The 57708-nt window shown below is 51.0% G+C and overlaps 4 protein-coding genes across 12 annotated transcripts; 2 read left to right on the forward strand and 2 right to left on the reverse strand.

Annotated features, from left to right (window-relative positions):
• Positions 1-8252: 8252 nt before the first annotated feature.
• On the forward strand, positions 8253-21035 carry Tfip11 (tuftelin interacting protein 11). Its single transcript, XM_048450521.3, has 14 exons — positions 8253-8406; positions 9360-9651; positions 9931-10148; positions 11713-11866; positions 12126-12282; positions 13700-13827; positions 14506-14658; positions 15574-16101; positions 16180-16286; positions 16854-17022; positions 17444-17687; positions 18035-18177; positions 18491-18656; positions 19908-21035. Exons 3-14 carry the CDS (start codon positions 9940-9942, stop codon positions 20261-20263), a joined length of 2514 nt encoding a protein of 837 aa, XP_048306478.2. The 5' UTR covers positions 8253-8406; positions 9360-9651; positions 9931-9939; the 3' UTR covers positions 20264-21035.
• On the reverse strand, positions 20315-26710 carry Srrd (SRR1 domain containing). Of its 2 annotated transcripts, none has more exons than XM_048450611.3 (7): positions 26626-26710; positions 24118-24158; positions 22971-23194; positions 22799-22897; positions 21372-21526; positions 20963-21008; positions 20315-20665 (listed from the first exon to the last, which is right to left on the reverse strand). In XM_048450611.3, exons 1-7 carry the CDS (start codon positions 26628-26630, stop codon positions 20459-20461), a joined length of 777 nt encoding a protein of 258 aa, XP_048306568.3. In that variant the 5' UTR covers positions 26631-26710; the 3' UTR covers positions 20315-20458. The 2 variants fall into 2 exon arrangements, with proteins under 2 accessions (XP_048306568.3, XP_048306574.3); XM_048450617.3 differs by lacking the exon at positions 26626-26710 and adding an exon at positions 26066-26241.
• Hps4 (HPS4 biogenesis of lysosomal organelles complex 3 subunit 2) lies at positions 26238-57426 on the forward strand. Of its 8 annotated transcripts, none has more exons than XM_087903690.1 (14): positions 26238-26368; positions 27619-28120; positions 29752-29842; positions 31809-31952; positions 43816-43923; positions 44285-44428; positions 45299-45393; positions 46836-46908; positions 47828-47864; positions 48414-48510; positions 48870-49677; positions 53710-53842; positions 54267-54375; positions 56957-57426. In XM_087903690.1, exons 2-14 carry the CDS (start codon positions 28080-28082, stop codon positions 57126-57128), a joined length of 2052 nt encoding a protein of 683 aa, XP_087759816.1. In that variant the 5' UTR covers positions 26238-26368; positions 27619-28079; the 3' UTR covers positions 57129-57426. The 8 variants fall into 8 exon arrangements, with proteins under 8 accessions (XP_087759816.1, XP_087759819.1, XP_048306523.3 ...); XM_087903693.1 differs by having other exon boundaries at positions 44312-44428; XM_087903691.1 differs by lacking the exon at positions 26238-26368 and adding an exon at positions 26392-26598.
• On the reverse strand, positions 35994-38228 carry LOC125410848 (uncharacterized). Its single transcript, XM_048450599.3, has one exon. The coding sequence runs from the start codon at positions 38049-38051 to the stop codon at positions 36675-36677; it is 1377 nt and encodes a 458-aa protein (XP_048306556.3). The 5' UTR covers positions 38052-38228; the 3' UTR covers positions 35994-36674.
• Positions 57427-57708: the final 282 nt, after the last annotated feature.

Consider the following 57708-nt stretch of genomic DNA (forward strand, 5'->3'; position numbering starts at 1 on the left):
CACAGACACGGCACATAGAGGGTGGGGTGAGGGAGGGAAAAAGAGAGAAAGGGAGGGAAGGAGGGAGGGAGGGAGGGAGGGAGGGAGGGAGGGAGGGAGGGAAGGAGGGAGAGGAAATGACAGAGGGAGGGAGAGCAAATAAATGTGAAAATTAAACAAAACACTCAAATCTGGGTGTGGCGCACATCTGCAATCCTAATAATCAAAGGCTGAGGTAGGAAGGATTATAAATTCAAAGCTAGTCTTGGCTATATGGTGAGTCCCTGTCTCAAATAAACAAATAAAAGCTTAGAGTGTTGGTTCATGACTTTAATCCCAACACTCAGGAGACAAAGATGGGTGATTTTTGAATTTAAGACCAGCTTGGGCAATAGAGTGGACTTCAATCTCAAATTAAAAAAAAAATATATCCTCTTGGGCTCAGTGATAGAGTTCTGCCGAGCTTGCATCAGGACCTGTTCCCAGAGCACATACACGAACTCTTCCTGGGGCTGCAGAGATGACTTGGGAGATGCCATGGTTAATTTTAATGTCCCTTGCCACAAATTAGTCACCTAAGCGCTGAGCCTCCTCTGCAGAACCCATTGCCTTGATTGACATGGGAAGACCCAGCCTGACTGTGAGTGGCCCCCTTCTGGTAGCAGTCCAGATAAAGGGGGATTTCAAAAGGAAAAATCATCTGCCCTTTGCTCTCATGGCCTCCCTCTCAACGCTGTGTTGATTGACCTGGCTGCCACTGTCAATTTCTTCACTGCCATCAGAACCAGAGAAGACTTCCATTATGAACTGTCACCAACTCTCCAGAAGCCTTTCGGAGTGTCTGAAACACGTGGGATAACTGAGACACCAGCCTCGGGGGCTGAGCAACTACTGGGTTGTCAGCCTCTTGGGTGCAAAGTTGTTATTATTTTAACGGAAGATGACTTACTGAATTCTTTCAATGTATAGGTTCTTTCTGTTGGCTCTGCTCCTCTGGAGAACCCTGAGTGCAATGGGAAAGAGGCCCGTTCTGCAAGCATGAGGACCTGAGTTTGAATCCCCAGCCCTCACAAATCTGGGCATGGGTGCATTGCCTGAAGTCCCAGCACTGGGACGGTGGTGGTAGTGGCAATGACTTGTGGATCTTGAGAACTCAATGGCCAGCCAATCCCACTGAAACAGTGAACTTAAGGTTAAGTGGGAACTTTTCTCGGTGCATAGTAGGGAGAACATGCATGCGTATGAACACATGCACCCACACACATCTGTGCCTGCACCACACACACAACATACAACATACACAATAAGTAACTTTTTTTGAGACTGTGTAGCTCTGGCTGTTCTGAGACTCGCTCTGTAGACCAGGCTAGACTCGAACTTTCCAACTACCCAAGTGCTGGGATCTAAGGTGTGCTCCACCATGCTGGGCCACAATAAATAATTAAAATACAAACCTCCTCCTCCTGATGGGTTCCATGGCTCACACTTAGATCCCAGGAGACAGAGGCAGGTGATCTCTGCAAATGGACACCACTCTTGTGTGTACAGTGAGTTCCAAGGCAGTCCCTGTATCTACCCAAAGAGTAACCCCTGCCTCTGGGGATGGACAGTGTCTGTGTTAGGAGCACAGAAGACCCATGGCTGGGCAGCAGAGAACACTCAGATCTTCCCTGTGCCCTTCCCCTCGGTCTGTATGCAGAGAACATGAGAGCTACCACCGTGGAATCATGGATGCTGAGAGCTAGTGAGTCAAGCTCATTGACTCTCCAGACAGACACTGACAGTCTATCTTCCAGAGGCTTCCTTGTGCTCAACTAGAGTGCCTGCAGGCTTCCACATGGCAATCTAAGACAACCAGACTGCTCACAGTGTCCAGACTCTTCCCTGAGCAGTAGATATTTCAGATGTGACTCGAGATTTCTCCCCCACCTCCTTTCCCAACCCCGAGACAAGGTTTCTCTCTGTAACCCTGACTTTCTTAGAACTCGATCTGTAGACCAGGCTGGCCTCCAACGCATAGAGATCCGCCTGCCTCTGTCCCCCGAGTGCTGGAATTAAAGGTGTGCGCCACCACTGCCTGGCTGCGACTGGTAATTTTAAAAATGAGCCTGCAACCTTGTGTTTCTGTTTGTATGGAGTCCTCCCTCCATGAAGAGATAGAGGAACACACAGGGGAGGGGGAAAGTCACTTATACAGGAGCATATGGACAGAGATACTTCTCAACCATGGGACATGCCATTGGCCATGTCCATCGTTAGGAGTGCACTGGGCAGGCAGAAATCTCAGGTGCCATTCCCAGCGTTGTTCACTACTTTGTTTAGGTGGTTTCCTCATGGTCCTAGAACGGGCCGAGTAGGTTAGGATGGCTGGTGAGGAAGCCTCAGCGATCCACCTGTCTCCGCCTAATCAGGGCTGGGGCTAAAAGTGCCTACCACCATGGCTAGTTTGTTGTTGTTGTTTTGTTTTGTTTGTTTGTTGTTGCTGTTGCTGTTTGTTTTTGACATGAGTTCTGAACCAAACTCCGTCTTCATGCTTTTTTTTCTTTTTCTTTCTTTTCTTTTTTCTTTCCTTTCTCTTTCTTTCTTTCTTTCTTTCTTTCTTTCTTTCTTTCTTTCTTTCTTTCTTTCTTTGTATTTTGAGACAGGGTTTCTTTGTGTAACAGCCTTGGCTCTTCTGGAAATTTGCTCTGTAGACCAGGATGGTCTCGAACTCATAGAGATCCACCAGCCTCTGCCGCTGAGTGATGAGTTAAAGGTGTGTGCCACCACTACCCAGTGTAGGTCCTCAGACTTTGAAGCTAGTACTTTACCCACTAAGCTATGCCCCCCAGCACACTGTGTGGTTTCGATTGTCCTGTAAACATTTTCGTTTTTATGTGTGTGGTTGTTTTGCCCACATGTATGCTTGTGGACCACTTGGGTGCCTGGTGCCCAAGGAGGCAGAAGAGGACATCAGAGCCTCTGGAACTGGAGTTACAGACAGTTGTATATAACCTGGCTATGTGGCTTCTGGGACCTGAGCCCAAGTCTTTTGTAAAAGAAACAAATGCTCCTAACTGCTGGGTATTTCTGTAGCCCTTCCCACACACTATGTGCTTCTGAAGGTCCTATCTTTGCAGAGCTCACCAGCAGCACAGCTTTCTCTACAGTGCAGGGTCTTCTGAGACTAAAACAGAAACCAGAAACTATATGCAGAAACTCTTAAAGGGAAGCCAGGTTTGCTGATCTCAGCCGATCTGGGTTTTCAATCCTGCCAAGTTCAGTACACCATGTCTATTTTTGTAACAGACTTCAAAATAAGAATGAGACATGTGCCATGGCATAATGTCACTGTCCTAAGAAAAAGTACATGTGCTAGACTTTAAATACATCAGCTTTGAAATTGCCACCTAAGGGTTGTTTCTATGGTACCAGCCTATTTAAAGTTGTGACTGAGCCAGGCTCCCCACACCCCACACAATCTTTAGAAACTACACAGGGAGTGGTCAGAAGCATGGAGAGTGAGTCGGGGGGGGGGGGACACTGGAAGCTCCCTTTGAAGGCTGAGAAAGAAATGGTGTCTCAGAAGTCTTTGACTATGACCTCGAATGTATGGAAGTCCCTCTGTCACCTCAGAGAAGAAAGTAGTGATGCCTGCATTCCTGGGGTCCAGGCCTGGTTCTGTTCTTGCCTCAAGCTGCAGGCACTTGCCCTCCTCCAAGGCCCTCTCTATATTCTCTTCTCTGGAAGGAGGGGGATGGACCAATGAGTGTCAGAGGGCCTACCACATTCCTGATGAGGAGCCGTGTTATTTAGAAACCCCTACAAGTCTTAGTACCTCGTTGAGCTTCTAGACATGGCCCTGAATGTCCCCAAGTCCCAAGGCTAGGTCTTTATCTGAGAAATGACAGGACATAGGGATGGATATAAGGGCCCCTGAATCTATGTCTCTGAATATTTTTTATCTTTGCTTTCCCAAAGACTGAGCATTTGAACTGAGAATTGCTTTCTTTCTCTAGACAGGTTTTCTCTGTGTAGTCCTGGCTGTCCTGGAACTCATTATGCAGACCAGGTTGGCCATGAACTCACAAACTCAGAGATCCACCTACCTCTGCCTCCTGCGTGCTAGAATTTAAGGCGTGTGCCTTAAATCACTGTCTGGCCTTAAACTGTGGAATCTTGATGAAGGACACACCCGTCTTTGAGGTGGGAGGCTTCCATGTGGAGTTAGGTCATTGGTCTAGATTCCGGGGGCTTATATTCATCCCTGTCTCAAATCATTTCTCAGAAAAACAACCCTAGTCTCGGGACCTGAGGACATCCAGGCTCATATTTGTGAAACTTCCTATCCTCAGAAAAGTATAAAGACAGACCCCTCACTTCTTCCTCATGGGCTTTGAGTCTCTGTAAGAAGTCCCTGCTGTAGTCTGTCTTTAGTTCTGGGGCTCTGAACTCTCCTTGGAGGCCCCACTATGCCTGTCTGTCTGTCCATGGTGTTAATTGCTTTTCTAATGAGCTCCCCACTTCCCAGTAATCTGTTTCAGTGTCCCTCTTAATGCCCCTGCTAACCTTCCACCCATTCCGTTTGTTATATTGTTTGGGTGGAGCTCCTATGCACTCTTTTACTAGGACCATTGGATGAATGAATGAATTTATTTACCAGCCGGTTTGGAATGCTCTTGTTAGCTCTAGTTGTCAGCTTGACACAGTCGCCTGAAAGGAAAGCTTTGATGGATTGTCCAGATCAGCTTGGCCTGTGGGTGTGTCTATTTGGGATGGCAGGAGGACCCAGACCACTGTGGGCATCACCAAGGTAGGTGGTCCTGGGCTGTATAACAAAGCTAAGTAAATTTGAGTGAGTCTGTGAATGAGCCGGGGGACCGTCCAGCAAGCAGCATTCCTCCGTGGTTTCTAGAAATCCCGTCCTGATTTCCCTCAACAATAAATTTGCTACAGAAAAGGATTGAATCTGCCTCTAGGTTAGTGTCCCTCAACATTTCTAATCCTTCCATATAGTTCCTCATGTTGTGGTGACCCACAGCCATAGAATTATTTTCACTGCCACTACATAACTAATTTTACTACTGTTATGAATTATAATGTAAATATTTTTGGAGATAGAGGTTTCCCAAAGGGATCGTGACTCACAGGTTGAGAACACTACGTGGAGTGATGCTTTTGTCTCCCCCACTCCCTTATGGGTTAATCCAGTGGGGCAGGTCAAGGACCTGTTTAAGGTGACCCTCATGAAGGCTTGTCTTAAAGTCGTGTAAATTCCCACCCAGGTTCATTTGGGTCTTTCTGAGTTCTGACTCAGAAAAATATAACTTCCCTTTTCTTTTTGTTTCTTTTTTTCTTTCATTTCTCTTAATTTTTTGGAGACAAGATCTCATTATTTAGCCCTGGATATTCTGGAACTTGCTATCTAGGCCATTTCTTGCTGAGATCCAATCACCTGTGTTTCTCTACTGCTGAAATTAAAGAGGTGTGTAATCATGCCCGGTATATATATATATATATATATATATATATATATATATATATATATATATATATTTGTCTTTTTAGTTTGGGGTTTGATCAGAACCTAAGTGTGAGAAGGTTTCTGTTCTGTTTTGGTTTATTAAAATAGCTAGCTTGCCTAAGGGCCAGTATTCTATAATACACACACACACATTCTGTGAGACTCTTGTAGGATATGCCCAGTCCCAGAGCCAGGCCTTTCTGAAAATTAACTATCACAGCTTCCCCTTTGTGAAGATTGTGAAGTAGTCAATCGTGCCAAGTTGAGGTTGAGCCCCTACAACAGGGTGTTACACAGACACCATCCTCATCAGAAGAGAAATGAAGTAGACTCGTAGCTCGGGTGTGCTTGCATGCCTGGCTGGGCTACTTTCACTTTGTCATGTGTGGGAATATTCTTCCCCAGTGTAAGTATACTTTTAATATCCATGCACTGGGATTCCTTGCTCATTCTCTGAAGGGCCCCCCACCCCCGCCACGTGATTGACCTCGAGCCAGTTCATCTTCTGACGCGGCTTTCCCCTTCTCCAGTCTCCTCCCCCTGGTAGTTTCTAGATTTCTAGCTTGCCTTCCCTGGGTTTTTTCTTTAAATTTGTACTTTGGGCATCCAGACACGCCCCGCCCCCTTCAAGACAGGGTTTCTCTGTGTAACAGTCCTAGCTGTCCTGGAACTAACTCTTGTAGACCAGGCTGGCCTCAAACTCACAGAGATCGACTCCCTCAGTCTCTCGAGTGCTGGGATTACAGGTGGGAGCCACCACCACCTGGCCAGATTTATCTTCTAATACCTGCTCCCCACCATGTGGCTGACCTCCATGTTGGTGTCTCAAATGGCATCATGCCTTTCCTTCTTCTCTCCATTCTCCTCGGGAAGCCGGGAGAGCTACAGCTTGCCTGCCTTTGGAAGGACTGTCCTCTAGCTTGCATTTGGATCTGTTCTTAAATTCTTTCATGAATGTGACTAGAATCCCAAGAAGGACCCTGACGTCACCAGTGACCATGGTGGCTCGGACGGACTCCCCGATAGTTTTGCTAATAGGTTTTCCCTGTGTGTTTTAGTTAGGTTCTATCACTGTACTGTAAAGACCATGACCGAAAGCAACTTGAGGAACAAAGGGTTGACTTGGTTTACAGGTTAAGTTCACTATGGAAAAACAAGAAATGAAGCAGAAGGCATGGAGGAACACTGTTTATCGACTGGCTCTCCATGCTCACCCAAGACCACCAGAGCAGGGGTGGCACCACCCACAATGGGCTGGGCCCTCCAACATCAATCATTAGTCAAGTAAATGATCCCACAGATCTGCCTACAGGCCATCCCTGATAACTCTTGTGTGTGTCAAGATGGCAGGGAAAAGCAAAAATAAAACCAACCATTAAAAAAACAAAAACAAGGGGCTGGAGAGATGGCTCAGAGGTTAAGAGCATTGATTGTTCTTCCAGAGGTCCTGAGTTCAATTCCCAGCAACCACATGGTGGCTCACAGCTATCTGTAATGACATCTGGTGCCCTCTTCTGGCCCTCAAGCATACAGACAGACAGAACACTGTATACATAATAAATAAATAAATCTTTAAAAAAACAAAACAAAAAACCCGACCAAAAAATCCACCAAGACATGGCCTTTTAACTCAAAAACAAAACAAAACAAAAAACCAACCAAAAATTCCGCTAGGACACGAATAGCCTTTTAGCTCTTTATAAGAGAAAACTAACTCGTTGTTTAACTTGAAATAGACGACAACCTAGAAAAGTATAAAATGAAATATGCTCCTTCTTGCCTGGCAATGGTGGCATAGGCTTTTAATCCCGTGCAGAGGCAAGCTGAGTTTGAGGTCAGCCTGGTCTACAGAGCGAGTTCCAGAACTGTCAGGCTATACAGTGAAAACCAAATCAAGCCGGGCAGTGGTGGCGCATGCCGTTAACCCTAGCACTTGGGAGGCAGAGGTAGGCGGATGGATCTCTGTGAGTTGGGAGTAGTCTGCTCTATAGAGCGAGTTCCAGGACTGGCTCCATAGCTACTGAGAAACCTTGTCTTGGGGGGGTGGGTCAAGAAAAATCAAAACAAACAAAAAACCCACCCCGTCTGTCCCTAGTTGTTTATCACAGCAACAGAGAAATATCTAGAGCAGAGAGGAAAATAATAAAACTGCTTCCTGGAGAGATGGCTTGGGCACTCCTTCTGCCCATTCATTCCTTAAACTGTCCTGGCCCCACGCTGGCTTGTCCTGAAAGAGCCAAGAACGAGGCACTTAGGTCAATAAATCTGCTGTCTTAGTATCATTATATTTCAGAAGAAAACAGGAACAGTGGCTGGCAAAGGAACATGGATTTATTTACAGCCTGGCCAGAATTGCCTGGAGATAAGTTCTTCGGTTCCACTGCCTTTTCTGTTTCTAGCATTACAGAAAAGAGGAGACAAAAGCCAGGAAGCGTGCATGCATGCTGTTTAATCTGCGATGAGAGGATCCTCACGGGGAAATATCTCCCAGGAGGTCAGATATTCTAGGGTTAGGCCCTTCGACTTTCCTTTTGGCGACATGGAGTCCTGAGGACATTTTAATTATTCAGGGTCCCGTGACATTGGTTCAGATAGTCTGGACCCGGCGGTTCTCGTCCGCAGCGATTTTCTTGGAATCATTGCATCATAGCCTGACAATAGCGTACCCTTGGCCCCGAAGTCTAATAAGCCTCAGTTCGGGTGGAACCGGAAGCAGCGCGGACGGGATTTACTAGTCTTTCCGTTACGCAGACCCGCCCCCTCCTGGTGCAAAGTCGCTGCCGGGACAACAACGCATCATTTCCACCGCTGGGTGACGTCATTCCGGCGCGCCAGCAGGGCTACATCCGGGTTTCGGCTGGAGGACTCCTCAAAGGTTTTCCGCCTGTGGATGAAACCTGTGTGTACCGCAATCGCTGAACGAGGTGAGTGGACGGGGTCGGGATGGCGTCCCGGGAGCGCGGGCTGAGCCTCCGCGGCGGCGGCTCCATCGCTTCCCCGCGCCCCGGTCTCCAGCCCTGCCCGCTGCGGTCCTGGGACCTGCCCGCGTCCCACTGAAAAGCCAGCCCCAGGGCGCTCGTGTTCTGAGCGTCTCCTGACCGCTGTGGGCTTTTTACCGTCTCTCTGTTAGGGAGACGACGGTTTTGTAATCCCGTGGGTCTAGGGCCTCCATTGAGAACTTTGCATTCAATGTGCACACGTAGCTGAGTTTGGAACCTGTTGAGTTAACTGGTGCATAGTGAGGAAGAGCGAGGAGACATTTGTAACTGCTAAGCAGTTACATCCTGCCAGAGGAAGCCCAGATCTCGCTGTTCGGAAGACCACTGTCAGTGGTGCAGCTGAACCCGGTGGCGTCACGCAGTGAGGAAGTTAATGTGCAGTGTACCGTGCTGGAGTTTTGTATGTGGTATCTACGCATGTGATAACCACGCAGAGGCTCTGGTAGAGGTGGGCTTTGAACTTAGGCTTTAAGTGTTTCTGATTTTCACAATCCATCCTCCCTCCCTGTCTCCCTCTGTTCCTCTCTCCTTCCTTTCATTTCTGACAGAGTTTCTCTGTGTAGCCACCATGCCTGGCAAGGATGCTGTTTTTAAAGCACCTATTGGGAGCTCAGCTTTTGTTGCTCTTTTAAATTCACGCCTCACTGTGTAGTCCTGGCTGGCCTAGGACTCCCTATGTAGACCAAGCTGGCTTTGAATTTATAGAGACTGACCTGCCTCTGTCTCCCGAGTGCTGGGGGAGGGGAAGTCTTTTCTACAGTGCCCCCTTAATCAGCCCTTACAAACGCCTTCTGAACAGACCACAGCCACCGATACAGTTAGAGAGGTGGCTGAGTAGATTCGTGGGTAGAACTGTCTGTTTATCCCACGCTCTCTAGGTGCAGCTGTGAAGTGTCAGTCATAAAGGCCGCAGCCTTCCAGTGCCTCAGAAGCTGCTCAGCCCTGGGAGAGAAAACCTGAGTGTTGCACTGGCTCAGCCCTGGGAGAGAAAACCTGAGTGTTGCACTGGCTCAGCCCTGGGAGAGAAAACCTGAGTGTTGCACTGGTCGTTCAGTCTCATGAAACAGTATCTCAGAAAACGTTTTGAAGTTTCCATGAGAACCCGATTCTGCTAGAAATAACTCTTTCCTGGGGACCCGAAAAGGCCGAGGTGGACACCCAGTTTCTGAGGTAAGAACGTAGAGCTGTTACTTCCTGTGACACTTGTGTGTGATGTTTGACTCTGACAAAGCCGAGGCAGCATGGGCTGTTAGACCTGTGTGGACTGCTGGGCCTTCTTTCACTTGTTGCGGAGCTGGTAACTTTGTCCTGTGTTTTATGGCTACTTTATTGAGTAGTAGCGTGAGACTAAGGGACTTTGCTTTGGAGGAAACAGGAATAGAGATTCCTGAGGATCTTCTGCTGGCCCAGGTTTTACAGTGCTCTTATTGTCTGCCCCCTTTCCTCTAGTGACCCGCCATGTCACTGTCCCACTTGTACCGGGATGGGGAAGGCCACCTGGATGATGACGATGACGAGCGTGAGAACTTTGAGATCACAGATTGGGATCTGCAGAATGAGTTCAATCCCAACCGGCAGCGTCACTGGCAGACCAAGGAGGAGGCCACCTATGGGGTGTGGGCTGAGCGTGACTCGGACGAGGAGAGGCCCAGCTTTGGAGGAAAACGGTACTGTCTGCTGGGCTCTAGAGGATGGGTAGGCACCCCAGGTGTGTCTTCTGGCCATATTGAGTCCTGTAGCTACAGCCTCTTGCTGTGTTGTAGAGCTGGGGTGGTATGTTCCTCTTCAGCAATTACTGTGTGATGGAGGTACAGCTACTTATGGATAGAGGCATGCTAACCAACCACAGGCCTGGCAGCTTTGGAATCAGGCCCTGGTCAAGGAGCATTGTCACAGGTCTTAAAGGATAGGGAGGTTAGGGAAGGTTCACGTTGGAGAATACTGAAACGAAGGTGGAAAGAGATTGGGTCCACAGGGGACTGGGTTCTTTAGTAAGACAATGTCTCACAAGAAAAGAAAAAAATCATGTGTCCCCACATTTGATTAAATTCAGAATTTCCTATTAATTTTACTTAGACCCACCCCCATCCCAACAGGGTTTCCTTGTGTAGCCTTGGCTCTCCTGGAACTTGTTCTGTAGACCAGGTTGGCTTCCTCTACTTCCCGAGTGTAGGGATTAATGATATATGCGACCACCGCCCAGCTAGGATTTTTATCTATCTGAATTTTTTTGGTCCTGTTTGATTTTTTTTAACACTTGAAGTGGTATCTAAAACAAGTGCTGGGTGTGTGCTCTGCTGGGAGCGGGGCCGAGGACCGCATGCATGCTGGGTGCGAGCTCTACCGCTCTACAGCACAATCAGTCCTCAGTTGTAAGGGGCCCAGTGGGCTGCTCAGCAAGTAAAGGTGTTTGCCACTGCCACACAAGCCTGGCAGGCCAAGTTCAATTACCAGGTGCTGCGTAGAAGATGAAGAGGGAGAACCACTCCACAAAGTTGCCCTGACCTTCACATGCTTGCCGAGGCACATGTGGCCCCAACATTTTTAAAAGTGTCAAAGGGGGGGGGGGCTGGAGAGATGGCTCAGAGGTTAAGAGCACTGACTGCTCTTCCGGAGGTCCTGAGTTCAATTCCCAGCAACCACATGGTGGCTCACAACCATCTGTAATGAGATCTGGTGCCTTCTTCTGGCCTGCAGGCATACATGGAAGCTGACCACTGTGTACATAATAAATAAATCTTTAAAAAAAAGTGTCAAAGGGAAGTAAGATATTATATATATTTTGAATTTATAATCAACTCAGTTGACAATGACAAATCTTCAGCTACAGATTGGAATTGTGAGACCCCATAAATGTTAAATGTGGACTAGAAGATGAGCCAGCAATTAAGATCAAATACTGCTCTTGAAGACTTGAGTTTGGCCCCCTGCTTTTCAGCTCACAACTGCCTATAATTCCAGCTTTGGGGGAGCTATGCTTTTGGCTTCTTGGACACCCACACAGTCGTGTGTGTAACCACACAGACATAATGTTTTTTAACTGTTAAACATGAGATTACTGGCAGCCAGTTTTGAGTCCCTTTTCGTGTTTGAGCAAAATAAATGTATTATATTTTAAAGTGGATCCCATGAGGGCCTCTCTCCCTAATGAGTTCTCTTGTGAGCAGTTTCTAGGACCGAGTGCTGCAGAGGTGTTCTCAACAGATGTGGGGGATTTGTGTCTGTTTGCAGGGCCCGAGACTATTCTGCACCCGTTAACTTCATCAGTGCGGGGCTCAAGAAAGGGGCAGCTGAGGAAGGGGACTCTGACGACTCTGATGATGACGAGAAGCCTGCGAAGCAGGAGGATTTTCCAAAGGATTTAGGACCAAAGAAGTTAAAAACGGTAGGTTTTTAGGCAGTGGCACCCAGCAGAGGTTACCACTACAGAGGCTTCCTTGGCAGGGAGCCCAGCAGGCACCATGTGTATGCTGCCCCCCACGGGTCCTGATTCTCTTTCCTGGTCTGTGTCCCTGATGTGATTTTGGTCCACTCACAGCTTTTCATGATGCATTGTGGCTGCAGGCTGCTCTCTCGTTGGCGTGAACTTCCTTGTATTGTTCTGTGTTTCTCTCTCACCCATGCTCCTTTGGCCTTCTGTGCAGGGTGGCAATTTTAAGCCCAGCCAGAAAGGCTTTGCTGGAGGAACCAAGTCCTTCATGGACTTTGGCAGCTGGGAGAGACACACGAAGGGGATCGGGCAGAAACTGCTGCAGAAGATGGGCTATGTCCCTGGACGGGGCCTGGGAAAGAATGCACAAGGTGAGGCTGTGGCCCAAGCGGAATGTGGTGAGGGGAGGTATAGGGTGGGCTCACCTCCTCTGCCTGTCCCCTTGAGGAAGCCTGTCAAGTATGGAGTGATCTTGGCGGATCAGGTCCTGGGCAGGATACTTGAACTCAGAACCAAATAAAATAGCGGCTAACTCTACAACTGGGTTTGGCAGTGTGGGCCACTTGTGCTCCTGACTTTCCTGACTTTCTCAGAACCTTGATTCAGTTACTGAAGTGGGAAGGGGAGTGTTAGGATCTAAACTGGCTGAAATAAATGCTAGTATTTTAAAGTCAGACAGTTTCACCAAGAACTCTAGGTTTTGCTTGGCAGGAGTTTGGCTGCTTCATGGCTGCCTCTGGGGCTGTGTGAGGTCTTCTGCAGCAGTGTCCTCAGCTCCCCGGCGGCCTGCCAGGCGGTCATGTATGTGAGCCCACCTGAGCTCTGAAGGCTCAGCTCTGCAATCCCCGCTTCTGTGGTTTTTGTTCTCAGTCAACATCTGGGTGTCAGGTAGGTCAGCGAGCAGCATGGCAGCCTTCACCAACTGAGGATGTGTCTGCCGCAGGCTCATCAGAACTGTGTTGGTCCCCATACCAGCCTCATTGAGAAACAGCCCTTGGCACACACAATTCATCACCTTGAGCCAGAGCCATGAGGAGCAAGAACTTGGCCTTTTCCAGCAGGAACTGTGTCCAGTGTAATTTCTAGGCAGGGCCACACTCATCTCAGGGAGTGCTGAGCACGTACTGGGGAGAGACTAGCAGAGCATCAGCGAGGTTTCAGTGGTGCTGAATGGGGAAGTGGAAGACAAACCTGGGGAGGAGCAGGAATCCTCATGAAAATGCTGTATTGCTTATTTCCAGGGCTTCGCCATGTTATAAAAGTTATTGCAGGTAGCTGGGTACTGGTGGTGCACGCCTTTAATCCCAACACTCTGGGAGGCAGAGACAGACTGATCTCTGAGTTCAAGGCCAGCCTGGTTTACAAGAGCTAGTTCCAAGACAGCCAGGGCTGTTTATCAGAGAAACCCTGTCTTGAAAAATCAAAGGAAAAAAAGTTAATTGCAGGCAGTGTGAGCCCCTTCCAGCCCACAGCTGTCCTTCAGCCAGTCAGTGTCCTGAGCTACTGGCCACAAAGGCTTCTGAATGCTGGCAGTGGGCAGTGCATAGGACTGAATCCTCGGCAGTGGTCTTTTCCCACTCATCTACAGTTTCCAAGTTTGCAAGTGATCTCACTCTGCAAGTTCCAGTGCTTGTGGCACTGTCCTGAGCACAGGGACGGGTGGTGCTGTCCTATCCTGAGTAGTGGTTTGCTGTGGGGTGAGTGGCAGGAAGCCTGCTCTTAGTGGTTTTTTCACTTAGGTTGCCAAGATCTGAAAAATCTTTCTGTTTCTTACCTATTCTTGCTCAGGTATCATCAACCCCATTGAAGCCAAACAGAGAAAAGGCAAAGGAGCTGTGGGGGCCTACGGCTCGGAGAGGACCACTCAGTCTCTGCAGGACTTCCCCGTGGCCGACTCAGAAGAGGAGGCTGAAGAGGTAATGGGAAGGCAACTGCGTGGATGACTCGTGGCTGGGCCATTCCAGTCAGCTGTTCTGGGCTGTGCATCCTGATGGCCTTTGGGTGTCACCACACACATGCTTACATGGCAGGCCCAGCTGGGGGCTCTGTGCAGCCAATAGCATCATGGTGTCGGAGGCTTAGGTGTGTGTGAGGCGGGCAGCTGTGAGGCGGGACAGGGTGGAAACTGGCGTGCAGCTGTGTGGTGGTCTCACTGTAGAGTACATTTCGCTTAGCCTCGAGATGGCCCTGTGTGAGACTGGGCGCCATGATTCATGAACAGCTGCGAGTCCAGGTACTTGAAAGAAATGCAGTTTAAAGCAGCGTGAAGAATAAAACGGCGGTCACGGGACTGACTGTAGGGTGAAGAATAAAACGGCGGTCACGGGACTGACTGTAGGGTGGCCGTGGTCTCGTGCGTGGCCTCTGCTCACCTTTGCTTCCTAATCCTTTGTCTAAGTTCTGCCTGAGTCATTGAGGACCAGCAGAGCTTCGCCTGCCCTCCGGGCACCTGCCTTGGCATCTCACTACCACTACTACTCCACAAGGGTGTTGGGAAATGGCGCTTGGTGGCTCCAGGCATGCTAAGGGCCTTGGTCCTGGCTGCTGTGGAAGAGGCCCCTCCTGTTGTCATTTTTTGCATCCCTCTGCCTCAGGAGTTTCAGAAGGAGCTGAGTCAGTGGAGGAAAGACCCCAGCGGGTGCAAGAAGAAGCCGAAGTACTCTTATAAGACTGTGGAGGAGCTGAAGGCCAAGGGCAGGATCAGTAAGAAGCTCACAGCGCCTCAGAAGGAGCTGTCTCAGGTCAAGGTATGAGGGCTTCACATTGGTTCCCTGTCCATCATGGCTGTGTGTCCCTTTCTCCTTTCCACTGGTGTGTGTGGGGGGGGGGGTGGAGTTCCTTTCTCCTTTCTAAAACAGAATCTCGCCATGTAACCCAGGCTGACCTAGAGATGCTCAGTCCTCCTCACACCTGATGCTGGGATTCTAGTGCATGACAGCTTCTCCATTCTGACTGCTTCTGCCCTTTCATGGCACAACAGTGGCCAAGGCAAGCACACAGCGCTCCTGTCTGTCTGGAGCTCATGCCCAGTGAATCAGTAATGCTTCTAGCAGGAAATACTCCGCTAGCACAGAGCACGTCAGGCCCTGCCTTCCACCCCATGCCCTGCAAAACAGCCACCTCCCCATTCAGACCATTATAGTGAGCACAGCTCCTAACCCTGAGCCTCTGCCCAACCTGCTGCTTCCTTTGGTTTGTTTTCGGTCCTCTGCAGATACATTTGTAGGTAAACTTTGCTCTGTTTGAGACCCAGGAGAGGGCTCCCGAGAGTACAGCAAGCAGGTAGAGAAGGTGTGCTGATTGACGGGGAGCCAGGAGAAAGACCTGTCCTGTAAGGACTTTTGACTAAGGGTTCTGACTGGCCACTGGCGTCAGGCTTGTTGTAGTTCTGAATGAAGTGAGAGGTTTGGGACAGCTGCGATGGGGGAAAGGTCTCCCCTTCTATGATGGACTCGTGCGTGGTATTGCTGTCACTTTCCGAGTAGCTAGACAGCATTGGTGGCAGCTGTCTGTCATGGTTCAGTGTGAGGTGGTGTAGGTGTGAGAGCTTAGGCCTGTGGTAGGCAGCTCTGGCCATGAGCAGGGCTCTTGACACTTGGCCAGCCTCCTGTCTTCCCTGCTCAGTAGAGGCTAACAGATGGCAACCTGCCACTTTTCCCAAGGTTATTGACATGACAGGCCGGGAGCAGAAGGTGTACTACAGTTACAGCCAGATCAGCCACAAGCACAGCATCCCCGATGAAGGGCTGCCGTTGCTGGCGCAGCTGCCTCCCACAGCTGGCAAGGAAGCCAAGGTGCCGGGCTTTGCACTTCCTGAACTGGAGCACAACCTGCAGCTGCTCATTGAGCGCACGGAGCAGGAGATCATCCAGAGTGACCGGCAGCTGCAGTATGAGCGGGACATGGTGGTCAGCCTGTCGCATGAGCTTGAGAAGACTGCGGAGGTCCTAGCACATGAGGAGCGTGTCATCTCCAACCTCAGCAAAGTGCTGGCCCTGGTGGAGGAGTGTGAGCGCCGCATGCAGCCTCATGGCACCGACCCCCTCACCCTGGATGAGTGTGCCCGCATCTTTGAGATGCTGCAGGACAAGTACTATGAGGAGTATCGCCTGGCGGACCGTGCAGACCTTGCTGTGGCCATCGTCTACCCGCTTGTGAAGGAGTACTTCAAGGACTGGCACCCCCTTGAGGTGAGCTCGGGTGCAGCCTGCAGCTTGGTGAGGGGCATTGTTACTGAGGCGGGAAGGTCTGATGTCAGTGCTCTGCAGGATGGCAGCTATGGTACTCAGATCATCTCCAAGTGGAAGAGCCTCCTGGAGAATGACCAGCTTCTGTCTCACAGCAGCCAGGACCTGTCTTCAGACGCCTTCCACAGGTGCCGGGGCCCCACCTACAACCTCACTGCACCCCCTTGCCTCCCCGAGGAGCAGGAATTCTGCTCAAGGCTGGATGATAGCCATTTGGGCTTCTATTGACTCTGCTCCATATGGCACTGCTCTGGGGTGAGGACATGCTCACTCAAATGTCTATTGCATGTCCTGAGTTTCCAGGAGCCGGGCTGACCCTGGGAGGACCATGAGATACTTTCACCCACAGTCTGGAAAGGCAGGTGGCAGACGAGTGAACACAGTGCAGGGCAGTAGTGAGAACCAAGACTGAGGCAGGCGTGGAGAGGGCGGAGCTATCTCAGGAGGGGACATTCAAACCGTGACTCCCAAGTGTGAGGTGCGGTGGACAGAGCTCTTGGTGGGAAAGTACCTCATACCATGTGCTGACATCATTAGCCCGTATGGCACCACTGAGGAGCCCAAGGCGCAGAGCCAGGACATCACGGGAGCCCTTGTAGGGACTGGCCTGAAGTTTCTTGTGGGAGTCTTTGGGGTGGCACACTTTGAGCACTTTGAAGCCTACACTGCTGACCAGCTGCCCTTGGTTCTCACAGGCTCATGTGGGAGGTTTGGATGCCTTTTGTTCGGAATGTTGTTGCCCAGTGGCAACCTAGGAACTGTGACCCGATGGTGGACTTCCTGGACAGCTGGGCACCCATCATCCCTGTGTGGATCCTGGACAATATCCTGGACCAGCTCATCTTCCCCAAGCTGCAGAAGGAGGTAGGACAGAGCTCTCACACAGCGTCTCTTACAGCTTATACCACCAGACTCCAGGGACAGAAGGGCTCCATTAACACGCTAGTGTCCTACAGTATTAATTCTAGCCTTTTCCGGAGTACTCCCTTCCTGCCTTCCTCTAAAGGGAATTCATTTCCCCAGTACCTTTGGTGAACTTGAGCCATGCTGAGGTTTGGGTTGGTGGTATGAGTGTTTGTTTTTCTTCTGGAGGGACCTAGAGTACAAAATGCCCGCCTAGCAGCTTCTGTCCCTGCCATTTGCCTCCATGGTGGATCTTGCCCTCCACACACACATCGAGGACTGTGGACCTTGGTCGGGATGCACGCTTCTTTCCTAAGGACAGCACTGTGTGTCACGCACTGTCTACGACTGCATTGCTCATCCTTCTCCATTCATCTTGCAGGTGGACAACTGGAACCCTTTGACAGACACCGTTCCCATCCATTCATGGATCCATCCGTGGCTGCCCCTCATGCAGGCCCGCCTGGAGCCTCTTTACTCCCCGGTCCGCAGCAAGCTGTCCAGCGCGCTGCAGAAGTGGCACCCCAGCGATGCCTCAGCCAAGCTCATCTTGCAGCCCTGGAAAGAGGTCCTCACTCCTGGGTCCTGGGAGGCCTTCATGCTCAGGAACATTGTGCCCAAGTTGGGTAAGGACATAGGGACGTGTGGGCCAAGTGTGATTTACTCAGTGTTCCAGCACAAAAGGTGGACTGCTAGGGCAGAGATGGAAGGGGAATGGAACCAGGGCCTTCTGCTGTCTCTTCACTGTGACCAAGGTCTGCAGTGGTGACTCTGGGCTCTCCGGGCCTTGTGGTTTTCCTGATGGTGCTGGTTTGTTTGCCAAGACCAGAAAGCCACTGGCCTCTTAAATGCTTGCAAATCACAGGGTAGAAGGGAGGAGCAGACCTGAGACTGAAGACTTTGCTGGATAGCACTGTGTGCTTTCATGGCTTTGCCACTGCGAAAGCTGAGCCAGGGACCATCTCTCTTGCAGGCATGTGCCTGGGTGAGCTCGTCATCAACCCCCACCAGCAGCATATGGACGCCTTCTACTGGGTGATGGACTGGGAAGGGATGATTTCTGTCTCCAGCCTGGTGGGGCTGCTGGAGAAGCATTTCTTCCCCAAGTGGCTTCAGGTGCACTGTGTGGTCCAGGGTGGCAGGGTCGGGTGGTAAGAGCCCCAGGGTCCTCAGTGCCCATTGCTGTCTAGGCATATTGCCTTACCTCATGTCCTCACAGAACATGTCTGGTGATGTGGAGATTAAGGCTCAGCACATGTAGGCCACAGGCTGGCTCCAATTCTACTAGTAACTGCTAGATGCTACAGTTCCGTGAGCCCTGTAGTGGGGGCTGCTGGGAGAAGCAGCACTGAATACAGCAAATGGCCCCTGGGGACACTCTGTTCCCACTGCTGTGGCCACCAGCTCAGTGTCCTGTGTCATATGGCAGGTGCTGTGTTCCTGGCTCAGTAACAGCCCCAATTATGAGGAGATCACCAAGTGGTACCTGGGCTGGAAATCCATGTTCTCAGACCAGGTGCTGGCACACCCCTCTGTCAAGGACAAGTTCAACGAAGCCCTTGACATCATGAACAGGGCTGTGTCCTCCAATGTGGGTGAGTACGGGATGTTGGGGATATCCTGACCCTGGTTTCTAAGCATGACACTGACTCCGTTTTGGTCTTCTGTGAGGCCACCCTAAGCATCACTTCATCCCCTCGACAGTGTCCAGTGGATTCAGCTACTTATAGCTCCCACTGTGTTGTCCTGTGACTGAGGCCGACAGGAGTGGGTCTGACTCCAGGCAGCCTTCCCGCAGTGCTCTGCACAGACAGCACTTGGTAGTTGCTCCCCTTTGAGCGATGTTCTGTGCTCGACACTATTGGTCCCTACTTCATGGGCTACAAGACAGCTGAACTCATGTCTGTGGGTCCTTGTGTATCATTGCTTGTGGGGGCCCGGGGTTGCAGTGTGACACAGGTCACACTGCTGAGCTGTAAGTAGATTGAAGGGGTTCACAGCAGAAGCAAGGGTATTGCCACTTAGCTTTATATGTTGACACAGGCCTGGACCTCCCCTAGCTGTGTTTCAGATCCTGGGGCGGTCCAGTGCTGTGGGGGGCTATGAGGCTCCGGGGTGGCAGCTGGAATGGGAGTTGCTATCTCCTTTAACTCTCTCTACCTCATCCTCCCAGACCATGTTCCCAGAATGTTTCCCCTGTACCTATCACAACTTAAAATTTGGGTGACCCTGTAATTCTTCAAGTAGCCACATTCTGGCTCCCTAAATATAGTTTCCTTTTTTAAAAAAAAAAATTAAGTTTTTGTGTTGATATATGTGTCTGGAGGGGGTGTTATATACACGAGTGCAGTGCCAGGGGAGGCCAGAGAGGGTATCAGATCCCAGTGATCTAGAGTTAGATAGTTTTGGCCATCTTAAATGAGTGCTGGGAATCAAACTGGATTCTCTACGAGCATGATGCATACTCCTAGCCAATGAACCATCTCTCCAACCCTCGATTTCCATTCTTTGAGGGCAGGGGCCTCTGTGGGTAAGGGGAAAGTAGAAGCAGTATATAGGCCATGCTAGACTATGTGACAGAGGTCGACAGGAGTGGGTCTGACTACAGGATTTTAGGGGGCCACCTCTGAGTCCAGTCTGTCCACATCTCATCTGATACTGACAAGTTTGCTTCTGGTATTAGCTACAATTTCTGGACCAATTTTGTGATACTGTCTCTTCCCAAGCATGCAGTGATCATGTGTTAGTGCCTGGGTTCTTAAAGCAGAGGATATACTGTGTCATTGTGATGCATGTTGGGTTCTGCATACCAGGGGTAACCTCTCACTGTCCTCCCTTCTTTCAAGGTGCCTACATGCAGCCAGGTGCACGAGAGAACATTGCCTACCTCACCCATACGGAGCGCAGGAAGGACTTCCAGTACGAGGCCATGCAGGAGCGCCGTGAGGCTGAGAACATGGCTCAGAGGGGCATCGGTGTGGCTGCCAGCTCTGTGCCCATGAACTTTAAGGACCTCATTGAGACCAAGGCGGAGGAGCACAACATCGTGTTCATGCCTGTTATCGGCAAGCGGCACGAGGGCAAGCAGCTCTACACCTTTGGCCGCATCGTCATCTACATCGACCGTGGCGTGGTGTTCGTGCAGGGCGAGAAGACTTGGGTGCCCACCTCCCTGCAGAGCCTCATCGACATGGCCAAGTAGACACCATGGCCCACACCTGGCAGGCGTGGATAAACAACACTTTAAACAGGCTTTACAAATGATGTCTCTATTTGGGAATCCAGCCACCAGGGCAGGATGTGATGTGATGTCACCAGCCCGGGCTGTATTCCTGGCTTGGCAGAGATGGCATGATCTGCACCTTGGCTCCTGGCGCAGGTGGCAGGAGCTGCCCTGCTACACTGGCTGAGCTGAGTCTGTCTGTTTTCTGATGATCTCTAGGTCCTCGCAGTCCTGGTAATCAGGCTCTTCCCGAGATGCCCAAAGGTCCCTGGGCAGTCCCTCCAGCTTCAGTAGAGGGAACCAGTGAACAGAGGTGTCGTTAAAGGTGTCCATGTAGCGTGGAGTCTGTGGCAGTGGGAACTCCTCCAGGCTTTTCAGAATCTGAGTAGAGGGTCCAGACACAGGCATTAGGCATGACCCTACTCTCCTGGTGTACTTTTCCCTTCACCTGGCCACCCCATTGTCCTTTTGAAAACTAAGAAATGGGGATTTACATTTCGATGCTTTTTAATCCCAAAGGCCATGGAAATGCTGGACTCACCCTGAGAATGAAGGGAATTGGGTTCTGACTGGTTCTAGGGGAGAGCCCCTGCCAGTACATCATGCTTTGTGTGCTCAGAAACATCAATGGTAGTGTGGCTTTGCACCCACCCCCTACCCAACTATTCTGTCAGACACCTTTGCGATGTAGGGATAATTTTTCTGCAGAATCCTTGTCAACAACCTAGAAATAAAAAAAATATATACATAATTAGGAAGTATATGGATGGTTCTTTCAAGTTGTAACGGGTAGAAAAATAAGATGAATTCAGAAAGGGTTGTGGGGTGTGGAATGAGATGCCCCAATAAGCAGTTTCAGGGAGGAGGACAGCACGGACCGGCGCTGTGAAACATCAAGAGTGTGGTCTTCATACTTAGAAAGCAAGGTTGCTCAAACACACTGTCCCCAGAATTGGATATTCTTCGCAGACTCCTTAAGTGCTTTAAGCTGGACCCAGGGTTAGACATCTGCCTTAAACCTTTCATCCAGGTCCTCGTGGGGAAGCCCTTCTGCCTGCAGTAGGGTCTGACGTTCACAATGGCTTACCTTTCCTTGAGGCCTCGGAAACTGTTCCCAATGATGAGCACCCTGGAAAGGGCATCTACGGACCAGTTGCTCCACAGCAGATTGTTGTATAGAGCTGTACCACAGTGTGGCATGTAGAAGACAGTGGGCCGGCCTTGGACACTGCGCTTGCCTTCCTGTGGAAGCGGTAGCAGAATGGGTGCTAAGGAGCTGAGTGCAAACCCTACCTCATCTGTGGCACGGCTTCATTATTGTAAATGTAAGCTGGGTGGCTGTACAGGAAAGGAACCCGAGCTCACTGTATTCCATGTGATGACTGTCCCCATGTCCTACATTCCAGAGTCTTCTATGTATCACTGCAGATCCTCATCACATTGGGCCACAGGTGATCCTCATCACCTCTTCTGTCAACTGGCCATTCCTCCCTCTCCGCTCCTCCCCCTGCAGCTTCCCTTTGGTCAGGCATGAGCATGCTGGTTTCCTGTGGTTGCCTCCACAGGAGCTGCTTGTAGGCTTGGACACAGCCCTTGTGGCTCTCAGTACACAAGCCAACCCTGCTCCTGGACTTGGTCCCTGCAGGTTATAGGTGCCTCAGACCTCACTCATTTGCTCTTCTCTGTACAAAGCCAGCTCTCAAAGGCTGGTCTGAAGTGAGTGTTGTAGGACCTCACTGCTCAAGCAGCAGGGTCCTGAGGCTGAGGAGGCCGTCCTGGGCTCCAGAGACCCTGTCAAAGCCCTTTCTGGCAGGGTAAAGGTGTTTGTCATCCAACCATGCCAGATTCCCAGAACCCACATACAACCCCAACAGAACCTACAAGGTTCCACCTCTGTGCTTTTGTTATTGCGGTTTGTTTTCAATTTTTTACATGTTTTATTGTTATGTTCACATGTCTGTGCACCATGAGTGTGCCTGGTGCCTGCAAGGGCCAGAAGGGCATCAAGTCCCCTGGAATTAAAGTTACAATGGTTGTGAGCCTCTAAACCAGTGTTTTTCTTTCTTTCCTTCCCCTCTTCTCTCTCTCCTTTCCTCCCTTCTTTCTTTTCTTTCTTTTTTTTTTCTTTTTCAAGGCAGGGTTTCTCTGTAGCTTTGGATCCTGTTCTGGAACTAGCTCTTGTAGACCAAGCTGGCCTCAGACTCACAGAGATCCACGTGCCTCTGCCTCCCAAGTGCTGGGATTAAAGGCATGCGCTGCCACTGCCCAGCAGGTGTTGGGAATCTTAAGAGCAGTCAGTGCTCTGAACAGCTGAGCCGTCTCTCCAGCCCTGGACTTAAGGGTTTTGCAAACCTAACACAAGAGTTCACGGTACTGATTCAAGTTTTCACGATGGGTAGAACAGCCTAAAATGGAAACTGACTACTGGGCTTCCTCCACAGGCTCTAGGTGAGGCACGGAGTCACAGAAAGCCTGTCCAGTGGCAGAGGTGGGGGGTATGAGGAGAGCACCTACCTCATTTTCACTTAGGACAGTCACACCGAGGGCAGTGAGCACTGAAACTTCAGTGCGGCTGAACAGAGGGTCATAGACCCAGCAGTGGCCTCTGGGGATCTGGATGGGAAGAGGGCTGCTTTAGTTCAGGCACACCGCCACCATGCCAGGGGCAGGAGATGACAAAGCTCACCTGGCACTTCTCCAGGAAGAGAAGCATGAAAGCAAGCTGACTCCGGGCAGTGGCGCAGGAGGCAAAGTTCCCGAGGCCATAGCACACACATGTCACGGGGAAGGGGCTCGTGACTGGAGGCTCTCCCGACCCACCAGGTGAGGAGCTGAGCTTCAGTATTTGAAGGGCTTCTGTTAGGCCCTGCAGTTGCTCCAGCTGTTTTCTAAGACACTGGGTGATGGTTTCTGAAAGATCATTTCCCCAAATGTGGTCAGAGCATGGACAACACAGGTCTCAACACCCAGAGCAAAGCTGCCTGAGACCTATGTCCAGGCCACTGAAGGTGAGATCCTGAACTCAACTGCTCCAAAATTAAGTAAGAGCTTTAGATATAAAAGGTTTACATCTAAAACCATGTGACTGAGACATTTGTGCTGAGTGTCAGGAAGCAGTGTGCAGGATGTGGATGGCCTCTAAAAAGGGAATTGAGTGGCTAAGTTCAAAACCACTGTCTCCACCACCTCCTGGCCCTCCTTTTAGGTTACCATCCCTAAATCAAAAACAAAAGACGCTATTTCTCCCTGCACTGAGCAAGCTGCTTTCAATCACCAAGGTGGTAAAGCTATCTCTGTACAGGTTCCCCAGGTGACGTAAGGCTGTACAAGAAACCATCTATGTCCTTGCTGGGAAGAGAACCCTGAAACATTCTTAGATAGTAGGTTGATACTGCTTTATATTTAACAATCCAACTCTGGGGAATGCAGCCTGCAGATGAGACGCACTGAGTGATTAAAATGGGAGCTTCTGATACAAAGTGTAAAGACAGTCTGTCTTTCACTAAGAATCATGCTGGCACACACTGTATTAAGGACATAACTGCAAGGGGGAAGGTCTGCCCTGTAATGTTAAGGAAAAAGCAGGATAAAAATAAAATTTAGCCATCCTGATTATGACATTTATTGCCTTTGGCGTGACAGCCAAGCAATTATCACCTTATTTAATTCTCATAACTACAGGATTTATAAATCGCAGGATACATACACTACCATCTTCACTTCAGATTTAGCTAAGTGCCAAAGTAAGGCTGTGGAGCAAAACACCCTTCAGTGAAGAATGCCCTTTGCCCACCTTCCACTCCCATGTCACCACCCATGCCAGATGTACTCACCCAGCGCTGAACTGCAGAAATCAGAGATTTGAAGATCCTCCCTGAGAAGAAATGGGAAGGTCATCTGTCTCTTTTAGGCCATCCTAGCCCTGACCATGAACCTACATGGAGGATGTAGGACCGTCTAAGGGCTATGCAGAGCTAGCCCTTACTGAGTGACTTGCCCATGGCATGGATGCAGACTGCCAAGATAAAAAAAAAAAAAAAAAAAAGGCCTTCATGTAGAGGCTCTGGTCCTGGTTTCCCAGGGATGGTCTGGGTCTGTTCTGCATCTTTGGCCTGGCAGAGATGCAGTTCAATAGCTACTAGGAAGTCATTGAATACAACCTTTCTGAAAATTCAGTTTCCTTCTCTCAAGACTGTAATTAGCAGGGGGGACTAAGTGAGCTACCCAGCAGGCACTCAAGAAACTGTTTTCCCCTTATAACTAATCCTAAAGGGAAACTCAAAGAGAAAGTCCAAGGGTTGGGTTTATTCAAGTCAACTGCTTTCTACCACCTAGGGCAAAGCAATCAACAGTGAATTAAAACACTCTGAGATCGTCTTTAGGGAACACAATGAGGAAAGAAGCCCACCTGCCCTGAGGTGATCTATGTTCCTCACAAGGGAAAGAACCTAATACATTAAAGCAAATATAATACATATAATTTGAAAATTATAGATAGTTCTGGGTCAGAGTCTCTATGCTCAGGAGTCAGGAGTGATAACCACATCCCAGTAGGGGTGCTGGGAGAAGTGGGTAACTCTGAGAGATTCTGAAGAAGCTGAGGAAACACTGACTATCTAGTGAGTGCCTTGAGTATTCTTCAGGCCCCAGGCCCCTTCATCTCCCTGATCTTCAGAGACTGGAGATTTCCTGCTTGCTTCTATTTGCCCCCTCAGCCACAGCCAGTAATTTCTGTTCAGAGATAACTTCTGGGTCACCACTGTTTTTTGAGTCTAACGTGGCACGCTCGTCATAGTATTCTGACCCATCTGAAATGCCACCCAAATCTGTAATTTAGCTCTTTAAGATCACAACCAGAAAAGGCAAGAACACAGAGTAGCCTGTGTATGGTGGGCACTGACTATGTGTCCTGTAAGAAGGCACAGTCCAAGATGTGGGGAGATGGTTGAGGAGGAAAGTACAGAGCAACGGAGGGGTAGAAGCATGGGGTTTGATTCACCAAGGCCTGGGCCTGCAACAATGATCTTTGGATGTCTCTTTGAGTGTCCAAGATCCTAATGGAGCTGTGAAGTGTGTAGGATGCAATAGTCTGTGCACACAGCTGTTGCTCAGTAAACCACTGATACCAATGTTGACAACTGTGCTCACGTTGCAACCTCGATTTACAATAGCATTAACCAATGTGGGGTGTGGTCCACACCTGTAACTGCAGCATTAGGAGAGACAGAGGCAGAATCTCCTCCAGTTCCAGGCCTGCTGGGCTAGCCTAAGCTATAATATGAGATCCTGTCTCACAAAACACAAAACCAAAGCTGGGAAGGTGGCTCACAAGGTGAAGGCCCTTGCCACCAAGCCGGACAACCTAAATTTGATCATCCTAACCCATGCAGTGGGAGGAATAGTCCTCTAAGCTCCACATATTCACCGTGACATATGCCCGACTCAACCTCAAATATATAAAACCAAAAACCAACTAAAGAAAACAATCAATACAGGGTATGACACGAACACTAAATTCGGGCCCTGGAGCTATCAGGTACCAGGAAGTGCTTTATGGCCAACACATCATCTAATGCTCTGAGCAACCCTACGTAATGTTTCCACCTCAATCTCAAAAACGGCAAACAGAGGCACAGAATGCCAAGCTGTCGTAACTGCAGTAACGGAAATGGCAGCTTCATCGAGCGCCTGCTACAGTGCAATCAGACGGGAGCTCAGCATTCCCCAGAGGGTTGGCACACCCACTTTCCGGTTGGAGTGGCCTCTACGCGCTGCACTCACTCGGCCTCCCGCAGGCGGCGCAGCACAGCCTCGCCGTCCGGCTCCGGCTCCGGTTCCGGCTCGGTTTGGGGCCCGCGGACACGCCCCTCGTCCCGCCTCGGCCGCCTCCCCGCTGAGCGCTTCTTCCGCGGAGCCACGGCCCTCCAGGGCTCCGGTGCCGCCACGGTGGCCGCCATGCCACTGACGTCACCATTGCGCGCCAGAGCGGCCGCCGCGCCACTGGCGTCGCGTCACACTCGCACGTCATCGCCGAGCCTCTAGAGGCGGGAGGTGGGACCGCGCGTGATCGCGGGGCCGCTGAGCGTAGGTATCGGGTGCTGGGGTGCTGTCGCGCAGGCCGATCAGAGCCCGGGCTCCCGGCGGGCGGGTGGATGGGCGGGCGTGAGATCCGAGCGTTCGGGCCGCATCTTCCCGGCTCTCATGACCCTCAGCCCGACTCCTGACTCCTGGAGGCCACTTCCCACACCTCCCTCTCGACGCGCGCCTGGACCATCCGCATGCTGTCACCTCCCAGTCTGCCAGGACCTTTTCAGGTCACTCGCCACAAGATGATCACTGACCTCATCTGGACCTTTGAGAACTAGCTGCTTGGTCCTCCGACCAGGCCTTTGGGAAAGGGAGGAGTGGGTTCCAAGACCTGAGATGCCCCTGCACAGATGCCCTGTGCACTCTCTGGAGCCAGGTGTCTGTAACTGAGATGACAGGTTTTTAGGTCTTTCTCAGGTTCATAGGGGATCTCCCTCAGGCACTTCCTTCTTCCTGAGGGGATTTTTGCTATTAAAACAGGATCCTCTGTAGCCATGGCTGACCTGGAACTCAGCAATCTGCCTGCCTTTACCTCCCTGTCTCCTTCCCTAAGATACTTTAAGACACTGTCTGTGTTTCCACAGATGGCAGAATTGTGGCTAGCTATGGAGACCATGTCCCTGATGGAATTAACTTTAGAAGTGGGAATAGGACCGTAGATGAAAATCAGAGAAGGGTTATCAAGTCGATTAAACCATTTTTGTGTTTCCTCCTGGTGTGTTATCCTGACAGTGGAAGATTACTGTCAGGAGATTTTGTAATTTTAATGCCGTGAACCACCTTTTTCTGGACAGTTCCCTCAGAGGAGCCAAGGATTAGAGTAAGTGAGGCTAGGCTCCCTTCTGACTGGGTATTCTGCAGTATACTGAGTTGTCTTCTCCCAGGGCGAGTTTGAATTGAAGGGCACTCTGAAAGTCTTCTTGTGCCCTGAAAAGCTACGCGCATTCAGATTAGGCGTTCGAGTGCCAGTTCCTTAATTTAGGTTCTACTATCACGTCGGCAACTGTTTGATTTGTGTGGCCCCTTAACACCCCGAATCTTCACACTTGTTATTTAATTTCCCTTCTGCAAGACTGACAGTGTTTTCTGCTGAAAAATGAGGGGGCTTTGAAGTCTCTGCTACCCACTCTTTTTTATTTTGAAATATAGTTTTGAAAGCTGTTTTGAAATCAACTATTCATTGAACCTTGTGGGTCACATGCATGCTCTTTGGCTTCTGAAAGAATTGGTTCTTTGTGTTTCCTCAGAGCTGAGGCACTGGTGTATGAACTGGAAACTTCAGAGCGTTTGAAGGAATCTACTGGATGACTTTGAACTATTCATAACGTTAGAGATCCTGTCAGAAGCTGTGCCCATCTGATATGCTTCTCTCTCCCGTGGACCTCCCCAAGAGGAGGTGGAAGAGGTCCCAGTGCAGACAGCCACATGGCTGCTCCTGAAACCAGACTACAGATCTGATGTGGTGAATAGATTTCATTCATCTTCAGCCTGTTTCCCCCTGAACTTCTCAGAGATGTGGAGATACTTCTGAAAATGAAACTGCTCCAAAGGTAAGTTGCATTTTCATATTGAATGGACAGTAAGCAAGTGGCAGAAACCACCTGACTGGACCACACCTGGAGTCACTGGACTGGGGACACCAGTGTGCATGGAGAAGCTCTTTTCGGAAGAATACCAGATGAGGAGGATGAGGCCAGCTGGAGAGTAAATGGCCACTCCCACCCCCCCAGAGACAAAGTCAGCCTCGTGGTGAGTGTCAAGGCCTGCCTAGAGGTGCTTCTGGGATGGTTTGAGTGAACTGGAAATTGGGCCAGCTGTCTTGCTGTTCTGCTTAGAAAAACCTCATTAAACGTGGAAACCATTCCTCTCCAGAGCTGATGTGTTCGGACCTTGCAAGTTTTTGGCTGGGGATATAGCCCAGTGGTAGAGTGTTCACTTAGCATCTGAGAGGCCCTGGGTCCCATCCCTAGTAGAGCCAGAATAAGCATAACCCAGAATGCCTTGCCGACTGCACCTCAGGCATTGTGGGTAGATGACTGTGATGGCGCAGCCAGTCTGATCACCTGGGTGTGGCTGTGGCTGGAGAGGCAGGATGGTTACCGTTGAGGTTTAGCCAGTCTGGCTCCTAAGGCTGTTGCACAATGTCTGCCTGACATGTTTCCCTCGTGTGCCCTCCGTAGCTTCATCCTTTCTCATAACCTGGGTCATCAAATGCTCCTGAGGTGACAGTGTAAGGTGTGGCTAAACAAGACTCAGCAGACCTAGCAACTGAGTACGTGTGGATCCCTTCCAAATGATTCCTGAGCTATAGTGTACCTAGAGGAGCAGGGCCGATTTCAGAGTGTGGGGAGGATGTGGGGTGAGTGGGTGGTCCATGGTGAACTCTGGGAGTTCACAAGTGCATTTGGTCACCGTCTAACCTGCAGCTGGCCAGTCGCACATTGAGTCCTGTAGCTTGAGGAAGTGGATGACGCTGGGACAGGTGTCTCTCATGAGAAAGGGGAAGTGGGAGGTCCAGGGGAGGGCCTCGAGTCCTGTGAAAACAGCTCCAGTGACAGCGTTGTGTCCTCTTGATGGGCTCTTCTGGCCGGGTCGGTGTGCTTTCTGAGTCTAAGAACTAGAACTGAAGGCCTGTCTCTGCCTAGCTCACCTTGTGCAATCAGGTGACGTCTGCTTCAGTCCTGGCTGAGCCTGTAGTCCCAGAACTCGGAAGGGAGGTAAAGGCAGGAGGCTGCGGAGTTTAAGGACATTCTAGGCTACAGAGTAAGACCTGTCCAGGGTGGGTAGAAGTTTTTAGAAAAGTGTAGAAGGTACTAGAAATTCCGAAGAAAGATTCCTTCACGCCGAGGAATCTGGAAGGGTGGGGAGGAAGCAAGATTGAGCTGCTGGCAAGGTTTTGAGACCAGAGAGCAGTTTGGTGTTTTTCTGTCAACTTTCAGAGGCTACTGTTTCCCATTATAGATGGGCATGTGTGCTGCAGGCCCTCCATACACATCTGTTAAATGAATCTGAGTTCTCAGGAAAGGGCTGCTTCCCATCAGCATGCTAAGGAGAAGTGCAGTGAAGACCTAGAGAGACAGCAAGAAAGCATGGCAGCATGTGCAGCTGGGGGTAAGGGTTTCACACAGTAGTGTGCAGTGGGTGATCTAGTTCCCTGCAGAGATGACTGCTTCCTCTAAAAAATAACTGATGACTGGGTCCAGGCAGATCTTTAGTCTGCCTGTGTTTCTCTTGCAGTGGGTTTATCTGCTTGTGGCTGCTGGGCTCTTCCTGGCAGCTAAATATCAAGCCCTCTCAGAGCCAGAGACAAGAGAGGAAGTGTCATGAATTTAGCATTGTCACCAGCAGGGACCCATGGCTCCGTTCTGTTCTCTTACCAGGTGGAACTACTTTTTTCTGTATGATGGTTCCAAGGTAAAGGGGGAAGGAGACCCTACCAGAGCTGGCATCTGCTACTTCTACCCCTCCCAGGTAAGCAGGGCCGTCGATGCACACGGCCTCTTTTAAGACATGTTGGGTATGAAATTCAGGACCCTGTGCATGCTCTGCTCTCTCCAGTCCTCTTTCTATCTATTTATCTTTTGAGTTTCGAGACAGGTTCTCACTGAGTTCTCAGCCTCTGTAGCTGCTAAGCTGACAGGCCTGTGCCACCAGGCAGTACTCTTGTCTCGATCTTAATTCCCAAGCAGTTCAGCCTCCCCCTTCCTAGCTCTGTTAGAGCGGGAGGGTTTTTTGTTGTTGTTGTTGTTGTTTGTTGTTTTTTCAAGACAGGGTTTCTCTGTAGCTTTGGAGCCTGTCCTGGAACTAGCTCCTGTTGACCAGGCTGGCCTCAAACTCAGAGATCCACCTGCCTCTGCCCCCCGAGTGCTGGGATTAAAGGCATGCGCCACTACCACCCGACGCGGAGCAGCAAGTTTTGTCTGTCTCCTCCAGAAGCTGTTACTCAAACAGAAAAGTAGAGACTATTACAAACTCTTACCTAGTGTCAGCAGCTGTGAACTCTGCAAAGTTTATGTGCCCTAACAGCTCTCTTACTTTCTCCCTAGGGAAGTTTAGAGCAAGTTCTAGACATTGTGTCATCCTGCCCATCAGTGTCAGGTCACGTGTGTATTGTGTTATGATCATACCTGACAGGGATGACCATGCGTGACAGTGCTTCTCCAGTGTCACTAGGTGATGCAGCTAGACGCTAATTGTTGCTGTTTCTTTGACATTACTCTGGTGACTGACTCTACTTGTCTCCCTCTCTCTCTTCCTTCCTCCCCCATACCCCTACCAGGACCCTAACAATACCCGTAGCCTGCTTGCTTAGTCTGTGCTCAGTTCCACTTTTAACATTAGTCTGCCTATGCCAGCCGTCCTGTATTCTTGTTCCCTCAGATTGCTGAGCTGCCATGTAAAAGGCCATGCCCTGGGTTGGGATGACCATGGTGACATCAGTGACATCTGTCAACTGATTTCCTTCCACTTTCCGTTCGTAGCAAGCTCTAGATCCCTGACAGGTTCATGGTACGCTCTGTGAGGCAGGATGTCATCATGATGGCATGCATTGCCTGCTACATCCTGTCCTGTGTGGCTATGCCATGGTTCAGGGCATGTGTGCAGCCACCCTGATTTTCTGTCTGTGTTCACTGTGGGGTTCTCTACCAGCCCGTCACCCCAGCAGCCGTCAGTGCCTTTATGAAGGCCCCACTCGAGAGTCATCAGGACTCCACAGTGCGCTCCCCTTTGTTGGCTCTCTTGTGTGGTGGGGAGTGTTGGAGATAGTATCCTGCCCTATGATCCAGGCTGCTCTTGACTCTTTTTTTTTTACATTTATTTTATGCGTATGAGTGTTTTGTCTACATGTATATATGTGCCTGGTGCCCATGGAGGGCAGAGGAGGGTGTCACATCCCCTGGAACTGGATGGTTATAGATGGTTGTGAGCCACTATGTGGATACTGGGAATCAAATTCCAGTCCTTGGAGAAGCAACCAATATTCTGAGCTGATGAGCCACCTCTCTAGTCCCTGCCCTTGAACGTCAGATTCTTTTGTCAGTGGGATTATAGGCATAAACCACCAAGCCCAGCTGTTGCTGGTTCTTATGATCCAGTTCCAGTGCAGTTGGGGCTACACAATGAGACACTATCTTAACAACAACAATAAAGACCAAAGTACACCATGCAAAACTGACCAGATGGCTTTAGCAGTTCAAAACATAAATCTCTGGAACCCATAGTGGAAGAGAAAATTAGCTTCCAAAATGGTCCTCTGGTCTCCACACAAGGCTTTGGTGCACGTGCCCAACTCCCACATGAGCACACACAGAAATGCATATGATAATTATTACAAAAAATTTAAAAATATAAGAATTATTCTCAGCCTGGAAAAATGGGGAGCAGGTGCTGGTTTGCACAGAGTAATCAGGTCAGACGTTGTCTGCTTCTCCCACAGACCCTACTGGACCAACAGGAACTGCTCTGTGGCCAGCTTGCTGGGGTTGTGCGCTGCCTGTGGGACCTTTCTGGTACCCCGCCCACACTCATCCGTCTGCGGAAGCTCAAGTTTGCCATCAGAGTGGATGGGGACTACCTGTGGGTAAGCTAAGTCTGAGGCCATGGAGCTGGTGTTGGAGTGTTGCCATGACAACGGCTTGTGTTCTTCCTGGGACTCCAGCTGCTCTCCAGCTGCTGCAATGGAAGGGGAGACCCTGCCGGGGCCTCACAATGTCAAGCACCAGAGCCCTCTCCAGAACACCCCAGATACTCCCTGCTCTGGATGTGGCAGATTTCTTAGTATTATTTTTACTTATTTATATTTGCACATATCTGGTGCACGTATATGGAGACGTGGTTTGTAGCGTGCCTATTACTTTTCCTTGGTGAGCTGTTCTCTGTTCTCTGTTTTGATGGTTTCTAGTCAGTGTTATCTTCTGTTGCTGTTGCCTTCTGCAGTCTGAGAAACTATTGCCTACTATTTTGGTCACCAATTTTTAAAAACAGTTTGATTGTTTTTGTTTCTAAATTTGTGTTTATAATCCTACCGGTTTCCTGGCTGTGGGTGGTGTGAGTGGACGTTAACGGTATTTTTTTCTCATCTATTACCCAACATTCCTTTGCCATTGCTGAGATCCCTAAGCACCTTTGTCAGGTGACTGAGCATGGGTCTGGGTCTGCGTGAAGATTCAGCAAGTCCCACATGCTGTGATTTCTAGTTTTGTGTGAGTCTTGGCATGGACAGTGTCTCCTGCAGCCAGTCCCTTCCGCAGCGACTCTGACTGGGGATGCTGTTTCGTTTTCAGCCGCAGTTAGTTTGTGGGCGTGACTGGGAGTCCTGAGTGGGTGGAGGGTGGGAGCAGTACTCGTATTACTTGTGCTGCAGCTCCCACCACAGGATCGCCTGGGCGCCTTTCCTTCCAGGTTCCTTGATGATGTCACATTTCTAGTGACTTCTGTTCATCCCATTAGTTCTAAGGCACCGAGTACTGGCAGGCTCACATTCTAGCTGAGCATCACCTTCCAGAGAAGCACACCCTGGCCTTAGTTTCACTGACTTAGAACTGCCATGGCTCTGTAGTCTCCTGCTCACCGTCTCTGTAACGGCACCAAGTTTAACATGCAGTGTCATAGCATAGCCTCAGCACACGGCAGAAGGGAGGCCAGCACAGATGCAGCTCACAGAGCAGGCCCAGGGAGTGACTAGGATGTGGCGTGCACCTGAGCTGAGCAAGGACCTGGAATGAGCAGGAATGGGCGCTTCAGGTCAGTCCTGTCGCTGGGTATCTGTGGAGGGCGGCCTTGCTGCAGTGGGGTCGGCTTAGCTGCAGAAGATGGGTTTTTAAGTTGATCTCATGTCAGCACACGCAGCAGCAGGTTACGCTGTGGTGTTTTCATGCACAGCTGCCGCTTTGGTTGTTCTCTGCGTCTGCTTGTGGTACCTGTGTTTCCTGGCCCTCATTCCAGCCTACGTAAGGTGTCTTCTTGGCTCAGTGTGGTGACCTCACCTTTAACCCCAACACTCAGAAGGCAGAGACAGGTGAATGTCTGTGAGTTCCAGCACAGCCAGAACTACACATAGTGAGATCCTGTCAAGAAAAGAAAAATGTCTTCTTATCTCCTAATGATCTCCATAATCCCCTTTCTGGTTTCATGGCTCATGGACCTGGAGAGCTGGCTCAGTGGTTAAGCTTTCCTGAGCATCTGGGTTTAGTTCCCAGCACGTGATGACTCACAGCCATCTGTGACTCCAGTTCCAGGGAATCTACACCCTCTTCTGGCTTCCTCAAGATGCATATAGTCGAAGTAGGGAACTTACTCTTGCAAGCTGTGCTCTGACCCCACATGTGTGCTGTGATCCCTACCTCCCAAAAATATAAACTATAAATCTAAGTTCTCTATAGAAAACATGTGGCATTTATCTTTCCCAATCTTCTTTTTAATTACATTTATTTATTTTACATCCAAACCACAGTTTCCCCTCCCTCCTCTTCTCCCATCCCCTCTCTACTCCTCTTCTGTTTCTGTTCAGAAAGAGGCAGGCTTCTGGGTATTAACAAAGCATGGCATATCAAGTTGCTGTAAGTTCCTCCCATTGTATTAAGGCTGGGCAAGGCAACCCAGTATGAGGTATAGGGTTACCAAAAGCCATTATTTTGCTTACTATACTGATTTCTATCCATTCTACAGATGCCATGATTTAATTATGATTTCATTATGGGTACATCACGTGTCAACCTTGATCTGCTTCCACCTCCCAAGTGATTGGATGATTGACACATAATACCACATATCTTACCAACTCATTGCTATTCATTCATTCAGTGTGTGTGTCTATGTGCCTGTGTGTATGTATCTGTGTGTGTCTGTGTGTGTATCTGTCTGTCTGCATCTGTGTGCCTGTCCTCAAGAGTGCGCATGTCGGCCCTGCGGCACAGCTGCTCTGATGGCTGTGTGTGGGTAAGAGGACAGCAGTGTGTGCTGGAGTCGGTTCTCTCCTCACCGTGTAGATTTCTGGGATTGAACTCTTATTGTCGGACTTGGCAGCTGTGCCTTTACTCTTACCGGCCCACATGCGTTCTTTGGTTAAGGAAGTTGCCTTCTTTGAGAGCTCTGTGGAAGCGTAGGTGGCTGAAGCTGTGCCGGTGTTGGTGCTCCCTCTGTTCTCTGTGACCAACCCCGGGGCTGCTTCTGTGGCGGTTCTATGCTGGTTTTCTGACTATGATTCTGTGGTATAATCTCACATTGCATCTCGTCAGGATCTTCTTTTTTGTTGTTGTTATTACTGTTTTTCCACGTAAATTTTATTTTTCTGAGTTCTTTGAGGACTGTTGTTTGGATTTTGATGGGGGTTGTATTGACTGTGTGGATTGCTTCATGCCATTCGCCACTTTCACACTATAAGTTACCTGGCCCTGGGTTCGAAGGCCCTTCTGTCTCCCTGAGCTAGCTACTTATTTTTTCTTTCTTTTTTTTTTTTTTTTTGGTTTTACACGACAAGGTTTCTCTGTGTGACAGCCCTGGTGTCCTGGAAACCAGGACAAACCTGTAAACCAGGATGGCCTCAAACTGTAGGCATGTACCACCACGGCCGGCTTTCACTGTGTTCTTCACCTTAGTTTCCCAGACTTGGAGTTTTTGTGTCTGTGTTGTTGAGGGGATTGCATTCTGTTCTTCCCTTGCGGTGTCCTGTCTGCATTAGGTCAGGCTTTGTGCAGTGAGAGGCATCACCTCATGTTTAAGAGCTGTGCGGGGACCAGGAGGAGTGCCAGCTGGGAGACTGCACAGCTACTGCCCGTAGATCACGAAGTGAAGGGCAGAGGAAAGCAGACTGCACACTGCCAGAGATCTCCTGTGAAGTAGGGGCCTGTTCACTCAAGCCTCACCAGCATGTCCCGAATAAATTCTGTGCCAACACTGCAAGAAGCAAGCTCCCGTGGGGTTCCTGTGGGCAGGCAGCCTCTTTACTGACACTGTCCTATAGGTCACTGACCACAGGTACTGTGCCAAAAACGTGGCAAGTCTGTGGTTCAGCAAATGAGGACTCTGGGGCCTCTGGGTGCTTGGAAACAGAGGAGGTAGGAATCCAGGAATCCATCCTGAGACATCGGCAAGGCAGACAGAGAGCCACTGTTAGGACAGGCTGGCATGGGGTGGTGCTGGGGAAACTGGTGACTGAAATCTCCCTAAAGCCTCCACACTGGACTAAATCTTCATGAAGTGCTGGGGTATCACATGACCTGCTGTCACCCTTTGGTTCTTTGATGCTCAGTTCTGACCACTGGAAACACTGACATGGGGCCACACACGACATCCACAGCAGTAAATGCTGCATAGGGAATTGGATGGAGATGGCAGAGGGGATTGTTGTTCATCAGCTTCGAATACTAGGACATGGCTACCTGCTGGACCTCCTGGCCATGGTACCACTCCATCTTAAACCGTTAGGATGTCTTATGCCCAGCAAAATGGACAGCCAATATGGAAACTTTGATCTTAAGTCTTTCACTGTCACGCTCCCATCTTCCACCTTCCTTCCCGCTGTGTTTTCTCACCTTCATGGTTTATTTTGAATAAACACAAGTAGGCTTTTGTTTTGGGTAACGATAAATAGACTTTTACTTTGAACAAATCACAGGCAGGCTTACTTTTTCAATAACATTGTTTAGGAACAAAATATTTCACATGCAAGTTAAATCTGTAACCCAAAGGTCCACTCAGCAGTTCATTTTTAGCACTCTTAAATGAGTTCCAGTAAAAGTTAAAATTCTGCAATGAAATACTGAGACTTTTTGCCTGCAACAGTGCCTGGGACTCAGAGAGCTGGCTCTATTTGTCACACAGGATCACAGGCCCAAACCTGGGACCGCATGCCACCTCACGACCCTCAGCTCTGCAGACCAGTTCAGCCACACACGGATACAAAGAACCCAACTCCCCGGATAACACCCTGCACCCACCCACCTAAGACACCAACCTACTCCTGTGAAATGGGGTGGCTGGGAAGGTGATGACGTCCACACTAGAGCAGGAATTGGGCACCGAAGTCTATACTACAACAGGGAACTTGTCATGGAAGGGATGGGGGCTAAAGAACACAGCTTCCTGAATGTGGGGAAGCTTTTGGTTAGGACAGCCCTTCGGGTTACAGTGAGGGGGCCAAGCCTGAGAGACAGGCCAGGCCAGGACCCCCCTGCCCCTCTGAGAAGCTCAGTCCTCCATCCCCCTTGCTGCTTCTGTCCTCTGCATTAGCTGAAAGCATCTTCATTCCTTGTGTGCTACCCTCAACATCAGCTCCAGTCTGCTTCCTGGGACACGGCAGCCATTACTTAGGATTGGTTCCTGGCCTGGCACCCAGTAGACGGCCCTGGGTTGGGTGTGGAGCCTGTGGTTTGGGGGGTCGGTACTCCTGCTTCTGCAGGCGCTCCCTCCCCCGGGCCAGGGCCTCCAGGTACCACTGCTGCTCCTTCCACTGCTGCTTTCGCTGCTCCAGCTTCTTCCTCCTGGCTTCCAGCTCACAGAATTCGTCATCCAGCTGCCGGAGCTGTGTTCGCAGTTCCCTGTTCTCAGCATTGACACCCTGGCAGAAGACTCTGTGAGCCTGTTTGGCCACAGTCTCCAAGGCCTTGGCCTTCTTCCTCAGCTCTCTGGTGATGTTTTCTCCAGACTCCAGCAGGTTCAGTTCCTCCACCTGCTTCTCTAGGGCGGCCCTTTCCTTCAGGAACTGGAAGTGTGCCTCTTGGTCCATCAAGGGGATGTCAGCTACTATGTTGGCTTTCTCCTGCTGTAAAGCCTGGATCCTTCTGTCCTGGCTCTTCTTTATCTGTGCTACAGGCCTCAGGGCATTCAGCTCCTTCCTGAAGCCTAGCTCTAGCTTCCTGCCTTGCAGCAGCTGCTTCTGGAGGTCTGCAGAGCGGGAGGTGAAGGTGCAGACCAGCTCTCGCCTCCTGTCCTCGATCTCCTGACACTGCTGTCTGTAGTCTTTCCACAGGGAGTCATACTTCTTCTGGCTTTCCTCCCTCCTCTGCTTCAGATACTCCAGGAAGTGCTTGTCTTCTGTTTGTTCGCATGCTACTTCCTTGATGTCCATCATCAGTGCCAACCGCCGTCTCTTAACTGCTTCCATCTCCTGTTCCAGCTCCCTCAGGGCCACCAGGGTCTTTTTCCTCACCTTCTTCTCCAGCCGGGTCATCGACTCTGGCTTCAGATAGCTGTTGAGAATGGTCATATATGGAGACTGTGCAGGAGGGGGTTGGGGGCTTACAGCAGACTCTTCTTTGGAATCCAGGCACTCACTGGGAGTGCTCTCCAGGTCTATGTTGCTGATGCTGATCCCTGAGGAGCAGGCACTGCCACTGGCCTCATGGACCTGCTTGTCAGAGGTGCTTTTGCCAATTAAGGGAAGTTCCTTCTTTTTCTTCTGGTCCAGGAGAATCAGTTCTGGCCACCTCACCCGGAAGTCATATATGGCCTTCTTCCTGGCCAGGGAAGGCCTGTAATAGAGGTCTTGGTATATCAAAGCAGGCTCATTCTTCCTTGCAGAAAGTGATGGTGGTTCAGCAGCCCGACCTCCCTGCTTGTGGTAGATAAGGGTGGCTCTTCTGCCCCTGGTTTCCCAGGTGATGTGGCCCTGGCCTTGGAACTCCTTAGCCCCTCCCCTCCTGGGTGCGGGACTTTGCCCCCCCCAGATCCTGCTGCCCATGACTCAGAAGCTCAGCACCTTATCCTGGCTACAGTAGTCCCTTCTGTTCATTCTCTTGGCTCAATAGTCACTGGTAACCACCTCCTCAGTCTCCCCTGTGATGGTCCAGGGAGAGCAGAATGTGGACTGTTGGCTTAGTCATTAACCCTTAAGTGGCAGATTTGCCTGGTAGGCGGGGCTAGGGAGGGGCGGGGCTTGTGGCGGGGCTAGGGAGGGGCGGGGCTTGTGGCGGGACTGGAGCCCAGATAGACCCTGAGATTGGAGCTACAGGCGTGGTTGGAAGAAAAAACGGCAGCGGTTCGGCGCCCGAGGCAAGCGGCACCTGGGCTTTTTCGGTCGTGCACGTCTATTGTGTTGCACTGTGACCTATCCTGTGCCGGTTGGACAGGAGTCCTGGGAGGGAGGGAAAGGTGCCAAGGGCCCAGAGGCCCCCAGGCTTCTGACTTCGCTTTGCAGTATGGTGCAATCTGGGTCTGTTCTGCCGGCTTCGGACTCCCTCCAAGCTGGCTGTGGCATGGGAGTCCTGATGCCATGGCTGTGGAAGGGTGGGGCTTGCACAGAAAGCTACCTCAGTTTCCCAGGAAGTGGGAATTCCCAGGATTGCGCCCTGTGCAACCACCTCTGTACCGGGGTTACAGTGAAGTAAAGTAGTGAAGACCCAGAGTGTGGAGCGCTCTAGAGAAGGACAAGATGGAAGACCTCCCACCAGCGGAGCAGCTGCCAGAGCAGAGGCCCCAGCAAGGCCACTGCGCTGATTGGCTCTCCCTGCTTTGAAGGACAGCTGAGGAACTTCCCCTTGGCTTGTGACACAGGTTTCCTGCCTCCTGGCAAGGAGGCCCCGGGGAGCATCAGCAGGAAGCACCACTCTCTCTTAGAATCTTGGGAGGAGGCTTCTGGGATAGGCCATGTGTGGTTGATGCTCTTCTCTGTGCTCCACTGACCTCATCACCTCCCCTGCTCCCGGCTTTTGGGTCTCAGTTCAGCACTGCTATGTACTGCTCTGTGTGCAAACACAGACTAGATGCCTGGGAAACGGTTGTGAAAAGGAGGAAGGAGAGTGAACGACAAGGAGGAGAAGCCGCAGGGACAGTAAGGACACTCCCCACACCTTTAATTCCAACATTGGAATGGTGGTGGCAGAGGCGGGCAGATCCCTGGGAGTTTGCTGTCAGCCTGATCTATAGAGCTAGTTCCAGGGTAACACAGTGAGACCTGATCCCAAAGAAAGAAAGGAAGGAAGGAGCCTGGCACACTGTCTTTCAGTGATGGAAGCAAGCACAGGCTTCTGTGACCTCTAACCTCCCCTTTCTGTCATTAACCATCACCTACATCCTCAGTGTCAGTGGCAAGGCCTTGTCCTGCATTCAGATCTGTGCATCACCCCTCACTAGGGGTCATGGTAACAGGCTTGAGCACAGTTCCTGCCTAAGGCCCCCACCTCCCTGTTGCCACGCACAGTGGAGAACTCTGCTCATCTGGGGAATAACAAGAAGCAGGTCATTTTCTCCCACGAGCAAGTGGACTGTGGTCAGCAGGGCCTGGAGAACAACACTAGCTTCACCTCACCACCTTTGCTCAGCACCTTCTGCATCAAAGAAGAGGGAAAGACCCACGTCACATGCCCAGTTCACCCCTGCACTGCAGTGTTGCTAATGGGCCAGGGAATCTGGCCTTGTCTGCGGATCAGATCAGCTCGTTGTGTTTATGGGAGGGAGCAGTGTGTCCTGGGCCCATCTGCCATCTGGGACACCTCAGCTCTGCTTTGTAGCCTGGGGCCTAAAACATTGTGTGTCTGACGGAATGCTGTGTCCCTAAGAACACTGATGGAAATATTCCTGGTCGCTCACACTTGGCCATGTGTGGCTTTCTCTCTGTCCTCCTGAACCTGAGCCACTGTTCAGAATGTCCCCAGCCACTGGGGACAGAATGGGAAGATGGCTCCACTCTAATGGCACACCTACATAGTATTCTGTGCTGCTCTCGGGAAGAGTGGGACTGGACATGCCGGCAGAAGGAAATATTCTTTCTTAGTTCTGCCCAAACCCCTTCTAAAGCTTCCTTGTGTTTTCATTGATCCACTGGGTTTTGCTTCCAGCGTTTCCATTTGGCTCTGTGCTGCCGATTCTTCTCACCCGTGCTGTTGACTGACCCACCTGCTGTCAGCATCCTCGGTGGGGTCGAGTGTCTGTGCTCTGCAGGAGCTGCGCTGCTCTTCTAGGGAGTCGCAGGCCTGGCTTTGTCACTGTGCGGAGCACTTAGAGTTTTAGGGGATCGTCCTCCTGAGTGGTTTGCTCTGAAGCCACAGAGAGAAGAAACAGACAGACAGCTTTTTGCACATGTCATAAATATGCTCAGAGCAAAGCACAGGCTTCCACAGGACCACAAAATTGACAGTGGTGCTGCTGTAGACTGTGCTGTAGTGTTAGCATGACCTCAGCATCTGTGGGAACAATACATGACTCTTCAAAACCTCAGATAAATGTAAGAAGGAAGAACCACATACAGTAGGTAAATGTTCCTGTGGGTGTGTACATGCTTGTGGAGGCCAGAGGTCTGTGCTGACTGTCTTCCTCAGTTGCTCTATACCATATGCTTTGATACAGGGCCTCACACTGATCTGAAACCCCCTGATTTGGGTAGGTTGGGTGATCAGCCAGGGTTTCCCGTCTCCACCTCCCCAGTGCTAGAATTTCTGGCCTGCACCATCATGGCTGTCTTCTTGAGTGCTGGGCATTAAACTCAGGTCCTGCTTGCACAACCAGCCACCCAGACATAGTGAAGGAAAACCACTAAGCAGAATGAAGGCGGAATACACTGTGTGCAGATGGGAGAGCAGAGAGAACAAAGGGGCACAAGGAAAGAAATGAAGAGCTGCTGAACAAGAGTGGGAAGTCCGTGAGTGAGGTGACGAAAGAGATGGCAGATAAAAGCACACCTTCAAAAACTTAAGTCCAGTAAAAGTTCTTGTAGGAATCCAATAAGAAAACTGGGGGGGGGGGCGATTGGTGGGGGATGTCCCACGCTCAAAAAGCCAAAAACAACCCTCAACAAAATCCCAAATGATTCTGGAGCCTCTTTCCTTTCTGGTCTCGCAGCATTTGGGATGCCTGTTGTGAGCCCTGAGGGGAAGGTACGAGCCAGACTTTCTTGTGGCTCACACAACTGCCCAGTCTTGGTAGGATAAGTGTTGACTGTTCCTGTATTTGTGCAGGAGTCGGCTCTGCTGACCCCACTCAGCTTTGTGTCCTTGGGCCAAGTAGATCCTTTCCCTTTCCCTGGGTCTCGCCCACCCTGAGGTGGCTGATGTTCTAGGAGGCGTGGGGGCACTTAGGGCACTAGGTGTGTACAGGTGGGTACAGCAGAGGAACCACTTTCCCACTCCAAGACCTTCTGAGTGTGACTCACCTGCTGAAGAGACACTTTGTGAGTGTCATATACACCCTTCAACTTCAGAGTTCTTGGGACCTTGCAACTTTGACAGACAGATTTCACCCACCCACTTGGCTTGGGCTCAGAGCTATCAGCCCCCAACATTACTTTCAGTTAGTAAGATCTATTCCTGGCCACTATGAGCAGGGCTGTGTCTCTTAGTGCACCTCCCAGCTGTGCCCACCTCCTACCCCTCCCCACCCCCGTCAGTGTTCCACCCTCCTGCTCTCTGCTGCCTAGCTGAGCCGTCCCTCTCCTCGCAGCTATACCAGCCATACTGAAGCTCCCAACCTATGGGTGTTCTGTGACCTCAGCCCAGTTAGCTCAGTTTTCAACAAGATAGCATTTAGCCATTGTGGGAAAGGCCACTCTCAGAACAGACCCTGACACTTGAGTGGAGAGCACACTTCTTTCACACCAGTGACTCGGGTAGCCTGAAGAACCCAGGTGCCCAGCTGCAGTCCCTCAGGGTATTTACAAGTGGCTTGGCGTCACTCGATCTCTCTTCCCATTGGTCGGTCTCAGCTGTGGTCTAGAATCTCTCTCCCCATTGGTCGGTCTCAGCTGTGGTCTAGGATCTCTCTCCTCATTGGTAGGTCTCAGTTGTGGTCTGGGTGATAAGAGTACCTTAAGGGACCATCAACTGGGACTGTAAGAGGGATTTCCAGCAGCAAGTGCTTACCGAGGCAGAAAGCAGGTACTTAAGATGAGGCTCTGTGGTTTTATTTCCTAGTGGACCCCGTCTTCCCACAGCCATGGACCTTCATGGCAGAGAGTGTGTGTTGTGTTCCTGGGGAGATGGAACAGTTATTGTCCTAGTCAGGGTTTCTATTGCTGTGATGAAGAAACACTATGACCAAAAGCAGTTTGTGAAGGAAAGAGTTTATTTTCCTTTATACTTCCATATCATTGTTCATCAGGACAGGCACACAAGCAGGTCAGGAACCTTGAGATAGGAGCTGATGCAGAGGCCTTGGAAGGGAGCTGCTCACTGATTTGTTCCCCATGGCTTGCTTAGCCTGCTTTCTTATAGAACCCAGGACCACCAACCCACAGTGGGCTGAACTCTCCCACATCAATCACTAATGCCTACAGCCCAGTGTTATGGAGGCATTTTCTCAGCTGGGTTCCCTCTCAGATGACTCTGGCCTGTGTCAAGTTGGCATCAAGTTAGCCAGCACAGTTGTCTACTTACCCTAGATAGGGAGGCCATGACAGACAAAAATATAGATACCACCAAAGCTCAATTTGGTGAGCCAATGAGTTTACTGGAGTTACTAACCGGGATATAGGTGTGTTGGGGGTACTAACAGGAGTAGAGACAATTCAAAGATGGCTGCATCACTAAAACCCAGTCCGCACAGGTGGCAGCTCACAAAGCTGGAATCCTGAAGCACTGCACAGCCTGTAGGCATCTCAGCAGGTCAAGAGTGTCCTTTCCTGGTACCTCGGTTGCTCTGAGCCTCTTGGGGAGAGAGAGGCCTAGTGAGTCTGCTCAGTTTCAGGGACTTCCTGAAGCTGTTTTGAGTTGTTTTCTTCCTTGACCTAAGGAGCTTCTCTGTGTGATGGAGAGTTTTAGTCCCCTGTAAATACCTTGAGTCTCATAGGGCTTCCCTACAGACAGAAGGTTCTAACCTCAGTGGGGAACTGCCACATTCTGACAGGTAGGGTTTCCCTGTACCACTGGCTTGTCTCCCTTGCTCCCTTGTGAGGGCTGTGGGCTTGTCCTGGAGGCAGGATTTTTGTCTGCTTTAGTTGTTGGAAGTGGCTTCTCTCTCTCTTCCGCCACCCATGATCTATACAGCTCAGGCTCTTTGTTGCTTTTCTGGGTTTCTAGGTAGTTTTTGTTTTTGTTTTTCCTGCCATTTTGTTGTTGTTGTTGTGAATTTCTGGAACTCTTCCCTATTCCTCACTTGGATCAAGCCCACTGATGAAATGACTCTTCCTTAGTGGCTGACACAGAGCAGTGGGCCTTTGTTTCCAAACTGAGACCTCACACATGCTAGGCAGATGCTCTGCTGATAGCCATGCTTCAGTCCCCCACAGAGTAACTCTCCAGAAGATGTAGCTTTTAGACAGGATCTCACTGTAGCCCAGGCTGACCTGGAACATGGGATCTCACTGTAGCCCAGGCTGACCTGGAACACAGGATCTCACTGTAGCCCAGGCTGACCATCCTCCCTCTGTCTCCCAGCTGCCAGAATTGCAAGCTGGAGTTATCCTGCCTGGCTAGGTGGTGACTTCACGGGCCTGTGGCAAGTGCCACAGAGCCTGGGTTCTGGTTGTGGCCTCAGAGAAAAGCCACAGGAACTGTCTTTGTGCTCTCCCTCTGCAGGCTCTGGGCTGTGGCGTGGAGCTCTCTGATGTCAGCTGCAGGCAGTTTCTGGATCAACTCATTGGATTCTTTCATTTCTACATGGGTCCTGTCTCTCTGGCGTACAAGGTACAAGTGCAGATTGCCAGGGACATTAGGCCCTTCAAAGTCAGCATTACTGGGACCAGGCTTTCTTTGGGGTTGTCTCTGTATTACATGAGCCCGTCTCTGTATTACATGAGCCCGTCTCAACATCTGTATTGCACGATGCCATGTGTGTCCCCATGTGTCTGCTCTCCTCTCCTCCTGGATTGGTACCCCTTTCTTCAGGATGTTTCCTGGCTCTGTGACAGGACTGGTTATTGGAGTGAGAGCTAGTACATGCGGTAGGGGTGGGGTGAGACAGGCCTGTCCATCCTGCTGTCTTCCTGGTGGGACACTCCCTGCAGAAAGTAGCAACCCTTACTAAGAGCCCGTGTCCCCATCTCAGGTGCTGATGCCTCTGTCTTTGTCTCAGAACCGTCCTCAGGAGGAGCTGAGTTTGCAGTGGGACACCGTCATCACACACATCCTCAGGAGCACCAGCGAGTCGCACAGGATCTTCAACGCCCTGTGGAATCTGGACCACACCAAGGTAAGGCTGCTGCCCTCCTGCTCACTGCCCACATGGGCATGGGCTGCTGGGACAGGCCTGTGAGGTGCTGAGAGGGGTCACCTGTATCCGAGCATGTAGCTAGGGAGTGAGAGGCCGTCTTTCCAACAGCGCAGGTGATGAACAGTTTCTATGCTGCTGCCAGGGGGTGGGAGGGGGTGGGGCGGAGGCTGCCTCTCAGATCCTACTGTCTCCTGATAGTTCAGGAGTCCTGCTTCCAGGACTGCCCTGAAGGCCAGTGAGGCCGCACCAAATAAACACTCCAGTGAGTGGAGCATCATCATTGCCTCTGAACTCTGAGACACATAAATGGCCTGACTTTAGTGTCTCCATCAAAGTGCCCGATTCACATTTGAACTCATTTGCATCTGAGAGAGACCAGAAGGTTCTCTCTGAACCATTCCGTTTCCCATTTGCACTCAGCTAATGCGCGCTGGCTGCTGTGTGGCTGGCCCAGGAGCCTGTGCATCTCAGATTTGCACCTTTCATGTCACTGCTGAAGGAAGAAGCTGGGACTCAGCATTCCAGAGCCCACTGTGCTGGGCATGGGGTGGGTGGGGTTTTCCACTGCTGTAGACAGTTGGTACTGAACACAGTCTGGGGCTGTGAGTGTGAGGTCACTGTCCTCTCTTACTTTGGTCCTGACCACCTGGCTCACGTCAGTGCTTGCAGCCTGGAGGCTACAGTGTCTGGGCAGTTCTGGACAGACTCATGTGATCTTTGTGGTTGAGTAGCTGATTCCTCACAAGAACTGTGAGCTGACTATGGATTGTGTCCCCTCAGCTGGTTTCTGAAGCCTGTTGTCCAACAGGCACTTGTAGGCATGCTCACGGACATGTCTTGTCTCCCCAGGTGGAGCCCCTGCTGCTGCTGAAGGCAGCCCTCATCTTACAGACCTGCCAGCGCTCACCCCATGTCCTAGCTGGCTCCATCCTCTACAAAGGACTGTGAGTTATGCCCACCTATGTCCCTGATGAGCTCCAACCCACTATCCCCACTAGTTCCAGATCAGCGGCTACAGTTGTTCAGCCAAGGCCAGGTCATTTAGATTGGCCGAGCATCCATTGCCATTGGGAACTGTTCAGGAAGGGAGCCCTGAGGTCCTCGGTTTGGGTGTTCTGGTGAAGTGTCAAGGATAGAGTGCAGTGCAGAGTCCCATGGTGGGCAGCAGCCAGCCCCGCAAATAGAGGCTGTGCCAAGTGCTACCCAACTGCTTCCAGCCTTCCACCAAACTCAGCAGCCATTTTCATACTGGGAGAGCCCAGGGCCTGGCAGCCTGTCCTTATGGAACATTTGTGCTCACTGCCCAGGCAGGCTGGGCCTTAGGCAGGGCTGAGAGGCATGCCTTAGCCAGTACTCTCCAGAGCGGGGGTTCGAACCCTGGCTTCTCTTCCTCTTTGTTCCACCATCTTGGACAAGTAGCCCCAACCTCCTCTCCTGGGAAGTGGAGACCTTTGCTGAAGAATGACAGGAGTGGCAGATGTGGAGGGTAAGCACAGAGCCCGTGACCATCACCCCTTTCCTCTCCCTGTTCTCAGGGTGACTCTGTAGTCACGCTGACACAGGTGGCAGCAAAGATAGTGTTTGTGGGCAGACAAGGTGGCTCAGTGAGTAAAAGGCTTGCTGCCCAGCCTGGTGCTTGGAGTACCATCCTGAGACCCACATGGTGAAAGGAGATAGCTGACTCCCCCGTTGCCTTTGACCTCCGTAGACGCAGAAGCACGATAAATGTTTTTAAAAAAATTAAAAATAGTGTGTTATCACTCATATTTTCTTTCTCACAGAATATCTATGTAACTATATATGTGATATATATATATATATATATATATATATATATATATATATACAGTGTGTGTGTGTGTGTTCATACACACACTTTATTTGAGACAGTACCTCACTATGTAGCCCTGGCCGTCCTGGAATTCTCCATGTAGACCAGGCTGGCTTTGAACTCCTAAAGATAGACTGCCACTGCCTCTGCCTCCCCAGTGCTGATATTAAAACTGTTTCCTACCACGCCCTGCCCTCTGTACCAATTGCACAGGGAGTAGAACCCTTCTGAAACCTGGGTACCTTTGTGCTCTAAGTGGTTGGCTCAGTGATTCTCTTCCAGTGCACACGGGGGGCTTACTTGTAGTTTTGATATGCCTGCCATCTTCTCGTGATGAGTAGCCATATGACCCCTCAGCCCTACCTGATTGGAGAGCTTACATTTTGACTGTCAGTGGGACCTGAAGAACAGAGAGCCCTTCACTGAGGATCTACCTGATGAAACCCCTGCCAGGCACATCCCCAAGATCCTCTACCTCCAGAGACACTGCCATCCGTGGAGCTGAGAGGCCCAGCACTTCTTTCATGGCGTTCTTATCCCTGTGTCTTACCCCAGGATCGTGAATTCCCAGCTCCCTCCTTCTCTTACCGCCAAGGTCCTGCTTCATCAGACTGTCCCCACAGGCCAGGTACAGTACACCCTGCAACCTGGTGGGGGACTGACCCAGAACATCTGCCCTCCAACTGTGGGGGGCTGGCCCCGCATGGCGGGCGGGTCTAGGGCACCTGCTTCACTGAATCTGTCACAACGCTTCATCTGCTGGTGTGGTCAAGGAGTAAAACAAGGGTAAAAGCAAGCATTTGCCCCATGTGGTGGGCTTGGGCACTGGTTCTTCTAAGCCAAGCAGTGCTGCGTCCATTCAGCTTCCAATAACATAGTGTTGATGACAGAGCACTGTAAGGAACATATTCTTAAATCAACAGGGAAACTGCTGGCCATGGTGCTGTGTGGAACTCCTAAAGATGGCTGAGGGTCAGTTGTTTGGCACGAGCTGCTGTAGACTTCCTCAGATTTTAGCCAGAGATTTTACAATGAGTGCAATCACATAAGCTGTTTTAAGTGGAAATACTGAATTTCATTTAATGTCTCAAAGTAGTAAAAGGCATGTACTTAAAGGGGAGATTCCCAAGTATTAACAGGAATGTGAGGGGGGGATATAAATTGTTTCTTTGTTTATTGTTGCTGGGGACTGGAGCCCAGGGCCTTGGGCTTTGTCACTGAGCTGTATTCGCAGCCTCTATCTATGGCTGCTATCTAGACTTCGGCTCTCCAAGGTGGGCTCAAGTGAGGGACCCTTGCTTTGGTATTTCATGGGGGACACTTAACACTTCAGAGCTGCTGCTTTGAGGCCAGCGTAGGTCTAGTTCTTGCCTCCTCCTGGCCTCTGAGAAGCAAGTGACCCTGCTCCATCTGCTGGGCTCTTGGCACAGGGTCACACCAGCTCCCTGGGTTTGGCTGAGTCCTGTGAGCAGATGGTGCTGTGAGTTCCTAATGGTTAAGAGGAGAGCATGGTGTCTGGGGCCAACCTGTGTATATGTTTGTTTCAGAGACTTCCTGGAGCAGGGGCAGCTGCACAGGAAGCAGGTACGTGGTGTGTGGACAGTAGTATGCTGCCTTCCTCCTGGGGTAAGCCACGGAGAGGGCAACCAGCCCCCGTGTGGATCTCCTCTGCTCATAGATCCAGCAGATGGATCTAGTACAGCTAGGACAGTTCCCTTTGGGACCCAGATTTTCAAGGTCATGATTTGGGCATGCCCTCCTTTGACTCCATTCTGTGACATTGCTTAGACAGTGTCTGGGGTGTGGTGATGGAGCGCGAGAGAGAACACTGGTGTCATCCCCAGGAGGCTCTGGCCTCATTCCAAAGCCTGAGTTTGCTGAGTCTTGGCCAGCTTAAAACCTTTCTCCTAACATCTGTCAGGTATCTCCCTCTCCACACTGCCACACTTCTCTTTCTTGCTACTCAGAGCATCCAGGCTGCAGCTCTGGGGCTTTGGGCTGAGGGAGCAACTCCAGTGCTCCTATAGTGACACTTGTGAGTGCCCAGGGCCCACCACATCCCGGGGGAGCCCACTACATCCCGGGGGAGCCCACCACATCCCGGGGGAGTCCCAACCATGTTTTTATTTGCAGGAGCAGCATTGCCCCCTAATGTGCAGATCACCCCTGTTTTTCTAAGTGAGGAGGAAGTTGCTAGCCTCCGTGTGTTCGCAGTGGAGCAGGAGACTAGGTAGGTGGGGTGTTCCTTTCACGTGTGTGTGCTCCCCACTGTGTCCTCGTTGTCTTGTAAAGCTGTTGATCAGAGGTGTCCTAGCCTCAGGGGACACAGCAGACTGTGGAGCCACTCTCAGGAGACCCTTCAACCGTGGGTGGCTCCCTGTGTGGCCTTGGCTACTCCGGTCAGTGATCCTGACCTCACTGAACAAGTCCTCACCAGTCACGGTCTTTCTCTACTTTTGTGGTTTTACCATGGTGGCGTCTCAGCTCTGTGACTGCGGATATCTGCTTGTCATCAATGCCTGTGCCTTTCAGGGGATTGGGAGCCTTTTCCCCATACTCTGCTGATGTGATATCTCTTTCGTTTGCCAGACTCCAGGAAAGTCCATCTCAGTACCCTCCTAGGGATCGAAGCACCCCTACCCAGACAGAAGATGCCACCTGGACATCGGCCACCATCCTGGACCCTACGCCCCATGATGGAGCATGGCTGAATGGAAGGGGGGCAGATGGACCCTTCCCTGGACATGCACAGGAGCATGCGGTGGCTGCAGGACTGTGCACCACTGCCTGTGGCCAGGGTTCTGGCATCAGCAGCAGGCTGCAGCAGGAGCTGGGTTTTTCCCAAGAGGAACTGGACTTGTCTGAAATCCACATCTCTGAGGCTCAGGAAGCTTTCCCACCCGTGCCTGTCGTAGGTGATCAGGAAGCTGTCCTCACCAGCCGCCAGGCCCCCACACTGCCTGAAAACACAGCAATATGCAGCTGTCTGAACCCTTCCCCTCTTGAGAGGCTCTCCGAGAGCAGAGGGCAGGATCGGCTTGCGGACCTTCCCATCACCAATGGCCAAACCCACGTTCCTGGCACAGACCCTCTCCCCGGAAGAAGCAGCAGCCCTGTGGTACTTCCTCCCCAGGATCCTGTGAGTGTGGAGCCCAGTGTGGAGCAATGTGGGGACGGAAGCCTCCAGAGCAGGTCAGCCCTAGCATGCACTTTGCCCTCAGCTGACTCTCAGGACCCTGGCACCTCTGCAGACAGAAGTGACTTCAAGTCCTCCCCAGCTGGGCTCCATGCAGGGCTCTCGCCTATGAACCTCTACACTCACAGTGTGAATGGACTGGTGCTATCCCTGCTGGCTGAGGAGCCTCTTCTCAGAGACACTGCAGCCATCGAGGAAGTGGTGAGTGTTCCCAGGCTCCTCTGTACCCTCATCTTCTTGGAATGTGGACCACCCAGCCCCCTGGCAAGAACCCCCCAGCCTTTGTAGTGAGGCAAAGGATAGTGTTCACTTGTGTGAGATTTTGTGGGGTGTGTAAGAGTGAGCCACACATGCGTCATAGCGCCGGCAGAGGACTGGACTCTCCTTTTTCTGCTTCCCGCAGTCTGGGAACATGGGTGTAGAGGAGGGAGGAGCGAGCAGGAGTGTCTTGCACACAGCTCTTCCCTTCAGTAGCCTGCAGTGGTGTTCAGCTTCCCACTCTGAGGTAGTAAGGTCATGCGGCCAGAGACTGCAGGCAAGGCTGAGGGCTGCCCTGCTGCTGGCTCAGCTCCTAGCTAAGGCGGCATGGGCACTGTTGCCAGCATCTGTCTTCTGCAGCACATCACAGCCTGTGGTGGGGATTGGGGGGGGGGAGGCGGAACCCCACATTTCCTTCCTAGACCCAGCCTCACATGATGACTTGGTGCTCCTTCCTAGAGTACATTTGAAATCCAAACTGGCGGTGGATGGAGCTTTTTGAGTAGCCATCCCTTCCTGGAGCAGTGAACCGAGCTCTAGAGTCTGGGCCCACACTGGCAATAGAGTTGCTATGGTAACAGCCTTGCTGTGGTTGGCAGGAAGAACAGTTGCTGGAGGGCAAATGGTGTTCTGGGGCTCAACTTGTTTTTCTTCTTAAATCCACATTATTCTGAGGCAATCTCATTGGCATGCATGTCTTGTGGCCCTCCACCAAGGAGCCGGTCACCTTGGAGCGCAGGACAGGCTGCTGGGCAGCTTCTCTCTAAGCCACCTGACTTTTCTGTCTCCTTCCACAGACCCTGCCCACAGCCCAGAGTTGAGACATTTTACATGAGTCCTCATTTAGCATAGCTGTGGTACCTGTGTCCACCTCTGCTTTAGGACAGCAAAGGGTCCTGTCTGTGGCTTCATTTATTCAAGCTCTGTGCCTTGGCTTCCCCCAGTTCTTACTGTGCTGAGCCTCAGGACTGTTCACTTGTAAGTCCTGGTGTTTAGATGCAGCAGAATAGATAGATAGAATGCCACTCTGAAGAGACCCAGCACAGGCTGCCTTGGGGAAGGGCGGACTACATAATTATATGTTAAGCTGGCTTTACTGTATTAGCCAAGCTGAGGATGGTTCTGGGAGGGCAGACACTGCAACTCCTGTCCTGAGGGAAGAGCCTTGTGGGGTGGGAAGTGGAGGCTTCATGCAGTTCTGTTGATTCCCACTGTCTCTTCCCCACTTCCCTGTCCCAGGCTGCTCTGCTCTTGCCGGTAGGTTGGCAGAGGAGAGAAGAGTGCCCAGCCTTCTGCAGCCTCTACTGTGTGGAAGCATTTGTCAAGGCCAACCACAGGGTTATGACCACAGCCTTCAGCTTTCCTATAAAGTAGGGCTCGTGCTATTAGGCCCAGGAAATGGGATGCAGGGTATGGAAGGCAAACGCTAGTGGTGTTGTCTAGACTAGGGAGTTGCTAACTTTGAACAGTGTGCTGATTTAAGAAGATGAACTTCTTAAATAAACCATATTTATTTAAACCAGATCCCAAGTCTGGTTTATGGGAGAGGTTTGTTACTGTCTTAAATAGAACAGACTTGAGTAGAAAATGTTCGCCTGATCTCTCTGTAGCTGTCCTGCTGTTTTCTGGAAGGCAGACATAGTCTCTGCAGTGTGGTCCCACAGGCTAGAGGTGCACAGCCCTCTGAAAAGGCTCTGTCCACACAGATCTCCTCAGGAGGCAGGGCTATGGGGCATCAGGTTCCTGAGCCTGGGAACTGTCCTGTCAAAGGGAAGTGCAGGAGGCCCCCAGCAGGGGGCAGCTTAGTGTCCCTGAGCCTAGTTTTCAGCTTTGCCTAGGATATTTCCTTGGGCCTTCAGTTCCAGGGAGCCTGTGAATTACTGCCTCATTAGGCCATGCACAGGGGCATCAGGGTTGGGGTGGGTAGGAGGCAAGACCTGCTTGAAGTCAGGGTGGGAGCGCTTGGTGAGATCCAGTGGAAAAGCTCCCAACCTCAGCCATGTGGGCTACACACACACTGCTTCCCCAGCCCACAGATCCACCATCTGCTGTCGGCTCTAGTGCAGACCAAAGTCAGAGCCCTCTGTCTCCTCGGGCCATTCTGAAATCAGCAAGCTTTTTGTTCATGGATTCAGAAGGCAGACGTTTTCAACTTTGCAAACTTCCCAGCCTTGTGTGGTTCTAAACCAGGCAGTGTATGAATGGTGTGGTGTGGCCTTCTGTGGCCACCTCATGGACTTCTCACAAGTACAGACAAGTGCTGTGACAGAAAGCAGGTCGCCTGGATTTAACTAGGCCCCTGCGTCTATGACAACACTTAGTCATTAGAGAAGTCTCCTCCATACTATACCACACATCTTGTGATGGTTTGTGGTTAAGCAACTCTGTCTTGACTACAAGCTAGGCAGAAAAATTTGGAAATAGAGCCTAATGCATTTAGAGAGAATAGGATTTAGTTGGCCTACTCTCTGGTCCAGTTTTCCCTGTCTCTTGTTAGCAACTTGAGGGGTGGCTATTACCAGGTCCCTAAGATCCAGAAGGTGTAGTGCAGTTACATGACGAGCTCCTTTGGGTGCCCCAGTGCTCCCCTTCTCCAGTCCAGGGTGAGCTCCCCTGGGTGCCCCAGTGTCATCCCACTCTATCACCCCCAAGGCACACACAACTTTCAAGCATAGGCTCGTTTGTGTCTGCTAACCCCGTATTGTAAGTGTCCTGACTGTCAGAGCAAGGTGACTCTGCACGCACCTGCTTTCCACAGCTGTACACTCAGGGGAAGCCAGTGGTTCAAGTGCCTGGCATTGGCTGTGTTTATCCATTGGGGCTCCTGATTCCTACAGCCTCTCAGAGCCGCTGAGCACAGGGCACTAGACAGCAGTCCTTGTTCCTTGTAGACAGTGCATATTCTTCACATGGGAGTGATTAACCCACGAGGACTTCATCCAGGCCAGGTTGGGAAACACTGGGAACATAGAAGGCCACCAGTAGTGTTAAAACAGACAGTGTCAGAGCTGCAGAGATGGCCCAGGGGTTTGGAGCACTTGCTGTTCCTGCAGAGAACCAGAGTTCACATCCTATCAGGCAGCTCACAACTACCCAGAACTCCAGCCCGGGGCATCTGATGCCCTCTTCTGGACTCTGCACACATAAGGCAGATAAATTAAAAATAAGTAAATATTTAAATAAAGCAAAATAGATAGTCCCCTGGGGGCTTCTGGGAAGCCACAGCTAGGCAGCCACCACTGGGTGGTGATATCATGGGTAATTTTTCTTTCTTTTTTTCCTTTTGTTTCTTCTTCCTTTTTCTTTTCTTCCTTTCTTCCACGCATGATGGCCTCCAAATTGTGGCCCTCCTATGTCAGCCTCCTGGGTGCTGAGGCTCTGGGTTATTGCTGCCATGCCTCCTGACTCTTCTTAAATTAGAGCCTGCTCATTTTATCCTCACACAGTATGACCCTTAATTTACAAATATTAGACCATGGGGCTAGAGAGGAGACTTAGCAGTTAAGAGCACTTACTTCTTGTTCAGGGAACCTGAGTTCAGTACTAGCACCCACACTGGACAGCTCACAATTGCCTATACATCTGTCACACACAGAGGTGTGACACCCTCCTCTGAGTTCCATGTGCATGCACATAACACGGCATACACAGATAGATACACACAAGAAGGAAAGTATATGCATATATGAACATAAGGGGCTGTGGATGATGTATACCTGTAGTCCAAGGACCAAGGAAGCAGAGGCAGGAGGCTTTCCACAAGTTTGAGGCTAGCCTGGTCTCCATAGTGAGTTCTAGGCCGGTCGGGGCTGCATAGGGAAGCTCTGCCTCAAACAAGAGGAGCATGTGAGTGGAACTTGATGTTCCCCCAGAGACAGTGACTATTTTTGCTAGGTCTAGTGACCACTGAGGCATTGTCTAGGTGCTTCTTAACTGAGTCTGCCAGCCTGTGACCCACTCCTGGCCCCTCTGCAGTACTACAGCAGCCTGGCATCCCTGAATGGGCTGGAAGTCCACCTGAAGGAGACACTACCCCGAGACGAGGCTAGCCTCACAAGCAGCACATACAACTTCATGCATTATGACCGAATCCAGAGCGTGCTCACAGGTGAGCTACAGGTACAGGGAGCCCAGCTCCACATGGGCGGAGGGAGAACCCAGCCCCAGTCATGGCAGTGCTGCAGCCAACAACCCGCTGGCCACAGCTGGAGCACAGCCACTGAGCTCACTGGCAAACACTCATTTGCTCCTTTTCTTGTTTGCTGTTTCCCCAGTGGGAACTTGTGAGTGTCAACATCTGTGGTAAGGTGGGCCCCAGGAGCTAGTGTGGCTGGCAGTCGGGCTGACAGTGGGGCTGGTGGTGGGGCTGGCAGTGGGGCTGGCAGGGCTCTCCCCCAGAGAGAGCGACTGGGCTGTTTGTCCCCAGGCCTGTCACCCACACTCAGGCTTTAGCCTCACTGCTCCCATGTCCAGGTCTTGGCCCAAGGAGTCGGGGAGGGCTGCCATTCACCACCTCTGTCTCCTTCTGCCAGCCAACCTGCCTCTAGTGGCTGCTCCCCAGGACCGCCGCTTTCTGCAGGCCGTCAACCTCATGCACTCTGACTTTGCCCAGCTGCCTGCGCTGTACGAGATGACCGTCAGGTGAGCTTCTCAGTCCCTCACAGCAGTGCCACCGTCCTCATCACAGGCTGAATATGGTTAGTCCCTCCGGAGGCCATCCTCCCGATGCCTTCCCTGCTCTAAATATGCAGGTCACAACAGTGGCAAAGCCCTAAGTCCTCACCGTCAGAGAGCACAGGGCTGCACTATTCCTGAGGGAGGGCCAGATAACACTATAGGCTTCTAAATACAAACAAAATGGTCGGTGAAAACAAAGTCACTGCAGAAACCTAGAATCAGACATTTCTCCGATGCCCAGCAACACCAGAGCCAGCCTGTGTCTCCGTTTGTGGGGGAGTCCAGTCCACTGCTGCTTTAGTTTTTATTCTCCGTGACTGATAACAGACAACACAGGTTCCATTTCCTTCCCCTTGTCATACTACCTCATCTTCCAGGTGACTGTCCCTGAAACTGGGTGTTTAAACAGCTGTGTTCTTTCTCTCCATGTTTTCTGAAGCTAGTTTTGGAGAGTTGGGCATGTTAGAGGGCTAGAGGAAGAGCTTCCCCACCTCTCTGTCAGCCTGCCGACTGTCGGAACGGCTGTGCAGACACACTTTTCCTTCCTCTCAAAGTAAGAAATGTGAGCTTGTGTGGGAACGGTGCTGTCCCAGGTCACAGTCTCATGAAGCTGACGGCCAGGGTTTGACTGCAGGCCTCCATCACTCTGAGGTGCATGCTCTTTCCCCATAGGTCTCACTAGCTGGGCCAAGACCGCGCGGGTCAGGACTCAGTGGGAGCACACGGAGCCTTTGGGATGGAATTCCCATGTCCCGTCACTTGACCACACTGATGCCAGCTGTCTGTCCTGGTGTCATCTGCTGCTGATAGCACAGTGTGTCCTCCTCAGCTGGCAGCTGAAGTCTGACTTACATCTGCAGCCACCACTCTGGGACCTGGGTGTGCTGGGTGTGTGGTTGTTGAGTGGGAGGAGGCAGCAAATGAACGCTGACATCTGCTCCCCTGCTGGTGGCCACTGTGCTTCACCTTCCTAGAGCTGACAGGGTTCAGTGTAGGTAGAGCCCAAGGCATGCTGGGTGGGTTCTCACCTCAGTGATGGCACAGTTCCTTGGCATATGCTAAGGAGTGCACACAGACTCTGCAGGACTCTGTAATAAAGCCAGGGGCTCCCTGCTTGCCAGTAGGAGAGCTGGCATTGCCACACAAGAGTGACTGAAGGTTTTCTCACCAAGCCATACTCCCTTCAACTTTGAGAGGAGCCTGTCAGAGAAATGCCTCACAAGAGCAAGACCTGGAGCTTCCTCCTCATCCAGCAGGAGACAGCTGAGGGAGGGAGCCTTAGCAGCCCCTGACCTTGCATGCTAGAATCAGGGAAACTGAGGCTTGTTAGACTAAGGCTTCCAGACAAGAAGAATGTGGGTGCTAAGGAGATCGGGTGGGTCTGTTAAGAGGTAAGAGTCTCTCCCTGGTCCTGTACCCGGGAGAAAAGACTCCCCTGATAGTTTAAGCTTAAGCTTACTTAGCAAAGTAGAGAAATTGGGGCACTGGCCTGAAAGCGGGGAGCACCATAAGTGGGTACCAGTTTTGGGTCTTTTAACGTGTGTGTGTGTGTGTGTGTGTGTGTGTGTGTGTGTGTGTGTATGTACCTGTGTGTGATGTGTGCATATGTTCACACATGCACTACAGTGTGCATGTGGATAGAGGTCAGAGGACAACCTGTGAAGTTCCAGGATGGAACTGAGGCTGTCAAGCATCCCTCTGGCCCTGCATGGTGGATTTTTAAGGAGTCCTTATGAATATTTATGAGATTGGTGGCATATTCATGGGGTAAAGTAACCCTTTTTCTTCTCAAATTACCCTGTTAGGGTATTTATTCCCTGGTCTTGGGGAAAGAGCATGGGGGGGGGGATTAAATCAGCAATGCAAATGGTGCTGATGTGGAGGGTGCAGACCTTGGGTGGTGTGCCTGTGCGGTGTTGGAGAGTGTCCGCTGTCTCCTGTCTGAGGGGCAAATGGTGCTGATGTGGAGGGTGCTGATGTGGAGGGTGCAGACCTTGGGTGGTGTGCCTGTGCGGTGTTGGAGAGTGTCCATTGTCTCCTGTCTGAGGGGTGTGGCTTCAAGGATGTGGAGCAGATGAACAGCATGCTGTCAGGAGCCCAGCAACCAAGATGCAACAGCGGTTTCCTTGGTTACCTCACACCCACCTTCTCAAATACCCATTACAGATCCTCCTTGGTGCCATTCTTTGTCCCTCTGTTAGCCTATGAGTCCAGGTTTCCTGCTTTCTGTCACCTTACAGGCATCAGAGTAGAGCAGGTCAGGCTCCTTGCTGCTAGGTGGGATAGTCCCTCCTGCCGTGGTGAGTCAGGGACGTGAGCAGGACTCACTCTGCTGCCATTCTGCTGGCAGCAATTTCAGTGGCCATTTGTTTGGTAACTCCAGACCCTGGCTACAGCTACTTCAGGCCCACCATCCCAGCCACCGAGAGCTGAAAAGACAGGACAGTTGTTACCCGGGCCTGCAGCAGGCATTGGGGTGCTGAAGCAGCCAGCCAGGGCCCCACACTGTCACCCCTGAGCTGTTGTCCTCTTTCCTCCCCGATAGGAACGCCTCCACAGCTGTGTTCGCCTGCTGCAACCCAGCCCAGGAAACCTACTTCCAGCAGCTGGCACCCACTGCTCGCAGCTCCGGCTTCCCGAACCCTCAGGATTGTGCCTTCAGCCTTGCAGACAAAGCCAAGCGGAAACTGCTGAAGCATGGGATAAACCTGCTGTGAGCTGTGCACAGCCGTGTGTCACCTGGGCTGTGTGGCAGCCCCTCCAGTGTCCCCAGTGCTAAGGGTTGAGAAGGACCTTGTTCTTCAGTGGCTGCTGCGTGAGGATGAGAGGGCTCAGGTTCTGTCATGTGTAAGTGACCTGAACAGGTGCAGAGCAGGCTGCAGGCTCAAGAATGCAGCTATGGAATCTCACCTGACAGTTTACTCAAAGTACCCATGGTACTTTGCAACCTTGCGATGCTGAGTTTCAAGTTTATGAAAGATCCCCAAGGGCTCAAAAATAAAATGACCAAACTGAGTTCTGTGTAATTGGCTAGCATTTCCACGACAGAATAAAAGTCAGTGCACATGCTTTACATGGGTGTGTGCACATGCAGTTTCCTCCATGCTCCGTTCCACACTGAGGATTCTGTGTTGCTTTTGTTAGAGCACAGAGCATCTGCTTAGAACCCATACACACTGACCGATAGTGATTGACAGCGCCACCCTCACAGGCCTGCTGCGGAGGGAGTTTCTAAACTATGATGAGTCTGCATGGTGACAGCGCATGATTTCCTTTCCCATCTATCCTTGGGGTCAC

This window comes from Myodes glareolus, chromosome 2 (genome assembly GCF_982192425.1).
Source record: "Myodes glareolus chromosome 2, mMyoGla1.1, whole genome shotgun sequence".
NCBI classification, from domain to species: Eukaryota; Metazoa; Chordata; class Mammalia; order Rodentia; family Cricetidae; genus Myodes; species Myodes glareolus.

Coding starts and splice junctions, on each gene's coding strand:
- Tfip11 (XM_048450521.3), top strand. CDS start 9,940: ATGTCACTGTCCCACTTGTACCGGGATGGGGAAGGCCACCTGGATGAT. Junction 13,828..14,505: donor CAGAAGAGGAGGCTGAAGAG/GTAATGGGAAGG, acceptor CCTCTGCCTCAG/GAGTTTCAGAAGGAGCTGAG. Junction 18,657..19,907: donor GGCTGTGTCCTCCAATGTGG/GTGAGTACGGGA, acceptor CCTTCTTTCAAG/GTGCCTACATGCAGCCAGGT.
- Srrd (XM_048450617.3), bottom strand. CDS start 26,241: ATGGCGGCCACCGTGGCGGCACCGGAGCCCTGGAGGGCCGTGGCTCCG. Junction 23,195..24,117: donor TTTCTGCAGTTCAGCGCTGG/GTGAGTACATCT, acceptor ATGATCTTTCAG/AAACCATCACCCAGTGTCTT. Junction 22,898..22,970: donor TCTTCCTGGAGAAGTGCCAG/GTGAGCTTTGTC, acceptor CTTCCCATCCAG/ATCCCCAGAGGCCACTGCTG.
- Hps4 (XM_087903690.1), top strand. CDS start 28,080: ATGGCCACTCCCACCCCCCCAGAGACAAAGTCAGCCTCGTG. Junction 43,924..44,284: donor CTGTCTCTCTGGCGTACAAG/GTACAAGTGCAG, acceptor TCCCCATCTCAG/GTGCTGATGCCTCTGTCTTT. Junction 44,429..45,298: donor GGAATCTGGACCACACCAAG/GTAAGGCTGCTG, acceptor TTGTCTCCCCAG/GTGGAGCCCCTGCTGCTGCT.
- LOC125410848 (XM_048450599.3), bottom strand. CDS start 38,051: ATGGGCAGCAGGATCTGGGGGGGGCAAAGTCCCGCACCCAGGAGGGGA.